The sequence below is a fragment of the Symphodus melops genome, assembly GCF_947650265.1.
Source record: "Symphodus melops genome assembly, chromosome: 4".
In the NCBI taxonomy this organism is placed as follows: domain Eukaryota; kingdom Metazoa; phylum Chordata; class Actinopteri; order Labriformes; family Labridae; genus Symphodus; species Symphodus melops.
Window position 1 is genome coordinate 25536117 of NC_136694.1, and position 68085 is coordinate 25604201.

The 68085-nt window shown below is 39.3% G+C and overlaps 5 protein-coding genes and 1 long non-coding RNA gene across 6 annotated transcripts; 3 read left to right on the forward strand and 3 right to left on the reverse strand.

The window, feature by feature from the left end:
• The first annotated feature begins 6812 nt into the window (after positions 1-6812).
• On the forward strand, positions 6813-11368 carry LOC306822665 (uncharacterized protein). Its single transcript, XM_079341814.1, has 6 exons — positions 6813-7165; positions 8167-8774; positions 8894-9004; positions 9289-9350; positions 10154-10414; positions 10767-11368. The coding sequence occupies exons 2-6, from the start codon at positions 8177-8179 to the stop codon at positions 10803-10805; spliced, it is 1071 nt and encodes a 356-aa protein (XP_079197940.1). The 5' UTR covers positions 6813-7165; positions 8167-8176; the 3' UTR covers positions 10806-11368.
• A 2941-nt stretch (positions 11369-14309) lies between these two features.
• rplp2 (ribosomal protein, large P2) lies at positions 14310-16363 on the reverse strand. Its single transcript, XM_079342085.1, has 5 exons — positions 16251-16363; positions 14958-15081; positions 14823-14871; positions 14653-14748; positions 14310-14438 (listed from the first exon to the last, which is right to left on the reverse strand). The coding sequence occupies exons 2-5, from the start codon at positions 15078-15080 to the stop codon at positions 14362-14364; spliced, it is 345 nt and encodes a 114-aa protein (XP_079198211.1). The 5' UTR covers position 15081; positions 16251-16363; the 3' UTR covers positions 14310-14361.
• A 969-nt stretch (positions 16364-17332) lies between these two features.
• LOC306822921 lies at positions 17333-19248 on the reverse strand. The gene is made up of 2 exons (XR_013778969.1): positions 18029-19248; positions 17333-17893 (listed from the first exon to the last, which is right to left on the reverse strand). It is a non-coding gene; the product is annotated as an uncharacterized lncRNA (long non-coding RNA).
• A 734-nt stretch (positions 19249-19982) lies between these two features.
• LOC306822511 (adenosine receptor A1-like) lies at positions 19983-22346 on the reverse strand. The gene is made up of 2 exons (XM_079341593.1): positions 21739-22346; positions 19983-20781 (listed from the first exon to the last, which is right to left on the reverse strand). The coding sequence occupies exons 1-2, from the start codon at positions 22092-22094 to the stop codon at positions 20145-20147; spliced, it is 993 nt and encodes a 330-aa protein (XP_079197719.1). The 5' UTR covers positions 22095-22346; the 3' UTR covers positions 19983-20144.
• A 3517-nt stretch (positions 22347-25863) lies between these two features.
• Positions 25864-28177, forward strand: LOC306822938 (adenosine receptor A1-like). Its single transcript, XM_079342250.1, has 2 exons — positions 25864-26121; positions 26364-28177. Exons 1-2 carry the CDS (start codon positions 25949-25951, stop codon positions 27064-27066), a joined length of 876 nt encoding a protein of 291 aa, XP_079198376.1. The 5' UTR covers positions 25864-25948; the 3' UTR covers positions 27067-28177.
• A 14739-nt stretch (positions 28178-42916) lies between these two features.
• On the forward strand, positions 42917-52183 carry LOC306822838 (tubby-related protein 3-like). Its single transcript, XM_079342078.1, has 13 exons — positions 42917-43137; positions 44829-44961; positions 45081-45191; positions 45276-45404; positions 47821-47940; positions 48143-48277; positions 48359-48441; positions 48533-48697; positions 49126-49238; positions 49352-49460; positions 49574-49672; positions 50488-50659; positions 51365-52183. The coding sequence occupies exons 1-13, from the start codon at positions 43123-43125 to the stop codon at positions 51496-51498; spliced, it is 1518 nt and encodes a 505-aa protein (XP_079198204.1). The 5' UTR covers positions 42917-43122; the 3' UTR covers positions 51499-52183.
• The last annotated feature ends 15902 nt before the right edge of the window (positions 52184-68085 follow it).

Here is a 68085-nt window from a genome sequence, read left to right on the forward strand (position 1 = left end):
ACAATCCTTTCATCACTTACCAATTAATAAATGAATGTTGTGAAAAACTAGAAGGGACATGGGCCATATGTGAAAGTAAAACAACATGGTAGTGTTAGCATTCTGACAACTGGGTTTATGTTAGCAACACTTTCTCCTTTTCTTTAGTACATAGTATGAAGCACGTTTAAATGGTAATGCTACCATGTGCATGCGTTCTAGTGAATGGAAATGTAATTTCTATTTTATGTTTGCAAAGTATTGAAGTCTTAACTGTTGTTTCCTCGTGTATCCTGTATCCAATCTGACATTTTTAGCCATTATCCACTCAGCTTAAAATAATATAGGTAGTGTTGTTTAAGCAGTTAACAGCCTCCCGGCTAAAGTAATGTTTGTTAGGAATATACATATTTCCAATTGTATCTTGTAACACTATAACACTTCGTTGTCCTTCAGTTGTTAATCAAGATGTGATATACAGTAGGGCATTAGGTTATATGATAGCCTATTTGATAAGCCATTAGCCTGTGCTATTGAAGCTCTTCTCTTCCAACATCACATATTTATAGGCTAATTCAGGAATATTTGCCATTTTCTATCTTTCGGCACATTTCTAGTGCAGTAAGCTTGACAATGCCTTTGACTAGCAAAGGCACCAAATTAAATATGCAGACCAAATGAATCATTTATATGATCATCTATCTTGGCCTCCATGGTTGAGAACTGGCTGTTTCACTTGATGCTGCACTGTCCAAAACAGTCTAATCTTCTGTCATGATGACAACCACTTCATTATTTGGATCAGTTCGTTTAATGCTGTGCTAGATTTTCGAAGTATTTATTAAGATGATGACACCAAAATCATTTTCCACTGATACCTACTGGCTGTGTCTCTAATGTCTGTTAAAGCCTTGTCACTAACTACTGTACGAGGTCAGCAGGCCGACCTTCTGCCCTCCTGATCATTGATCAAACAGTGATAAACCAAAGACGTGCTCTGATAGCAATTTAGCATAACAGACAGGTGGCTCCTGCAAGGTCGAAGCCAATGTGAGGCTGTCATCTATAATTCATCGGGTGTTCCACCAAGAGATCACATCCATCCAGCCTTTGATAGAGAATCACCCCTAAGATATTCAGAGACCAACAGATGGTTTGATCACGGTAACACAGCAGACTGTTTAGTATATATTAATGGATCCAAAAATACAATATCTTTGCATTGACTCTGTTCTTCCCTCTACTGTTCAACTCAGTGACAAGCTGTGTCTCACTCCTTTCAGGAAAACGATGGACAAATCTCACGTGAGAGCAGAGACAGTGGTGCTCATATCATTGGATTGGGTTACTGTTGTTGCCAGCAGGCACTTTATAAGCAGTAGACAGAAGCCTGTGCACCGGAGCTCACCCTCTCCAGAGGGCAAAGTCACTTGGAAGTTGGCAGCTTGTGTTTGTATTAAATCCCTCTAAAGTCTCCTGTTTCTTCCACTGAGGGAAACTCTTCTGACTGCACGGTTGCATCAGACTGGTTCAGCGCTGCAGTGACCTTGAGTTACAGTTCTGATCAAAGCGCGAACAAGGTGCAGCTTTGGATCACAGCAGGTGTAACATTGATTAACAAAGCAATCCTCATGAGTTTAGTATTGATTGAAGTTCAGCTGTGCTCACCGACAGTTGAGTCATTGATCCTGTGCTCTGACTTTGCTGGCCTAGGATATTCAAATATGTCTTTTGTATTACTTTTTACAGCTTTATGATTGACTACAGGGTTAATCGAAAAAGCGATAGATCTTCTCAGGGATTGGTTGCATAGTGAGAAATGGGCTTCATAGTTTGGCAGGCGTTTAGCTAAGCTTGTAAGGTCCTCCATCTGCTCACTCAGCTCTGGAGAGGATGAAGGACAGACAGGTGGAGTCACTCTTATTCTCACAGGGGGTGACAGAGGATCAGGCATCCTGACACAGTGTGTTAAAACACTCCTCCAGAAGAGGCATGTTCAGAAAAATCCTTCTTTTATCATTTTCAGTTTCAATCGACATCCTGCAGATGTAAAAAAAAAAAAAAAAACAAGAAATATAAGCGGTGACTTTCATGTAACCACATCATTGGTATAATTGGTTAATATTGAATCAATATCATTCCTGCATCTTTAAAGCTAACCACAGAAGAAAGTGTAAAAAGGAACTTAGAGGTTTCAGACCTATTTGCTTGTGCTAAATGTTGATGTAAGGCTTAGCATCTCTTCTTATAAAATAAAGCTTAGGAAAATGTAACAATTAGGCACGTTGCTGCATTTGTTTGACACTGTCTTTCATTTCACAGCCACTTTTTTTTAGGGTTCTTACAACTCACTGCCCTGCTGCTGTAAACTATCACAACTAAAACAGTCCCAAAAGTGTACACTCCTACTGGAGAAAATTACAGCATCCAGTTGTCTTAGAAAAGTAACAGAAAGGATCTGTGTAGCTGTGAACGGAGACGACAACCAAAACACTTTATTATAAACACAGATTATTCAAAGAAAGATAGTTTAGTGACAGAAAACTAGTTCAGACATGTTTTATCACAACATTTCAGGTTGAACAATTTTAACAAGCTAATAATGTCTGCATGGTTGAGACGCTGTTTTTTTTTTTTCTGGGGTTGCCATGAAATATTAAAATATGTCACACAATCACATGTTTGGGCTTCTGTGTCTCAGTCAGTCGTCTTTCAACTGGGGGTTCGATCCCCAGCTCCTGCATCCACATCCCTGTGGAAAGACATTCACCCCAAGTGGGTCCCGTTGCTTCGTCGGTGGCGTACGAATGGGATTAGCTAATACTGATGGCCGCTTTTGAGTAGTCTTAAGACTAGAAAAGCCCTACACAAACTGAAGTCCATTTACCAAATGTTTACTTGAAACTCTGTTAAATTATAACCAGAGACAGTCCCGTAATCTTAACTGGCAATTTGTGAAAAAAGAAGGTGGTTCCTATACAGTCTCTACAATCATTCATGTTGCATTATGGACTACTTCAATAATTCACAGTGAATCAAAGGATTGTTTATGATGTCCAACTCTCAATAAATCAGACCCACCAATGTAATCAATATTGCTGTATATAATAAAACATTAAAAGTTCCTTAAATGCACTAAATGCAATTATGTTTTATATGCCATATTCTTCAATATCCATCTGCTTCTGTTTTCTTCAGTTCAGCCGTGCCTTATTTTCAATTTCCCAATCGGTCATTTTTATGTTGGAGAGCTGAGTCCCTTGACAGACAGTGCAAGTAATCATTCAGGGAGAATATGATTTACGACGTGTAAACCGCTCTGTTGAAGTGCGTCAGCCCTGGAGGTCAATGACCAGACTTTGTGGGACGAAACGTGAGTCACGCATTTGTCCTGCTTAACGCCCATGAAAAATGAAGAAGGTGACCTGAGGTATCACTGAGATCAGACAGCAGACGACGCGCTGCAGGTAACTGACCACAGGCTGCTCCTCACATTATGTTCAAAACGACTATTTAAAGACGCATTAAGCAGCATCCAGTTGTAGGACATTAGATGAATCTGATCAGTACACACACTTTATTTGTCCGACGATAACACAGAGATTACTTGCAAGGTGAAAGAAAAAGCCTCCAGAATAAAGACAGATGAATTCAGGTGGCTTTCAGTATTTGGTAATAAACTAGATTGTTATTGTTTTTAATTTAAAAATATATATTCTTACCGTTTCTGTACAGGTTGCTGTTGTGCCATTTTGTAAATTAAATAATGAGGCATGAGCAGAAAAGATATTCATGTTGGTGCAAGAAGCAACACTGCAACCTGAAAACATCTTTACATGTTCAAGTCCTGCACACATACGTAGACAAAGTACCACATGACAAATAACTCATTAATGGGGCTTTGAAACACAATTATCTTCGACAGCACTAAATGTCTTGACTAGTTCTTAGATTAATCGATTCTTAATTTAGTCTACAAGACATCAGACTGTTGTGAAAAATACTCATCAAAGTGTCCCACATGTCCCTCACGTGACGACCTCAAGTTGCTTATTTCATCCACCCGACAGACAGAAAGACTTCTTCTTACATAATGACTAAAAGACCCTTTCAAGAAGCTAAAACTAACAACAAATGCCGTACTTGCTAGAATAATCATTAAAATTGAGTTCCCGATTTTAAGCGGGATATTTTGTTTGATCAATCAATCTCATGTTTTATACAATAATAGACAGAAATTAGGAGCTGGCATCAGAGTTTTAAAGATCATGGACATTTCTCAGTTTCAGTATCTGAAATGTTTACTTTGTGTTAAATTAATTAAATATGGAGTTGTAATATTTTCAAATCATCATTTTCTGTTATTGTTTATGTCTTACACATTGTCCCAATTTATGAGGAAATAAGGCTGTACAACAACCCTACCTAATGTGGAAAGGATTGTGTTTGTTATGACTCGGAGACTTTAAGGAGAAGGCGTTCAGCCTGACACCTTGTGGCTGTTTTTGGTACTACACTACAGATTTCCAGTGACTTATTTGCATTTGTGTCAATGTGTATACTGCATAGATTGGTCTGAAAGACATTGGATTCTATGACAATCATGAACATATTGTCATTTCACTAAGCTAAAACAAGTGAGAGGTTTGACCATGAGTGTCTCAATTACAACACAAGACAATTCAAAGTCATTTTACAACATGAATTTCCCCTTATATGTATCAGCAATACAAGTATCGACATGTGCGGCCAATTAGGGGTAAGATTTCACTAGAGGCTGTCAATGATCAAATATGGTCTGAAGTTGACTTTGCAGATAATGCGCGACAACGACAACAAAAAGCTGCTTTGTCTACTTTAAAACCAGTTACACCAGCACCTCCCTTCATTCCCAGTATCAGTTGCTTTCAGTTTCAGGAACCTGCCTCGTGTTTTCAGCGGACAAATTAGATAAGAGATACAGTCATCAGAGCAGTTGGAAGAAAACAGACCACGTATCCACATGAATATAGTTTCACTCTGATCATGATAACCTCCTGATAAGTCTGACAGCAGCTCCATGAGGCTGATCCCAGGTCATACGTGACTGTTTGCTGGAAGGACAAACATTGTTTACGCAGCATGGGGAAATCCAGGGTGATGTCATCATAGATCATTATGTTACTGTTACATTGCTGGGGGTGAATAATCACCACATTTACTACGCTTGTTGATGTGTTAATTTGACTAATTCATATTCTGATTAAAACAAAGTACAGTTCAGGATACACGTACTGTATTCAAGGTTTGTCTTTGAGGCATAAAACATGTCAAGGATATCATAGCAACTCAAGGAAAGAAATTATTCTGTTTTTGTTACTGTAATTATAACATAGAGACGAAACAAATAGCTTATTGACAGCAAAGGGATGTTCAACTATCTGAATAAAACCTCAAAACATGATGAAAATCTGCTTCGATCGATCTGCTTCCAAATGCTCTAAAGGGACAATTTGCTGCTTTTTTTGATTCCTTTTACTACACATCTGTTTAAAGAAAACAAGGACAATTTGTGTACAGTGATTTGGAGATTTGTTTTAATAGGAACATAATGGCTAAAATGAAAAAATTAATTGCAAACACAAATGAGAGATTGTTTGAGAACAAATCATTTATTTGCAAAACTAGAAGTGACTTCAAGTTCGATTCAGGCTCCAAACATGTGAAGAATACAACTTTACCTGAGCATGCATTGGCCTGAAAAGTGTGCGGTATATTCATGTTTTCAATTTTTTATTGCAGGTTGAATATTGCATTTGTCAAATGTCATCCTGCCTCATTTTACACTTTTTTTTTTTTTTTTTTTTGCTTTGACAGACAAAATGAAGGAAATACATTAAATGCAGAAAGAAACAAGGAGGGACAAATTTCCTTTGTACTGTTCCACTCCGTCTCTTTCCTTGACACATAAAACATGGTTGGACAAAAATCTCTAAAAGCACCAACAAACGAAAGAAAATCATTCTGCAGAGTGTGTAAGATGTTTAACGTGTTAGAGTTCAATCTCTATACACTTCTTCCAATGCTGCTTTCATTATTTCTAAAATTGATCAGATGTATTCATGAAGCAACCCAAGAAATAAAATGTTGAGTATACAGCACATTGTGTGTTTTGATTTGCTCTTCTGTTGTGGAATGTAACTGATGCAGTGTTAGACAGGTATGTGTCTTTTTTGTGCTGGCCTATACTTAACTCTTCTGCTCCACTCCTTATAAGGACAGGTGTTGCAAACAGCATTCACTTTAAACACTATGTGATACATGCATTGTGTTTCAGTTTGTCTATGTATATTGTAGCTGTCCCTATCAAAGAATATACATACAGTACATACAACTATATACATTAAAGAAGCTAATATTATATATTTTTTTCAATTTCTTCTCCGATTCAAGAAACCGATTTCTCTTGTCTTTAAAACACAATTCAACAATGTCAACTTGTAGGCTTACTTGATGATTCATTAACTCGGATTGCACTCAACAGCAACTTTAAATGAATTTTAGATCCATACCTGCAGCTGGGGTTATATCGGCCTATTTATTTCTAAATAGGCTATTAAGCACAATGTATGCCAATGTATTTCGTTTTCATTTTAAGTAGGACTATATTTTTTATGCTTGTACTTTTTTTAACTTTGCAATCAGGATTAACACTGTGGTTGGCCAGCCTATATCTTTTTATTAAATCGGAGATTAATGTATTATGTGACCGTGCCTAAATTCAGATTCATTTCAATTCATTTCTGCTTAAAGAAGTTCTGGGGAGGAAATGGCCTGTTTTTTTCTCTTTTTTTTAAAGTAGCCTGTTGCTTTTACTTCCCCTTCAACTCAGCCAAACGCCTTATCAGAAACGAGGCGAGCGCGCAGCCTAACCTTCCCCAGGCGGAGCTGCCTGGAAACACATTTTTCCTCTCCTCCGCCCTTTACCTTGAACTTGAGATGACGGAGGGCTCAGGTGGGCGGGCTCCATGTCCGTATATGGGAGATAAATATACGCAGGTAGACTCACCTGGAGCGTCACGGGGAGAGAGACAGCTTTGAAAAGCAGAGCTGCTGAGAGTCAGACACTTTCACAAACAAGACTGAAGGCAAGCGCGAATATCTGCTGCAAGTTCAACACTTCTTCTTTGTCGACAACCGACTACAGGTCAGTCACCTGTGCAGTTACCATGCAGCATTTCATTTTCACCAGATATTGAAAGCTATACATTTCGTTTTGAAACTGTTTTTTTTCTTTTTTTTTCTTGTTTTGTAACGTCTTATGCTTCAGCATTACATAATGCAGTACTTCTTGTAATAACCATTTTAGCATTTAAAAAGTAACTTATTTCCTCGTGTGTAGACCCCAGCTAAAGGATTGATGGATTAGTCAAAGTAATAGGAAATAAGCCTACAAGTAGTTGTGATGTTTTCAGCTTCCTGGTTTCTATTGTCTGCTGTGATAAACTCAGTATCTTCGTTGCTTAGACAAACGTGTTTGAATAAGTCAACATGAGCTCAGAGGGACAGTGGAGTGAGATGTTCACTGTTACACTGTGAGATTAAACGATGTGAACAGAAAGGGAATGTAAATGTCAAGTTTATGGATTTCTTATGGAATCATTTGCAGACTTTTTTCAGAAGAGGTGCAGGCATTGTTGAATTGAATATTGCAGTTTGCAATCATGGCTATCTTGAAAACATTAAATGCTTGTTAAATGGTTTGGCAGTAAACTGTCAGGTTGGGTTGTTGAAAGTATGTGTGGGTTTGCAGAGACACAAGAAGACAAAAAAAAAAAAAAAAAAAAAAAAAACCAAACTAGTTCTGGACTAATCATAGAAACATTAATCTAAAAATTAATTAATGGTTGCAGCCCCTATGTTCTGTGATTTTTATTTTCTTAAAATTAATATAGACCTCTTTAAATTGCTTGTTTGATTTGCAACCCTGAAGATTTGCTGTTTATTATCGCATAATATTTATAACCTGGGACAACACATTATTGGCATGTTAGCTTGAAAAAGAAGACTTTTTTTTCTTTTCTTTTCTTTTTCAAAATAAGACTAGTTTGAGTACAAGTATTATCTGACTGAAAAACAAGCATCATGCACAACATTCCTACAGTATGATCTACTGTATGTGTGATGATGTTTTCTGTTTTTTCGCAGTTGATCAACAATGGAGACACAAAAACAAACAACAAACAACAATGCCCAGTTGATTTATGTCCCTCACAAGGACACAATTCGTCTGTTGGAGGTGTATGTGAAGCGCAGCCTCAGCCTGAACGACGGGAACCTCGGGATTGTGAAGGGTGCGAGGAAAGAAAAATGGGTGACAATGCCAAAAAAGCTTAGGCGACATTCTAGTGACCCTTCCTTTAATTTGCTTGAATTAAACAATGAGGGACTTGATGAGTTTTCTGGAGTTGATGATCTCTTGGATCAGCCTGAGACATTACCTGAAGAACCAGAGAAATCCAACAAAAAGACCAAAAAGCCATCCTTCTGGAAAAATTTACTTAGTTTTTTTTCTGGGAAGAGTAGCGAAGACGAAGAGCAGGACTCCACATCAAAAATCACTGAGGCCTCTAAAGCCGGAGAAACCCCTGATGTCCTGACACAGTGCCTGCCTACAACCCCAGTCACTGTCCAGAGAAGAAAAACTTTAAAGAAAAAAAGTCTACGAAGAAGATTCTCCAGGAGGCGGATATCGCTATCCAAACACAACAAACCTGGGAAAGATGTGAACCCTGCCGAAATCACCCGAGTTCAAGGTAAGCTTAAGATTGAGCACAAATGAAAATCAACATGTAGCTAGGTGGTCGTTAACACTTTTCCTGTATGCCATGTTTAGAAGAAGAGCATTGAAAAAGATTGGATTTTTCCTCTACAGATGCCGTCAGTGTGGAACCCACGTTGGCCTACTACGAGAAGTTTTCAGAGGAACTGGAAAAAATTGTTCACGAGGTGCAAAAGACAGAGGAAGTGCAACCGCTCTCTAATGGTGAGAGAGTGTTTCTCTTCATTGAGCCAGTATACAAGCTGAGAAGAGTTTAATTCAATAGATAGCTACTGTATGTGATAACACTAACCAACACGTTTGACGCACAGTAAGAAACAAACAGCATATTTTTAGCTAATTTATTTTTTCCTGCATTATTCATCTCACACATTTGATTAATGTGTTCTCTAGTTTCATAACTGGGTCAGTGAAACTGGCTGATACTGAGTATCACGCGTTGTTCTGTTTATTGATTGCACTTCCTTATGCTCTTGTTTTTATCTCAGAGGAATTAATCAACCGGATCATTGCTCTCACAAAGCAGCATGGTGACGCCATCGACGATAAGGTGGGTAAAAGTCTGTGGAGTATTTAATCATTTGTTAATATGTACATAATCATTTGTGTAGGTAATGTAGACAGGGTCTAGTTATTCAAATGTTGCGTCGTTGGATTAGGGTCAGATTTCTCGGCCATCAGGGGCTTTAAAAGAAAGCAAAAGCAAATGAATGAGTCATAAAAAAACAAGATCATAAAGAGTTCAAACTCCATGACTCATGCTATCGTCAAAAAGAGAAGCTAACCTTTGACACGGCTGGGATCCTGTTGAATGGGGATTATAACAGTGAACGTGTAATAAGAGCAAGAGAGCTAAAGGTTTAAGGAGGAGAGAGTCATGTGGCCTGCTATTCAAACACAACATTTCACATCAATGATTGGCATTATGGGCTGTTAAACTACTGTTAGATGATAGATGGCTGCAGTGATTGGTTAATACAAATTGTTACTACATGTTAAAACCCCAATGGTTACGGTTTCCTCAATGTGAGGATGAACTTGTTTACTTGGTTATGTGAGTTGTAAGTAGACATTTCTTTGTACTTTTAGTCAGACAAATTAACAATTTTCCACATTTTATGAATCACAAAGTAAGAAAAACAATTGTGAAGAACTCCAAAATGTTGGATTGTGGAAGGTTGCAAAATGAAACGCCAACAGATGAAACCTAGTTTGAAATTGTCTTTACGAAATGACCTGCGACATCATTCAAAATAGATTTTGCAGGCAGCTGTTTCCTCATAGTCGTGAGCTCACACATGGGTCAAAGTACTCTGTATTTACTGACGTCCGTCCTCTCCTTATCTCCTGCAGATGAGGGATAACCCCACACTGAGCAACTTCTTCCAGGGGATGTCATATCGCGCCTTCGAGGAGTTAGTTGACACTTACGTGACAAAAGAGGCATCGCCTACCCTCGATCCTCCCACTGTGTTACCCACAGCACCTGAGCTGGTCAAGCTGGCCTTCACGCTGGACTTCACAGCCAGGGTAGCTGGACTCTCCAAACAGAACGTGGGCCACATTACAGGCCTCGGGAACCGTTATCTACAGGACCGATTTGAATATCAACAGGTAAGAACCAGAGACAGTTTGAATGTTATTTTTGGAGTTGTTCCCCTTGTTTGGGGGATTACTGTATACAGAGGGGGGGGGGGGGGGGGGGGACAGCGGGTGTGTATTGTAACTAATGTCTTGTGTCCTGCCTGTCTGTATACTGCTACTGGATGCCTTGAATTTCCCTCGGGATAAATAAAGTATCTATCTATCTATCTATCTATCTATCTATCTATCTATCTATCTATCTATCTATCTATCTATCTATCTATCTATCTATATATCAGCGTTATATGTGCAGTACAGTCACAAAGAAAAGAAAGGGCACACAGTGAACTTTGGTTTAAAACTCTGTTTTTGTCTTTTTCAGGCATGCACAGATCATCCATGGTCTGACAGTGACGACTGAACTGCAGCCCTGCAGAAAAACTAAAGCAACATAAAAATAAGTGAGAGACTCACTCTAACAATACTCAGCACCACCGATGTGGTTAAGGAAGTGTTGCAAACATTCCTTCCCCATTTCTCAGAGAGGAAGGTGGGATACATAACACAAGTTTGAAGCTGGTGTGACACAAATCGTTGACAAAGCGAGCGACTTCAGTGACTCAGCAGCCACAGGAGGTTTGCTGAAGATCCAGTTGGCTGTGTGCTCACATGGACGATCAGTTTTAAAAGAAGGCAAACTCTTAAAAACATGGGGCAATATTTCAGACTCAAAGGTAGCTGGTTCTGCAAATGACACTATAAATAAGATGCTGGGTTTATTTTCAAATGCACTTAATTTCCAACATTTCTGTGCATTGATTTGTAAAGAATCAATGTAACCTACTCACTGTATAGTTTTGTATGTTTATAAGAATAAAAGAAAGCTTATTTATTAAAAGCTCAACTTACTGTGACATGATTACTATGTTAATTTGAATGCTGGCATTCATAAATGAAACTGTAATAAAACATATTTAATTTAAAGCTCAAATTTCTATTCATTATTATGTAACCATTCGTCACTGTCCTACTTTCTTTGTAAATCAAAAACCAACCTCTCCCTAAATTACCAGTAGTTGAAAGCAAAGAAAAATGAAGGCGTGCTGAAACAGGCCACGCTACATTAAAAAAATGAGAAACTAAAAAACACCTCACCAGGTTATCCAATCAGTCACCCACGTCTGTTAAAGGTGAATTATAATAGACTAAATTATCTAGGCTAATCCTTCAATTCAGTGTTCAGCGCTCTCACAATCCCAGGTCAGGAAGACAAAGAAGTAGAAACTGTAACAGGGCAGAAAAATGACAATAAAAAGCTGCTTGAGCCGAACGACGATGAAGAAGCATTCAAATGGTCAAAGAAGCCGTTTTAACAAACACTTGGATATTTAGAGTAAATTTAAGGACTGTCTGCCCATGCAATTTTCCTGAGTTGCATAATTCACAAAGGAGAAGATGTCTCATGTGGCAGCACACGACAAAGAAGATGAACCAAGATGGCGTATGGGCAACAGAGTTTGAGCGATGATGACAATCTTTGCTGTGTAAATGTAACAGAAACTTACAGGGGAGTAGAAAAGATTATAAAGTAGCTTCAGGAAATACACAACGTTATCCCTCCAACTCGCTTATTGTAAATTTGTCCTACACCCCAACTTCAGGTGGAAAGTTTGCTCTGTGGGATGCCAGGAAAAAGTCTGGGTAAACTTGGGATGATGACTGTCTGTAAGTGTTAAGACATACAGCTCCCCTTGAACATTTTGGGGAAATGTGTGGAGTTTTGTATGAAAAGGCCTAAAAAGGATATATATTTAAAAGATATTTTTGGTTGTGAAGCATGTCCTGTGATGAGTGACATATTGTGCTGCCGCACCTCTGCTTTTTCTAAAAGTGCATTCCTGCAAGGCCAGCGTTAACAAGTCATGGCAATAACCTGCAACCACATGCAGAGTGTGGTTTGATCTGCTGAACGCTATGTGCATGAAGAAGGACCAGTGGTACATTTACTCTCAACGCTGCATTTACAGCCCTCTCGATCACCTGATGGAACAACACTAAAAGACGCTGTTAAGAACAAAGGTGGCTTCTGCAATGAGTTAAATTGTAAGATGCGGCTCGGATAAGTTAAAGGACAGGTTTTACGAGCAGTGTTGAATCCTATAAAGTTGTCCGGTGTGCACATGTGACGGAGAGGTGAGCACAGGACGAGGCCCTTAAGCACCTTCTATTCTGGGGTTGAAGACTCAAAGTAAGTTTCTTCAAATAATGGTTGGAAACCAATACATGATATATTTGAGTTTAAATGTACAGTATGTAACATTATCTCACCTCAAGTTTCTGTCCAGATCATTTTTGATAGTAACTAAGAGCATGAAATGAAAGTATTCTGTATCTGTCGGCGCCTTTCTTTTTATTGTGAAAAATCCAAACCTATTCATCTTGAATAAAAAAAAACAAAAAACAATCTGTTAGCCTGCAATTTTTTTTTCTCCTTGGAATATAAATGTTTGCTGCACATTTAACATTGTTTTAGTTTGTTTACTGCATTTACAATCAGTTTCCAGCAAACGATGAATGACAGCCAGGTCAATTACATAACAGGAAGTAGTCAGATATGACTCTCACCTGGAGAACAGGTTCCCCTGCAGACAGGAAACTTACAGCAGACAATCGCCTCCCACCACGTCCTCAAACAATGTATGATGAATCCCATTTTGATATAATATATTTTTTGACCTGTGATATCTGTTGAAACAATCATGTTTTGTGACTTTTCATGGTTATCTATTATAGGATGGTATGATGACAGATGATGAAACCCACTTTTTATATCTAAGACTTATTGATTGTGCTTCATCATCACTGAACCCTTCCCTGACTGATAATGGACTTAGCAGCTGCAGGTGAGCACATAGGGTGAGCATCAATCTCAATGGATCTCTGATTGGTTGATTGAAAAGTGGGGCAGACTCTTTGGTTGTGTGTATTCTGTATATTTTGTACTACTTTAAAATCCTTAGTTTTTGTTTCTTTCACATAATCAAAGTGACATCTATTGAACTCTAAATGACATACTCAATTCATGTGACCATCAGGGGAAAGAATAACAAGACACAGGAAGCCGATCATGGAAAAGTTCAGCTTAGATTTCCTGCAAACATTACTGAACAGCTTTGACATATTCAGTGACTAAATCATGTGTCATGTTTTCAGAGATGTATAAATATGTTGTGATTGGACAGGTGACAATTTAATCAATAGAACACGTAGTCAGATTCCTGGCTGCAAACCAGAAAAGTGCCGCATCAGACGTTTTCAATGGACGAGGCTTGGCTCATCAAAGGAATCAGAGTGACAGCTCTGCCTGTTGTTGTTCAGGTTATTAGTAATGGTCGATTTACGAAGGCTATTTGACCAGAAGAAACCTGGGATGTCAGATTGTTTGTTTCACAAATGCAGAAATAACCGATCATAGAAACCTTGATGAATATTGTACGTCATAAAGGTTTAAATGATCTCAGACAATACTGTGAACAAATAAAGGGAACATGACTTTGAAACATTATTTGCCATTTAAAACAACTTTTTTAAACTGTGATAAAGTAGGTTCTTCATTTGTTTTCAATGTGGTTGCGCTGTGAACCGTTCTTTCAGCCGACTCATTACTTGTCCCTTTAAGCCACATCTATTATGTGGTCTCAGTTATCTGGCCAACAGCAGGACAGACTGACCACACGCAGGGTCTGGACTGCTTAATAATGACAGGTTTCCCAGTCCGGTCTATTTTTAGCAGGCAAAAAAACAAAGGCACTATTCATCATCAAAAGACAGTAAGTAGCAGTCTTTGGGAATAGTAAGCTTTTGAACAATCATAATGAGAGCCATTTTAAACCAATCTCAAAAAAAATGCACAAGGACAATGTGATGTGTGTAAACCTTTTACATTTTTATTGCTTTTTGAGCACAGAGAAGGCAGATTAATCAAAGAGTCCGAAGCCCATATCCTCGTCCGACTCTTCTGATTCCTCCTTCTTCTCCTCCTTTTTCTCTTCCACTGTAAACGAGACAAAATGGACAACAGTCAGACAACACAGCTCTCCATCTGAACACTGAGCAGCACTGATATTGAAAAAAGACAACTTCGATTGATCACTGCCAAATGGAACTGTAGATTTGAGACAACAACAAAGATTTTAAACTTCAACCATCCAACAGAAACTGAAAGTGCAACTATAAACTTTGGTGAACAACGAGAGATGTACACTTACCAGCAGCAGGTGCAGCCCCAGCTCCAGCGGCCCCAGCAGCAGCGGCAGGAGCCGCCACAGCACCACCTGCTGGTACGGAGGCTAACTTGGAAAGGCCTGCGGAAAAAGTAAAAGGTGAATTTACAGCAGTAGTCCGTAAGTTACAGAATCTTCAGCGCACGTTTACTTACCTGAGTTCATGACTTCATTGATGTCCTTCCCATTGAGCTCACTTATGACCTGCAGAGAGATGCACCATGTAACTGAAGCCACAGAGCAGTTAGCATGCTCGTTATTGTACAACATACTGTTTGTTAATGACATACCTTGTTTAAGCGTTCGTCATCGGCCTCGATTCCCACGCTGCCCAAGATGGCCTTGATGTCCTTTGCAGAGGGGCTGGCGTTTCCACCGAGCACAGCCAGGAGGTAAGCGGCCACGTAACGCATTCTGAAGTAAAAGGACGGGCAGAAAAATACAGTTGAACAATTTCAGCAAAACAAATTGACACTGTGTTTGTTTATTAAAGGGATTTATTTGCTTAATTTTAATTTCATTTATTTGATCTTCATGAAAACAAACTACTCTGGTTACTGATGAGAAGATGGAAAAACATTCACTGCTTTTTGATGTCATTCTCATCTTAATGAAGCTGAAGAGGAATTGCTGCTTCTGTCCTGTCATGTATTCTCAAATCAAATGTTTAGTATGCTTATCTCTGTACAGCTGGCTGGAGGTCAATGTGGGTCTTAGTACATTTTGAAGGGCCACTTTGACTGACCAAATAATGAATTGATTAATACATGGTTTTCTTTTAACAAATTCCTCACATCACTAGTTATTTACTCAATAGTCAGATATCGTCCTGCTTCATTTCTGAAGGATCTGATTTCTAAAATGCACACACAACAATAAATGTGCAACTTAATTTACCAAGCTCAAGTTGACTTTAAAAACAAACAAAAAAACAACAATATCCAGGTAGAAAATATCATGTTCAGCTAATCAGCTTGTAATAACCTCAAACACATTTTCTTAAACATCTTTCCAGCCTAATATTTATTATCTCACTGTGTCACTGTGCTCATAATCACCACTAGGAGGCAGCACTACATGGTGTCACAGCTGACAGGTCTATTTTTACAACCATCATATAACGACTATGTTTGTGTATGAAGGAAATACTGAAAAGAGAAACAGGTGTGAATCATAGGAAACCTTTTTACCAGACAATGTTTTGGATTTTCATTATTTTAAATTAAGTGATTATATATCAGTGATATATGCTTGGTACACCGTCCTCGTCTGGACGAGTAAATAAAAACATAAATGCTTCAGTGTACAGTTTGTTTATCAGTGGTTTGTGTTGAAATAAAACTAACTCAACAGTGAAACAGCCTGCTACTTATATGACTGTGTCGTCTGAGCTTATGGACAAAGCATGGCGCCTCGTTTTCCGACAGCTGTCCTCCATTTATGATACAGGAGGTTTTACTTTATCATCAACAACACGTAATTACAGTAATAAAATGCAACTGCTCACTTATAGGTCTCTTTAACACAAGGCCAAACACTCAATATAAGACATCAACCTTTTTAATAACCTAAATTTTACTTACTTTAAGTCTTAAGAGACACGAAACGTCGGTCACGCTATGAAATCCGGAAGAGAGAAAGAGGTTGTGCCGGAAGTGTTAGAAGAGTGGAATGCTTCGATGTGATTGGTCCACACGATGACTGACGTGTACGAAGGCTTTTCACTCACCAGAAAAGAAAGATAATCAAAATAATTTCTTTAACCTAATTAATTTATGTATTCATTGTCGGCTTTTTTTTAAGAAGCACAACATTAAGATAACTGTGCAAGTTTTGTTTTTTTTTGTTCAATTTTGAATTTTTCATCTTAATTATTTATCTTGAGGCTTATATTAAAACATGAGGCCTATTTGAAATTAGGCTATCTTTTCGCCTACTTATTCTCCTCCTCCTCTCGTGTTTTTAATTTTAAATATCAATAAAGTCTTTGCTCATGTTTTTTCTTGTAATTTTTTTTTGTATTAAATTGCAAAGAAGGCCGTATTTAACAAGGACACCTTGCAGAATTAAATACATTTTTCCCCATGATAATATAATCTACAAAAAAGATCACTGATTCTATGAAACTGACTATATCTAACATTGTGCAGTTGCACATTTTTCCAGTAGTGAGGGGCCCCTTACAATGTTCTCTAGTCTAGACAGAGATGGGCTACTATTGCAGCTGTGTATCTCTTGCTTTTCTTTATTTCTGCCCCTATCATTGAGGGGCCCATGATGATAAATAGGGTTATATTCAGGCTATCCCTTTAGTATTTTTGGTAGGACTTTTTGGACCCTGCTATTAACATCAATTACTCAGGCCTACGACTACAGTACATTAAAAGTAACAGCAACTTTGCACAGAAACTCTGGTTTAGGGCCCCCCAGAGCCCTGCAGTAATCCACTCCTGCCTAAGGATAGCAAAACAACCAGATGAGAGACTTTAACTTGATCAATTTCACTTCTTAAAACTATTCCTCCCCAAAAACTGAAAAAGTCAAGATTAAATATTTTGCGTCTTGTTGTCTTTCAACCAGTTAAAAAATGACTTTCTACAATGCATTCTGCTGTTTTATTATTCTGACCTGAACATGCTTAACATGTACAAAAGAAGCACATTGATCAGAGGATGATGCAACACATTTTAATCATAATGCCTTAACAGAACAATGATATGAGTGCATTTATTTCCACCTGTTATTATTGCATCGCTTACGTTATAATTAATTTGTTGACTGTTCCATGGACATTCGTTGTTTCATAAGTGCCTCAAACAAGAGAACACTGAAATGAAACATAATAAACTGTATCATAACAAGCTACAATTCAGCCAGTTCCTCCTGTTTGGCCTGGGTGAAGAGCCAGTCAAACAGGAAGACAAACGAATCTGACACAAACTCTGTGATCATCTTCACGTTTGTCACATACCACATTTTATAGCCAAACTCTCCCAGTAACATCAGAATAAAAATGACCAGAATCCCGAGAAAGAGGCGGTCCACGTAATAGTTCACTTTTTCCCTGACTGTCCACTGCTCCCAAGGCAGCGCGCGGCGAGCCTCAATTATTTTACTGAGGTGTATCAAGGCCTTTTCGTTCTCATCCATGTCGTCTTCTGGAGACCCCTGGTCCGGGCCACCCTGCGTTTGGTCCGTGTCAGACATTTTGAAATGTGGTTGGAGGCTGTAAATATTTTTTTTTGTTTTTTTAGCATTTAAGAAAACATTTAAATGATGAAAAGTTGAAGAAGTACAAAGAAGGTCTCATACGAGGCTTCCTGAAGTCTGCTGATTTGACTTGAAGTTAAAGGGTCCTTACCTCAAAGAAGATGAGACCAGGATGAAAATAGGATGTACACATACAATGTAGATTCTTGGGCGTTTGTCTCTTCAATTACACCATGCTGGTACCTTTTTCAGCAGTAAGCCAACCACCAGCCAAAGGAGCGTGTAGTGCAAAGGCTGTAAATGCCACGATGGATATTGAGTATCTCACAAGATGAGGGCTAAGGATTAGACCACGCTCAGCAGTTTCAAATCCCTCAACAAGGATTAAGGTGACAGATGGTAAATTCTTTAGTTGGGGAGGGACAGAGCCTTACAGAGAGGGGCCATGTTGCAGCATACCTGACAGGTAAATGTACAAAAATCGGAGCTAAATGAGCATCTCTGCACACGAGAAAACATAATCTACATATCTAATGAAAACCATGAGCCGTATAAGACACTTTTTTTTCTTCTTGTGTATCTATTTCTCTGAGTGGAGGTAATTTGGCATGGAGAGAAACCATGCAGAAGTCAAAGTGATGACAAAGCAGAACATGTGCTGCTTTAGAGTTGGAATAAATCACTGCAGTGTGCTGTAATGCCCTGTGTGTAATTTCCTAAAATGCTTATGAGCCTCTCTGCAGCTTGTGAAATACGGCTTAAAACAGCTGAATTAACTGAAGAAAGGGCCTGCATCCCGTGATAAAAGAGTAATGGCTGCTTAGCTTGGATGTTGTTTGTTACATCTGGTTCAGTAACTGCATTGTTAATTTGCATTCCAGGAAACGTCTTCTCACTTCTCTGTGCAGTAGGTTGAATGGATTTCGTGGAAACATAAAAACCCAGAACAATCTATTGATCTAAGTGAATAAATCGTCCTACTTTGACTCTTATGGTTTGGTTAACATGAACATCCAATATGCACTTGTTTTTTTTCCCCCATCACTGGAGTGAATGGGTGTTTAAAGTGGTCATTAGCCCTGTATATGGGTGAGTAGGGGCATCCTGTTATTAACATTTCACATGAATAGTGACAAGCACAAATACAAATCTACTCCACGTCCAAGTTAAGAACCTAGAGCACTGACAAAACTAAGGAATCTTGAGGGTAACGTGAGAAGCATCATAATTCATACATTCATGTGGTCTTTTATATGTCCATGTTATCAAACATAGTTCCTGGAATGGTAAGCACCTGGGTTCCAAAAAATCCAAACATATAGAACCACATGCAAATTATTCGCAAATGGGTGCTTTGATGGGAACTTCCTTGTTACATAGCATTTATCAATGTTCCTCATTTAAAGAGCAATTTTCTTTACCTGTATACAGGCTTTTTTTTAGTTACACAATATGTTTTAAATTCCAGCCTACTTACATAGACCTTTATATTTTTTTATGTCTCATGAAATGTTGAATAGATCATAGTTCATAATGAGGAGGAGCCAAGAAGTTCATTCATGCGTCCCATGAACAGAGGCTTAGTTCTCCAGAGGGGCCAACCAACCAGGACTCGAATCCAACCCGTGGTTCCTTTCCCCACTTTCTCTCTTTCCAATCGTGGACTCTATCTACTGTCATATTTCTACAACAAAAATAAATCTTTAAAATGAGGAGTTTGTCAGTTATCAACAGTTCTTATTAGCAACCCTCATCATGCAGCTTGTGTTGATTACTTAGTTAGAAGGACTTTGATTGACAGGTTAACCACCTCTTCCATCAGTGGATGGATGTGTTTAAATGTGTGAATGTTTCATGTAGTGCAAAGCTCTTTGACTAATCCAATGACCAGAAATGCACTTTTTTTTTAAAAAATTCTAAATGGTTGTAAAGGTGAAATATAAACTGTACATTGAATGAAGAAGCTTTTTTTTTATCTTTATCTTGGTGAATTAACCAACAAATCGTTGAACAATTTATAACTTCACTTTGACATGCTTATAATAAAATTCAATATGAATCAATTAATGAAGCATTAAGTTAAAACTAAATAATGCAGGCTGATGGTAGTAGTCCTTTTTTAAATGCAAGCTCATTTTCTTCAAATGTTTAGAATCTTAATGCCACAGAAATATAAAACTGTCAGGATTAAAGGAAGTGCTTTTGTTTGCAAATGGGTAGATATTCCAAATATCATTGGATCCCATGGGAGGAACTGCTGAATAATGTCACTTTACATCATGTAGGCTTTGTTTCGTACTCGCCTTCTCCGTCAGGGCTGGTGTGCTGGTCGTCAGAGTTGGCTCTGTGGGTTTACATAATATGCAACGCCGAGTGATCTGGATCAGCGTGTCACGGAAACGCTTTATCCTAAATGCATACACCATCGGGTTGAGTGCTGAGTTCACATGGGACATAAAAATCCCTACATAAAAGGCAATCTTGGGTACGGGACAGTAGAATTTGGTGATGCAGTTCATGATGTGTATCGGCAGCCAACACACAGCAAACAGGAAAACTACCAAAGCCAGAGATTTGGCCAGCTTCAGCTCCTTCTGGTAGTACCTGTCTGCATCACACGTCGCCTCAGCTCGCCGGTTCAGTTGTCGTCGGATCACCCTGAAGATCTCCGCATAAAGAGCAATCATTATGGACAGTGGTACCACCACCAAGCCGAAGAAGTTGAAGTAAACCATGTAGTCCATACTCATGACGGTGGTGAAATTACAGATGATGTTGCTGGAGTTTATATGAACATTATATTTATTCCACCCAATCATGGGAACCAATCCAGTCAGAAAAGAGAGGATCCAACACAGACAAACTGCAACATACGCCCTCCTTTCAGTCACTATGGTGCTGTACCTGAGCAGGGATGAAAAAAAAGTTTTTTAATCTTTATAATCCTGAATAACAATTTTCTTGAACAAGCACAAGTCTATTGGTTACTGTTTCATAGAGCCTTTCTCAAGTGCCACTTCCTGTTTTTCAGATTAGATCCAACTGATAAAGAACAAGGTGACTGCCAAAATGCCTCTACAAACATTGCCTTTGTCAGTCTTTTTATCACACAGGCACATTTTAATTTGCTTAAAAGCTTCTGATGTCCAACACATTGATTTGCATTAAACCAGGCAAAGATATATAGCACCATGTCAGACATCAACTCTAAGAAGTACCTGGTCTGGATTGACAAGTGCACAATTATCTCTCTGATGCTAAATAAACTAAAATAAGAGCAATAAAAAATTTATATAAGACACTGTTGCTTCTGACCCCAATCATTTGTTCCAGTTAGAAGGTATCATTATTAGAAATCTGAGGTTTTGCGGTTTTGAGGTGGTTGAATTCAGTGAATGTCGTAAGCATTTAAGATCTCAGAGCGAAGATAATTTTTAAATTCTCACGAGTCATACTTACTGACAGAACTGGACTGGTATACAGAGAGAGGTATATACCATTCAATGGAACAAGTAAATTCCTGTAAAATCATTTTGTTCAAAAATGTCCAGTTAACATATTTTAGAGTGTTTTCACTGTTTTATAGCTGGATCAGAGTGTTATGGTTCAAAAGATTTGTGCAGTTGACTGGAGGAAACTCGATGGGTAATGCACCACTTCCTTTAGCTCCTCACTAAAAATGATTTATTTATCATAAGCAGACTGCAAATTACTTTAAGGATATTGCAGTATTTTCCTGAACTGAGCAATTGTAACATAAACCCTGGCAATAATATCAAAACATATCTCTTCTTTTTTTAATCAGTAAGTGCCTATATTTTTAACACTACTAATTAAAATGATTTAACAACAGTTCCTTACCTGATAGGAATCTTGACTCTCAGGTATCGGTCAATAGCGATTGCCAAAAGGGAGAGGATGGAGCTCTGGGTGATGATGAGCAACAGGCAGGAGAGGAAGAGGCAGGTGTAGAACTGAGTGTGAAATCCAAGGCTAAGGATGATGGCCAGAGGGATGACCAGAACTCCCACAGCGATGTCAGCCACAGCAAGAGACACGATGAAGCAGAATGTGGTGTTGCGGAGATCCCGGTTCACACACACAACCAGCACCACCAGTACATTCCCCAGCACAGAGGCCAGGGCGATGGCTGTCTCTATGGAGATGTACATCAAGTCCACATGCTCCCGAGGTTTGATGCCAGGAGAGGAAGGCATTTTTATGCTTCAAAGATTTTTCTTACCTTCACACAGACTGTAAATTGTTTCTTGGAACTTTAGTTGCCACAATTGGTAGAAAAAATATATTCCACTATATATGTTCTCTTGCTGAAAAAAGTAGATTTTTCCTCTTTGCCATATTTTCACAATGAGTGCCCCTTGTTGGACAATTCATCCTCCACATGTTCATGCATTGCGCAGGACTGACTAATGCATCACCACTTCTCTACATCCTCTTTCAGCTCTCTTACTCACTCTCTCACTACTCTGTATAAAAAAAAGAGAGACATAAAAAAAAAACAAGGGGTGGGCTTTCTGCAGCTCACTGCAGCATGAGTTTGATCACTGTGTGAGTGTTTCAGTGGGGTCTGCATCTGCATGTAATAACTGGCAGAATGCATTTGATAAGTGAGTTGGATGAGCTTTCAGATGGAAATATTTTTTTTTTTTTTAAACCAATTAAGTTGAGTTTACACAGGATCTCTATTGTATAGCATTTGCTCCATGCTTTTGTTGGTAAAAACTCAACATACAGTATGACTAAACTTCTTCTCGGTCCCTTTTATGTTATGTTTCGTTATCAGAAAAAAATGTGTCAACTCATCTTAAAAGCATTGAACCGTCACCTCACAGCAGCTTTAAATTTTTTAAAAATGTATTTAATTTCAAATTTCAAATTAATTTAACAACATTTTAGTAACATTTCATTCAGAGAATCTTGTGGTTGTTTTCTCCCTATTGACAAAGCAAGCAAAATTACTTCCAGTCCAATTAGCTTTTCTCCATTTGATTAACTTCAATAATGTTAATGTTAATGACTTTGTACTCATTAGCTGTTTATGCACCACGTTACTTTCACCGTGGATAAGAAACAAGCGAGAGAGGACGATTATGTTGGCGGGGCTCACCGACGGCTAACTCCAGCAGGATGAGGATGCTAACATGGTGGAGATACTGCTTTGCCCGACATTAGGATGAATGATTACTACAAAAAAGACGGAGAAGAAGAGGAAACTCTGAAGGAGTAACATAAATACCGTAAGTGAGCGTCATGAGTAAAGCTGCCTACTTTATTTGTATGTTTTGTACCATGGGCTAACAACGAGCTACCCTACTAGCTAACCAAAGTGGTGCGTTAACTGTTTCTATAGAAGCAAGAGATTATTTTCCTCAGAAATACTTAAATTTACAGCTCATGTATCTCCTAGTAATTTGACATTTTCTTTTTGTATTTGTTATGGCTTTACATTTCCTAAGAATGTATTACTAAGATGTCTACAAAAATAAATAGTGCTCGAGTTGAACATTTGATAATGTGCAATTAATTTAGCCAACATTTACGGGATAAGCGAATCACGTTTTTTCTGTATTGAGCTTCTCATCTAACTTATCAGACTTATGATTGAGGTTTAATTCATTTCCTGTTCCCTCAAACAAAAGCATTATTACTGTGCCTGCATGTATGCCAGTCTGTTGTTTGAAGCTATTGTGCTTGTTTATGTAGTTATGTTTTATTGTCATTTAAATTGTGCATTCAGTTCCTTTTAATGGTAAATGTAGAATTTGTCTCTCTCTTTTTGCTGTTCTCCGCATAACAAGTCCTTGCAGCTTTTAACAACTTGAAATCTGGAAGGTTTATTAGAATTTGATCCAAAAGAGCAATTACTATACTGTATAGTAATGTCTGTCGGAGCATGAAAAGGCTTTGGCAGCTTGTACTTCTGAGCAAGCAATCATTGAGATGGTCTTCAGATGCTTAAGGAAGCAAAATTGTCTGGCTGAAAGTAAATTCATCCTGACCACTAAACTTTTTTTTATTTATTTATTTTTTAAAGAAAGTAATGACTCAGGCTTTTCATTTTGGACACTGCCTATCACCCAGGTCCTGGTCAATACATTAAAGTCTACATCAGCAGACACTAGATCAGTTTTATTAGACCTATGTAATTGCACATGACTTCATTAACTGGAGTGGAAGTCTTCATGCATGATCACTCGTGAAATGTGATAAAAGTAAATCTCTTTACATCACAAGTCTGATATTTTTTCTGATGTATTCTTTGAATGTCTTGTGCTCGTAAATGAGTCATCAAGCAGTGAAGATGATTTCGTGGTTCTTCGACTTCTTGAAAAAACAAAACACTGGCTCCATTTACTGCTGCGGACAAGTTCTGAGTCAATGTGCAAACATGACTCATGACATGAAATCGTAGTTCTTTTTTTGCAGCAATCTTGGAGGAAAAAAAAACAGAGTGTGCAACTGCCTTAAACATATCCTATACTGTAAACCTTTGTATAAAACATATCAGCAGTAGCACTACTTTATTGGTTGCCCATTTCTTCTTTGAAGTTTGCTCTTTTGTTCCTCTTGAATTAATGAATAATTCAAAATCTCTTTGCAGTTCTGTGGTTAAATGACACTTTATGCATACAACTGTCAAACTACATCTTTTGTTCCATCAATTGTTGATTATCAATTACCCTTATTTAACTGTTTCAGACTTGTAGTCTATTAGCTTTACCTGAAGTACTGAGCATACAAAGATATGTTTCTCTTTGGTTAGACGTATTCCTTTATTTATATGATGTATTTCTCATTGTTTGCACCAGACAGCACATCATTATCTCCAAACAGAAGTAATGAATTTGATTATGGCCTTGCAGGGATCCGCTTGTGCGTGTGTCACAGGGATTGCTTGACAGAAAAGCTTCTATTACCGGTTCTAATGAACAAAATCATCCTCGCCGAGCTTCTCCGCATAGTGACCAATTCATTTCAATGTGACACGATGACAACACCGCTGGGTTTTGTCTTTTGTTGGCTTCATTAATCCATCAACTTCAGCACTTTTCAAAACAGATGAGGGTTTAAACTGATAAACCAGAAGGAAAAAAAAATCAAAATGACACAGGTTGAGGCTTTTGTAATAAATGATTCTGTAGTCATTTACATTCAACTTAATATATCTGATAAAATGTATTAAATATAAATGAGTCCTTGATTTTGTTGCAATTATTTATGTAACTTTAAAACAAAAATGTTTGAGATAGTATCTGCTTATTTTGGTTGCATTAAATCTTTATGTTTACATAATTCTAAATTAAGAGAATTTTGAATGACTAAATTATGCATATTATGTTAATGCAGGCTGTAGTGTGATGGTATTACACCATGATATCAGAAAGCTATCCCGAGTATTATCAGTTAGCTTTAGTTTGAAAGTTACACTGTAAGCCTGTCATGGTGGTGTTGGCATTACTCGCCGTATGGTAATTATAGAAACATAAGTGAGCCGTAAGTGAGTTTGAAATGGAAATTTTGAAATGAAACTGAGTGGGCATGTGGACTTTTTTTTTAACAGGTTGTTGTTTGGTTTTATTTCCCTCTTTAAACCCAACCCACAGGGAATAATGTTTTCCCCTGAAAGCCTATAACACAACAAAAAGGGTAATTTATTGAAACTGAAAACTGCCTAATTTCAATTTTTGTTAGATTTCTTAAATATTAGAAGATTCATGTTACCTTACAATGACAAGCAACAAGTAAATGCATGCAATTTTCTGATGCAAAACATTGCAAAAAAAGTGGCGCCGGACTTCCTCAAAAGTTTCACAACACCAAGATGAATGATAAATGAGACAGCGCTGCACTTTCCAGCCCAGACACAAACTTGTCTCAGATTGGAAGCACAATGTTTTCTGTTTTCAGATCGATCTACATTTTGTTGGAGGTGTTCCTTGCTGTTTGCTGCTGTCTTGGTAATATTTTGGTTATTTTGGCACTTTGGACAAGTAAGTGCATTAGGCAGCCTACTTTCTGCCTGATTGTATCTCTGGCTGTGGCTGACCTAATGGTTGGATGTGTGGCCATACCAGTGGCTGTGGTGGTGGATGTGGGCCTGAAAACTACATTCTATGGCTGTCAATTCCTCAGCTGTGTGGTCATCCTGTTCACCCTGGTATCCATTTTGTGTCTCGTCGCTATCGCAGTGGATCGTTTCCTCCGTGTCTACATCCCTCTCAGGTAAGACTTTTTTCTTAGATTATATATTATGTGGTGAAAAGTGAAACAGTGGAGCTGAGCATTGATTTCAATTAAAAGCTTTAACATTTTTTTTCCACTAAACTTAACCAAAACCTTTACTGTGGTTTGAACTGCTGTAACGTACTCCTCTTGTACAGTGCATGTTTTAAATGTCATTCATATGGAAATCATATTATATTTATATAATTTAGTTGTATTTGTAATTTGTGTTTTCTTTTTAGGTACAAAAGGACAGTAACACAGAGGCATTCCAGACTTGTGGTTGCAGCATGCTGGCTTGTTGCAATACCACTGAGCTTTGCTCCCATGCTTGGATGGAACGATCATCAAACCTCATCTAACACAACCACTTCTACGATCAAGTGCCGGTTTATGGATGTTATCACCATGTCCTATCTGGTTTACTTCAACTTTTTTCTCTGCACCCTGACACCACTGTTGGTGATGACCGCACTGTATGGATGTGTCTTCTGCACAATCAGAGGAAACCTCCGAGAGAGACCAGGCAACGCGGCCCAACAACAGTCTCAGAGTTACCTGAAGAAAGAGAGAGAGCTGGCACAATCTCTGTCTCTGGTCCTGGCTCTGTTTGCCCTGTCCTGGCTTCCTCTCCACATCATGAACTGCATTGTTTACTTTGATAAGAAGACTGTACCACACACAGCTTTTTATGTTGGCATCCTGCTTTCTCATGCGAACTCGGCTGTAAACCCAGTTGTGTACGCGTTCAAGATAGAAAAGATCAAGAAGGCATACCTGGAACTTTGGAAACAGATGACAGCATGTGGAAAAGACAACCAAGGGTCTCAGTCAAGCCAGACAACAGACAATAATCTAAGTAATAACAGTGAAGCCAAAAACAAGTGCGTACATGTTGGGGTGGAGAACAAGAAGTGGGTGTATGAAGAAGCCTTTGCTGTTTGAAAAAGGAAGCTCCTCTATTGATTTCCAAATTCCCATTCCATTATTTAGAAGTAAAAGCCAACACATATTCAGACTCTCCTGCAAGAGGATCCCATTGAAATCAGAGAATAAAAAACACAAGCTCGTAGACAAGGTACGTGTGAACCCACAACCACCGCCTGAATCCCAGAAACCACCATTGGACTGTGTCGTTCCCACAATCACCACCGTCCTCCTTCGCGCACGGCCTGCTCAGACCTCCACCTCAGCGGGAAGACAGTGTGGGCAACAGGAATGCGAGGAATGTAAAGGTCACGCCTGCATTTTATCCCATCATGCTCTTTTGTAAAGCGGGATAACACTTGTTATAAATTGGCGCTATACAAAGAAAAATGGATTGGTTGTACGGTGAGTGCAAAGTTTGATAACTTAATCATACCGTACATGCTAACATGATGAAGACCACATTTGCATTGTGGGTTTTCATGTTTTTGTTTGAAGTCCAAAAGCCACAACTGAACTGATAGACTTGATATTCTTTACATTTTTATGGTAGATAAATCTATGCATATGCACTGAAAGATCTGTTGGGTTCCTGCAAGTTTGTGTGTTTGCGTATATATTTGGGTGACCATGTGTGTGTTTGTGTCTGTTTGTGTTGCGAAATTTGTCTTGGAGAGGAGAAAAGCAACTTCCACTTGTCTCAAAGTTTTGTTTGACACATAGTTTCATATCACTGTTTTTATTTGTTTCACTTTCAGATCAACTTCCAGTTCTTCATATTCATTTCCACAGAAAACACAGTATTGGTTATACCCTTTTCCTATAAGCCTATGTAAAACAAGGTTAGCCAACATGACCTGGTAAAGTGTCTTACTTTAATACTTTAAATGAATGACAGATGCACAACATACTATATAAAACATACTATATAATACATATCCAGAACAGGACTGCAGCAAATTTTCATCCCATGATTTGGTTGCCTTGGAAGTTTACTCCATTGTTGGGTCGTATTGGATTTGTTGCTTTAAATTCTGTTGACAATGTTTATATCTGTAATGTTGAACACACATTTCAAAAGAATGCATTCTAATAAAATAATCAATAATAAAGTATAGATCAAAAAATGGTCAAAGAGTTGAGTCAATTAGTCTCAACAACAATTCAACAAAATCTCATAAAGGCTTTCTGCATGACTTAAATGTACAGATTCTTAGGTTTTGATGATCAGTTGGTTTTTACCTGTAATCTCAAAGAGTAAATAGAACTGGAGACAACATGAATGGCATTTTTTAAATCTTTTTTTTTTTGATATTAAGTATTTTATTATGTATACTTTCAGAATGAGATATTTGAGCAATAGGTTTCTTCAAATGAAATGTGTTTTTCTTGCAATTCCAGGAACTTTTAGAGCGCGTATGCTTTGGAAAAATGGAACCTAAAGTCATCTATTTCTTGCACCCATCATTCATTTTTTATTTCACTGAAGGAATCTCATATTTTATTCAGTATGGAATGAGCCTAAAGTGTGACGTTTTATTTGCAGAAGTTTAAACTACAGTATCTCACATCCTCTTAAGTTTGTAACACATTAAATGTGACTATAGCTGAACTATTTATCAGTGCTTAACCTGATATAAATCTATTAATCCTTAAACATGACTCTGGATATTGAATTGGATAAATGACAAATACTGTATGTACTGTGAAATTGACAAACAGAGGAGTGTCAAAGTGACTGACTTTTACAAAACAACACAACTAATTAACAGGGTTTTATACACACTGGGGTTACAAATAGATTCTTGTCTTACCTTTTCCATGAGTATATTTGCTGCTGAAAACGTTAAGTTAAGTAAAAAGATGAACGGGGTAAAGGCAGGTTTGACCCTATAACATGTTTAAAACCTTCTCATTGTGTTCACAGTTACCTTGACAGGTGAGCCTTTTGGGTCCTTAATAGGGGTGGAGATTGTTCATTTCTATTTATAGTGATACCTTTATCGATACCTCCTAACGGTCCGAGTCCTTATTGATACTGATATTTTATTGGTTTTCAAAAAGAAAATTACAACAAAACTATTTCACATAATCAGAGTCTTATCATACATAGAATCATGTGTGTACAGATGCAGCGTTATAGAAATGGGAATAGGTAAACAAAGCAAGACCTTCAAATAAAGCAACAAACAAAAATATGATACAAGTGTGCAAAAATCCAGATATGAAACTGTTTGCTTCATATAAGATTTAAAATAAAAATATATTAGACTTTGGAGCTATGATCCTCTTGACTATCCCACCCTCTCAGGAAAGCCTGACTCTTTTTTGGAGATTCACTAAATCCTGCCAGCTCAGAGCTTCTTTTAGCCTGGTGCCACCACCCAAGAATCTTGCGGAAGAATCCCAAATACAAATCGATCTGCTAGAGTGCTTACTGTCTATGGTCACAAGATGGCGTCAGAGTTGGTACTTCACCACTCTGTGTGAGTGAGCCTCATTCCAAGCACTCATTGTACCTCTCAAGAAAGGTAATAGACTGTATAGTTATCACCTGAGCAGGATTTACTCCATCCCACAAACTATACAACCTACTACCTCACCTTGCAAGGCTCAACTTCAGGCACCAGTGACTATCCTCAAAAACTAGACTTCACTTAACATGTATTTCATTACACATTGTAAGAATGCAGCAGTTTTATTTTTGTGTCCAATAAATACAGATAGTTTTTTTTTCATATCCACAACCTCCCCCTCAGATTGGAGGGCTAAATTCATCCTTAAATCTTTTTTTTTTTTTTTTGAGTCCACGGCTTCTTGTATGCGTGGAGCATCTGAGCCACAGTGGTTCTTCAACATCACGGCAGATCATCCTGTCTCCCTCGGAAAGACAGTAGATTGAAAAGTTATCTCTTAGGGAGGATCAAACCCCACAACTATTCAATCTACTACCTCATCCTTAAGGACAGATGCTTATGCAGGTAGACGAGGAAACTGTTTGGTGTTGCTGTAAAAAAAAAAAAAAGAGAACATGAGTTTAAAAAAGTTTTCATATCCAAACAATTGTAGAATTTTTTTTCTTGTAAGAACAGGCTACCTTTTATAGTTAAAACAATCTCATCTAGTTGATCAGAAATACTTTAAGGACACTTATAGATCATTCCTGTGGCAAACCTTGTTTTTTTTTCAATCACTTGTTTGTAGCAAGTTATTGAAATTACATCCTTAAAAAATAATACAAACAACATGTGAACGCATGGTTTCAATAGCACCTGTTGCCATGGTTTTCTGCTCGCAGTGGTATTAATAATTACTTTTTGGAGTTATTCCATCTTGGTTCCCCAAACCATGGCTTGTTCACACGACTTGCAAACGTCTATGTAAACGATCTCAGCGTCTAATAACTGCCAGTTTCATGAGCAAACAAAAAATACCCCAAATAAATGTTGGTATTCTTTGCAAGCCTTAGAGCTAACATTCAGGTATTAGTAATGTAGCGCAGGTGTGTCAGCCTCTTTGACCTAAAATCTTGTCTTTGGCTTTTTCCTCAAATTCCCAACAGACCCCCAGTTTGGTCAGTCTCAACACCCCAAGAGCATAATGGAAAGGGGACTTGAAATGGCAGTTACAATTTTAAGGAGTTCTGTGGTGCAACCTGTTAATGTTGGCCTTCTCAGTTCAATCTCTGTTTATTCAGGAAGATAGCTGTTCTTTACCCCATGAAATTAAGTTATACAAGGTTAGACCTGAGTTGTTAAAGGGTTGTGTGTTGGTGATTAACCAAAGCATGCCAAGGAATTGTTCATGTGCATTATGTCTTTCTTGAGATGTTCTTTCAGACGATCTGAAGGGTTTGACTTGAGAAACTGTTTTCCCACTGTGAAAGCCACTTCAAGTCTATTGAAGAAGAAGTCTGTTTACCGTGCCAGCTACAGTCTGGGACACAGACTGGGCAGAGCTGTCTGAGCCCCGACTGAGCTATATTTTGGCTTAGCTGACTGAGCCCAGACACTGTTATGGTAGACAACGATGGTCAACCCATGCAAAGAGTAGGACACTTTGCATAAATTAGCATGTGAACCATGGTGGCTGAAAGGCGGCTGGGCAGTTCATTAACATTCTGAATTCCTCTTTGGCCTAATTAATGCCGACAGTGATTGAAATGTTTTGGCAGGCTTTGTGGCCGCGGTGCCAGGGCATGCTCATCGGGCTATAATGAAACAGCACAGGGGCATCGTAGAGTGGGAGGCCTTAATTGAGATGTTGAATTAATTAGAAGGTAAATGGTATCAAACTCCTTAAACTGGCTTTCCTGTGCTGAGGGGACAAAGTGAAAGTTGGAGTGGATTCAACTTCTTATACAAAAAAAGTTTTGTTGACTACCAACAATATTTGTTGTGTAGGTGGGCTATTATGTGTGGTTCTCATAGTGACGATGGATTAGGTCCTGGATAATTTATTTATCGGTAATATTGGAAGCTTGGCACTGCTCCTGAAGAAGGTATGGCTATAAAGCTTACACCTTGGTGTTAACAAAAGGCAACATGGCTTTTTTTTTTTTACATCTTTGTGTAAGAACCAGATGATATCTGAAGTTAAACGCTCTTTCACACAGCGTCACCACATTGCATCATGTCCTGGTCTCAGCAGTGTTTCTCAGAATACTTCAACATTTCTTTTTTGGTGTCTCCATGGACTTATTAATCAAACGACAGTCTGAATCAAACATCTGTTTGTAATATTAATTGAGTGTTCTACTGTACTGTAACCATTAAAATGGATGTTAATTGTAATTCACAATCAGAAATATGCTCTTCTTAACCACAGCCCAGCAAGTAGTGCAAACAGGTAATTCTTCTTACCTGGATTGCTTCCAACTACATCTTGTTCGTTATTGGGCACATCCATTTTTCACAAGAGCTACTTAACGGTAAACACTAATAAGCACTTCCCACAAGTCCATTGGTTACAAGAAATAAAGCAAATTGCTTATCACACCTGGAAGTGATGGTTTGACTTTGACATCCCATAGCTATTGATGAAAGGAAAATGGCTGCTCTGTTGCAGAGTGTAATGATGATTAGAGCTATCAAACCATGACCTTCATTTATGAGTCACTCAGAACAATCCACATGCCAATCATCAAGATCACTGACAGGATAATCTAGTGATGTTGTAAATAAAGATGGCTACAGCAGCTCGTCTTACAATTCCCAAACCTAAAACTTATTCAAGATATTCGTGTTGCCAAATAAATAGTTGCAATACAAGCGGAGAATTTAGTAAACGAAAGCATTTAAAAAATACCTAGAACAATTGGCGTTGGTCCATAATGGTCGTCGGAATACAGGGGACGACTGTGCAGGAAAAGACTGAGACTGGTTCCTTTAAGCGGTTCTTTCCAATATTTGGTGCCAAGAAAAGGGCATTGTCTGCGTGCCAGGCTGAATCTCAATGAGACAAAAAGGGGGTGATGTCGTGGATGCAGCATGGCAGAACCCACCGTAGGGGGGTGGAGAGTACTGGCAGCTAAGCAATGGGAGGATGCCATGTCAGAAAGAGGGTATGATACCGCATCTGGTGGCATAGCTTGCTGCCAGATGCTCTGTGCAGTGTCCGTGCTGTGTGAGCTGGTTGATCCCACATTTTAGAAAGGTTCATAGTTTTATAATCAGACTTTGACCATATGTTGGAAAAGTGCGTATAGTCTGTATAGGCTTTCAGCTGAGTCGCATCATGTGTGATGCATATTGTTTAATAAACTGAGGTCAGCAAGAGTTTACAACCATGCAGGCTGACTTAGTCTGCCATCCATGAAATGTTCCCCACAGTCACCATTTGTACAGCTGTATTTCAAACAAAGGTTCTATTTTTCTTGCAGTTACAATATGTTTCAAAGAAGTACTTGCAATCATAATCCACAGGAGTGATTGTCTCCAGCCTTTCTGCACATTAACTCTTAAGTACATTAAAGTCGCAGTATTATTTTTGGTGCTGAAACCAATCTTGACAATATAATCTTTATTAATAGTCAGGCTTTATTCCTGGTAACGCAATATCTACATCTACAGCTTACTGTTCAGATAGCCAGTTTAAGAGCCAGAATAGAATGATATTGCTTCATATAAAGACTATTTTAGAGGGAGAGGCGAAACATCTTTAACAACTTCAAACAAGTCCAGTTGCCTGAACTTGTCAAACTCTAAATTAACCTTGATCTGGATGACGGCGAGCCTTCATAGACATTCTGCATTCTGTTACTCAGTTAAGAACTCAATAAAGTCATCTCCTGTAGTGAACAGACGAGAGATAACAGTCTTCATTGAGCTGATAAAACATGATATTAATATTGCTGAATGGGTTGGTGCTGAAAGAATGATGTATTACTACTTTTGTGCACAGCCTTTCCAATTGAAAGTTTGTTAAACCGCTGTATTTCATCAAATTGTAAAGAGTGTAACCCAACATATTAGAAAAGGATTAAATAAGAATTTTTAAAAAATGGACATGTTTTTGAAGATGTTTTTATTTCTTATTCCTTACCAAGTAATCATCTCAAGATCACTCCATTCATTTTCAGTCGACCTTGGATCAAACTTTTACACATAGTATCTGGTCCTAATTTGAGAGAAAATGGGCCCCACACTACGTCATGGCTCGATTCGATGGACTGACTTTAGTTTTAGGGCCTCAGGTCAAAACCCCTAGAAGAGGGAATAACAAGACCAAATAATAACCTGAGCTTGAAATGAAGAACTTTTGTAGATGTAATGACTATAATATAGGGTTGAGAAAATAATACTTGTTTTTATGAAGAAACTAATAAATTATGGCAATATGCCTTTTGGAAGTATTACTGCATATACTGTCCACTGATCTCAACACTCTTAAGGACCGGTTTGTATTTATGATATTGTTTCCACTGGCAGTGTCTTTGACCTCCATTTTAGGGTGCTTCCAAGCAGCAACCTCCAGTGTCGAAATATTAAGCCAGTGCTGAAGTGCCAAAAATCAACTGTAGTTCCTCCAATGTCCACTTGAGGCTGGCGGTAAAAGCCCTGGAAGTCCAATACACACCCATTCAAACAAGCCTCTTTGTTTTTAAGGCAGAAATTAAAATGTTTACAGTTTAAAAAACTAATTTAAATAGTTAATTTCTTTTTTTGAACACAGTATAGGGGTGTTTACAACTTAATCATTTTGATTTAATGAAAGAGTTATTGTTGTTGTTTGTCAGGAGGCCTAAGGTCTGACTCAGCTCCAGCTTTTTGTCTGTTAATAGGCTTACTGAAAGTTTGAGACAGCATTTCCAATATGGCGACCTCCATCGATGGGCTTCAAAAGTCCCCTTTAGAATCAATAGGTGACGTCATGTCTGTGTCTGTTGGCGCTTCTCGTTGGTGCTAACTGTTGCTACAAGAGGATTCTTACTGCGCTTGCCTATTCTGTCATGTTAAATTCTTTATTCCATTTTGTCACAATCGGTTTTCTGTCTTGTGAGTCATATTCACATTGTTTATTTTTCATGCGGATTTATCTTGTTTGCATCATTGCAATTATAAAATACTCAAGTAAAAAATAACAATGTTAATACTTTTTGGGCAGAATAAGCAGCCTGAGTGCAATAAGTGCTCAAGTAAGAAGATCACAGCAGAGTGTTTGAAAGATTGTGCACTGAACTTTTGTCCTCCATGGCCCTATCCTGTCTGGGGAATCTTATGTTCCACACTTGTTAAAAACTAATATGAGGACACTTAAATCCGTGGGAATATTTGTGGACCTCCCAGATGTTATTCTCTCAAGACTTTAGCTCTAAAGTACAGCGGTTCTGAGTAGTAGTTTATGTAAAATAGCCATGATCAATAGTCAGATGAAATAGTGTTTATGACCCACTGAAACAGTTTGGCTGACAAACAGGAAGAGCTGAGAGTGTGTACTGTATGCAGTATGACCTGAGAATAACATCAACCAAAAGAAAAAAAAAAGGAAAAAAAAGAGAGACTTTGATCCTGGTAACCTCAGAGTCACTCTAACCATGGGGAGGAGAGAAACGCAAACAGCGGAGGATATGGTTTTTTAGACATGTCATCAAGCGGCACAGAAAGTTCATCTGAGGAGAGCTGTGGGGGAGGAGGAAATAAGTCCATTTTCTCTCTCTATGCCCATCCTCCCTTCACCCCCCTCCCACTTGTTTGCTTCAAACACTCTATCTCTACTGTATGGTATGCAATAATTCATGACACAGATCTAAAACTTGCGAGCGTGTGTACACACAAATAAGCTCATCTGCACGGAAATGAACACGTGCCAAGTTGTTCAGCTTGTAACAGTGCTTCACGTTAAGAACAGTAGAGATTAATTCTACCTTTGTTGAAAGCTTTTTGTGCCTCTCGGATGTGAAAAATTCGCACACAAATTAAAACTGTTTGATCTCGAACGCAGACCCTGCAATCTTACATTACAAGCCCCTTCATGTATAGAACAACACTTGCAACAGAGAGATCTGGTTCATACTGGTTTGTGAACAGGTCTATCAAACAGTAGCATTCAAGATCGCTCCAGAAAACTCTGTGGTAATCTTCTACGATATCTGAATATACAAGGCGTATTTTTTCGACATGTTTTCTCCGCCGATAGCGGATTCTTTTTTAGTTTTGTGGTTGAATTTACAGTGAAATGTGGCCACGGTAAGGCCGAAGGATACTTTACGCCGCCCAAAACAAAATGTTTAATAAAAAATGTTTTATCTTTTATCCAACAATATCCAACAATTTTATGAATGAAACTTAGAGAGGTAGTTATTAGTTTTGATTGGGTGATATTTGTTTAAACCACTGGTTCTGTCGTTCTTTTGGCTTCGAATTATTGGGCTGATTTTTTTTTTTTTTTTTTTTTTTTTTTTACCACAGTCCTGCACATTGAGGTGCAGTAATGCAACCACGAAAATCTATTCAGGGCATAGTTTATTGAACAGCTCTATACAAACAGACTGCTCATTACAGTAACTTTATGTAAACGATTGAATGTGTTTATCCGAAGAAGAAGATCGATATTTAAAACATATCTTGTTTGTTTCAGTCAAAAACAAACATGGCGAATATCAGGCATTGTGTGCGGTACAAGCACGCAGACACGTGTACAGTTTGGAAGGTGACAATAAAAGACTTTAACGACTGTAACAGAACCTTATTTTAAGGAGACTTCATCACTATGCAGTGAAAAGGGCCGAATATCAGCAGAATAAAAACTGAGAAATACCTGGAGGTGACTTTTACGAACAGGTCACGTTTTGTGCTCAGCCGCAGAGAGTTAGGCCGTGGAGGCGACGGAGAGACAAAAAAAAAAAAAAAAAAAACGTGCTACAAATGAGACAAGAATGCATTTCCACATCCCTCTCTTTGGCCTGCAGGACGAGGGAAAGGCTGAGCACTGTTCCAAGCAAGAAACCCCACTCGAACAGGGGCTGGGGCTTGAGACTGAGAGCACTTTCTGGGCCATGCCCTTCTCTCTCTCTCTCTCTCTCTCTCTCTCTGCCTGCCCACTTCTGCCCCGCTGCCAAGAGCGAGACACAGCAAGAAAGACAAGCAGAGGAGAAATTGTGCTTACACACTCTTATTAAAGACATAAACTCCACCTGGAGTATGCAACGCAGCCGAGTGTGGCTTTGAAGTAAAGTCAAGGAGGACTTAGTAGATTACTTATCATCAAAAAGACATCTCACTTGGCTGTAGGATTAGGGGCTCAGAATGGGGAAAGAATCAGAGAGAGAGACAGAAAGAAGTTTGAGACATCAGAAGTGTGTACTTACATGCTGTCTTTTAATCAGGCCAAAAAGACACTTTCATCTACAGTCGGCGAAACAATTCAGTGCCAGATATTCCACTGCAAACGAGTTCAAATCTCCTCTCAGAGTCGTGCAGTAAAGTCTTTTGTCAGCACTTGGCGTCAGTCCCAGGTAGTACATGCCTCACAGTTCCCATTTTCGGTAGTCACTCCGGACGTCTTTAGTTGTTCTGCACCTGCCTGTGTTTTTGTTCGACTCTGTAGCAGAGACGCCACAAAAGAAAAGTATCCTTTTAGACTCTGGTTTAATTTGTTTGTGCTTGTGAATGGGAACTGGTGTTTACTGTCAACATAACAAGCCAAACGAGAGCGCTGGGATGTTTAGCACATCACATCCAAAAGTAACAAAGTGTGGCACAGATCTGTGAAGCCAAAATAAGGGCAAGGGTAGGGTCAACTTTAAAGAAAAGGAAAAATCCAAACACAATGTTTCTCATAGACAATGGACAGAGGATTAAATACAATCAAGTAATCCCAGTCCTAAAGAAGACACTAACTTTCATTTTGACATTTGTCCACGCCAGATTGCCACAGAAACTCATTGGATCTTTCCTCAGGCAATATCCCGGGCAGCTTCCTGTGTGACGTCACTGGCTCCTCATTTTAAAACATTTATTCCCCAAAACACGGACTTAAAATGCTTCCTTCCTCATGCATTTATGTGCATAATCTTGAAGAATATGTTGTTTACATGAACAAAAAAAAAAAAAAAAGGCAGAATAAATCACTGAGCTGACATCTCAGGCGGGTCGAAGAAGAGAAGAGGAGCTGCAAAGTCTCTTTCAAAATCCTAACTCTGTGTCTTTCTCTTCCTGCTCGCGAACACTGAGCTTGTAAAAGTTTCAGCTGCGTGAGGTTGGGCCAGCCTCCATTGGCACCGTTTCAAGAGAGCAGAAAAACGGAGGGGGACAAGTCTGCAAGGGGAGCGAAAGCTCTTTGCAATCTCTCTCTCTCTCGCTCTCTCTCTTTCTCTCCCTCTCTCTCTCTCTCTCTCTCTTGGGGGGCTCAGAGCAGTGACCGCTCTCAGGACTTTTTCTCTTTGCTCTCGGGGTAGATATGCCAACTCGGGCCAGCTCAGCCGTTAAGGCATCTGGTTCTTAACGACAAGAGATCGCTCCAATGAAGCTGCTCTGTATCACGGACACCAAGAGAATAGGAAATGCAAGCTACAGCACTATTTCCTGGATACTTTGTCCTCCATTTCAGATGTGTGTCAACCTCTCACGAGGCTCGGCGCTGCTTGTGTTACAGTTCACACAAGGTTCTGACTGCTCTGCCGTTTAGTTCTGCTCTCATAGCGTACGGCTCATTCTCATTGCTGCACTTTAAGTCCTCCAAATGTTCTATTTGTCTTTGCAATGCTTCAATAAATAAAAAGAAGAAGAAGCACTCACATGCGCATTAAACAGGTTCTACTACTTGATCTCACATTCAAAGTTGTTCCGTTTATGATGTGCTTGATTTACTGTCTTCCTTTCCTCTTCCCTGCTGGGTTAAAAATCCATTCACACTGTTTGAAGCACTTAACTGTGAACTCCAGAAACTCACTGACCCTTCACACAGTTATCTATGCAAATAAAAGGGTGTACAGTAAAAATCACATGACCTACTGTAAACAGTTCAAACTTACCGGAAACTACTGCTCCTTCTCAGAGGTTATATAAACACAGATGTGTTTGGAATTTACTGTATGCAGCTGCATATAGATGTATATATAGGCTGTAAGAAAACACTATTCTGTGTTATGAAGAAAAGCATGAAGTCAGCTGGTTGATAAAAATCACTTAAATCCTAAAGTCATCAAAAATGCTCCAATGTGTAATTCTTCCTCAGCATGTGTTGTGACAATGCACAGCGTACGTGGAATGATTTAGCCTTAAGAGTCTCCATGGCGCCACTTTTCTCCACTGGGACCATCCATTTGAGAGCCAGGCCATAATGCAGGGCTGATGTCAGTGGCCTCCTCTTGAATGTTAATGTGGGCCAGTATCTTTTTTTAAACCTATAATATGATCCGCTACTATCTCGCTGCACATTTTATTGTCAACAAAGAGAAACAACAAAGAGGTTCTTTCATATGTTTTTTTTTTTTTATATGTTGCACACTGGTCAGGTCTTCATAGGGAACTTATGTTTCACTATTGTCCTACTAATCTGTTTACCAAGCCAACCCTGGTGGTCCAGTGAAGGTCACGTGTAAAAACAACAATCGTGAGATAAGAGGAATAGAAACTAGGGATGTGTGCATTATGTCAACTGTCATCTCAATGGTCAAACAACTTCACGCTCTCTAGCCGGCACCAAAATGACTCGTCAGTTCATCTTGTTATTTTTCATGGTCAAAGGATGTACTCAAACCAGAAGGCAACCATCTGCCACTAGCCCGGCCTGTAGCCATAAACTGGCGGTCAATTGGCCTTCTCTTCCTTTTCTATTATCCAGATGTAAAGAAGGACAGTGAATGACTATCTCTTAGGAGCAGTGCAGTTTGGAAGTATTCTTATCTAGAACATTGAGATGCAAACTTATCTAGACTGGTGTGACCACCTCATCCACCGACCATATTATCTAACCTCCACCACATGAACCTACAAAAATGTGTTTTTAATCTCTCTTCCAACTATTACCACCTCGAGCTCGAAGAAAAACAAGTGGCCAGTATGTCAAACTCGTGGCTTCAAAAGAGAAGTTAACAAACCAACCTGTAACATTATTGTGGACACAACAGTCTTTGTTTTGTCACTGATCCTTTTGAAAATGACAGCTACACTGTTGCGTTGCCCCAACCTCACAAGTTATGTTATTTACTGCACAAGATATACAAGTTTGAGAGCATATCCTTTTTAAATCTCAACAGTGCCCGATATGTGACCTTGGTCAATCAGTGTGAGATTGATGGCCTCATTTCATTCTATTTTTGCACCTCAAAAGCATCTTTCCATGTATAATAAATGGACGAGACCTCCTGCCATTGTCTTCTCTTTCTAACCCTCCACCTTGTTGGAACAGTTCCTCCTGTGGGGATGGATTCATTTAGCCCAGACTTTCCTGTTTCGTCTTCATTGTTTGTCCTTCCTGAGATATGGACCTTCTCTTGGTTGATGATTTACCCGTCTTTACAATGCCACCGAGGTCACGTCCTCAACAACGTGCCTCTTCAGCACTGAACCCATAGATGAACTAAAATATAATCATCATCATACACCCCCCCTCTCCAAACACACGGGCCACTACCACCGGAAGCTCTACCTCTATATGTTCAGGATAATTCTTCTTGGCTTTTTGTTTGTACAACTGCTGCGAATGGTCCCCGTTCCACCATAACTTTGATGCATGTGTTTTCATTTCACCCAGGCTTGTTGTTACAGTTGTTGGTGTCGTACGAGCTGCTATTATTGCTTCTCATGCTGCTTGAGCCGTGTTTACCATCTTGCACGCAGCAATAAAACAAGTCTGACATAAAAATGGTTTGGAAACGGAGTGTATGGTGAGAAACTCACCGGAGTTTCTGTCTCTTTAAGATCCTGATGGCTTCTCCACGACTCCCTGGAGGTCATTGGCCTTCCTTAGGCCACCGGCCAACTGCCATGTTACTGTCAAACGTTTGCAGAAATGCCAGCAAAGCCATTAGTCTAGACTCTTTTCAGCAGTCAGCACAGACTGGACAGAGAGAGACAAAGAGCTCTGGCCTTATAAAACTAACTTTTGTTTCTTTATTTCCTCTCACGTGCGTTGGTGATGTTCACTTCAGTTGTGAAAACTTTCGTCCCGTCTCCTCCTCTGAAACTCAACACCAGGGTTACAAATCTTCCTTTAAAGCGGTTAAAGATATTGAAGTTTGATAATGTTATTTTATTTTTTTATTATTGCTGTATTTGTTGAAAACATTGAAACCCATTTCAGTACCTTCATCTGCCCCCTGGTGTCTCAGCTGTGTCCTGTTTTGTGTTTTTGTCTCTCGGGGTGCAGCACCATCTGGTGGCTGACGGAGGGAATCACACTTTACATGAACTTTAATGGATCAGTTTACTGTTCCAGCTACACTGATCAGCCATGATATTATGACCACTTATACAATCCAATGCAGCTAATATATATAAATATATATATATAAACTTTTTTTTTTTTCCATTTGTTAGTCCACCTGGCTAGTGAGCTTATAATTTGACTTAATACCTGTTATTGATGTTTTAGTGTGTAGTGCTGACATGTTGGAGTTGCTTTGTTACATGTTGTTGTCTGAATTTTTGTGATAGTTGAACCTTTTGAATAAATTGATTTAAAAAAAGGTTGCTAAGACTGCACACTTTTACACTATTTTTTAACAGAGACAAGTCATTAACTGAGTCTGAACAGAAAATATTTGGCTATTGTTTTGTTTGCCAAGATCTAGTTCTTTTTGGGGTTTTAAATGTCCACAACAAACAAACAAGCCTCCTGATCAAGTTACACACCTCATGAAATAATCTGAAAATCCGAGAAATGCTCACAGATGGTGAGTAACTGATTAGAGTAATCCTGGTGGACGGGTCAGGGCATCCCGGATGTGTGGACGGCAATGTGGGGGAGACCTGTTGCTTCGTTAAAAATCCTCTTAGAAGTCGAGCCATGTGACCTCTCTGTGGGCTGCACGGTGTGTATGGAGCCCTGTGGACATTCATAAGCTGGATGGAGACACTTCCTCTGCTGCAGAAAGCAAACACTGCATACCTGGTGAGCCATGGTATTAATACATGTATGATCTTCAAGCATACATTTGACACACTGGTTTGAATGCAGTTGATATCCTCATGTGTGGAATCTTTTTTTTCTGTTTCTCTTGTTTCCTTGTTTAGATCAGATTCTGCCATGCCCCTCCACAATCACAACGTCAAACAGGCGTGGACACAGGACAGGTACGTGAACGCACAACAACACACATCTCTGAAAAATGTGTTATCCAAACCTTTCTCACATCTGATCAGGATATACACTCCTCATGCGTTATAGCCCAGAGGTCCTCTGAATGAATGTTACTGCTGTCATTCACACACTGCTCTACTGCTACCAGCTAATGGCACTCAACCAATCAAACATCAAGGGGAAGCTTTTACCGTTGTCGTCAGGCAGACTGACTTAGGTCCAATTCCCACACCCTGTGTGACCTGTTAATGGAAGTGTGACACTTTAGAACTCACTGTGAAGATTAACAAGAGACATCTTAGCAGTTCTGTTCAAAACACATAAACAGCGTGCCATAGTATTAGAAAACATAGATCGGAGGACGGAGGTTAGATAAATAGATAGACAGACAGACAGACAGACAGACAGACAGACAGACAGACAGACAGACAGACAGACAGACAGACAGACAGACAGACAGATTAATGTCAGTGTGTTTTTTTTGGAAAATCTTATACTTACAATCTCAGTAAGCTACTGTATATGATCAACAGGCAGCCCTGATGGCAAACTCTGGATAAAAGTAAATAAGAATGCTCAGAGGTCTCCAAGAAAATTATTAATCGATTAATCGATGATAATCAATATATAAGGAAAATATTTATTTGGTACAACTCGTATTCAAGATGAAATAATCAACAACAAGTCTACTTCAAAAAAACGTTTTATTTAGGAACATGATGATTCTGTTCCCACTAAACTGTCCGGATAATAAGAGCCCAGGTAAATGAAATATAATCACAAATTGATAATAAGACGTGTTGTTGTTGTTGTTTTGCTTCAGCAGTCAAGAGGAGGAGGATTCTGCTTCAGCCCCACAGCCTCGAGTTCAGGTAAATGTTCTTCTAGGATTTACATTTATAAACTGTGACGTTTTCTAAAATGAGTTAAATATGAGTTAGAATATATGGCTGTGCTTCAGCTATACGAGGCTGACCTACAGGCTAAGGTCTTGTGACAGTTGTTGCGTTGAGGATGTTAGATAATATCCCGTACATCAACACTTACTTGAGGTGTGTGTATGGTGGACTCAGGCGAATAATTAAGTAAATAAGTCTTCTCCCTCCTCCTGAGCCTTTATTGGTTTCTCCCGTTGACGTGTTTCTACAGAGCAGATGGCTTTACACATAAATCCTATTAACAACTTTCTGCTGATGGGGAAGCAGTGAGTGCACGGCTGTCTTCATTATCTCCACTGCCAAGCCTGTGTTGCTGTTTTGTTTTTTTTAATTATAATTTTTTTAACCACCAACAATTATCAGTGCTTGATCTGAAGTCTGAGGCTGCGCCATGTCTGCAGAGAAGGTAACAAAGGGTGGGGCTGTGGTTTTGTGGATATTTTTAATGAACTTTCAATCACAAGATAAATGTTAATCGAGCTGCTGAGGGATGATATGTAATGATGTTTATGAAGAGTAAGACTTTAGGGATATCAAAAGTCCCTTTAATACAAAATAAACAACACATTAGCTGTTTGTCCATCACATGATTTAGACTTCCAAAGCAGAGTTTAGTGGTGTGACATTTATTTTTAAGATATTGTCTAATTTTTTAGTTTCATTAGATGTTAAATACTTGCAGTTTATGAAGTCTGATGAAAAGATATTTAAACAAATCACTATGTAGAAAATCATCTCTGACCAACATGTGAGCTTACTACTACAAACACCAGCACTGGAAGACAGATTTTCCCACATCAACATTATTATGCAACTAAAACGACTTGGACAAACCTCATATCTGCTACTCATTTATACTTTGATTCACCGAGTCAATGTTTTTTGGGTCTCTTCTGCTACGCCATGCATCTGCAAAAGCATGCATGAGGGATTGAAGGCTGTCAGTAATCCATTCATCCTCCGTCTCTGACTGTGCTGCTGAGGTCATGGCCAATCCAAAATACATCTGAGGCAGAATTTCCCTAATGGTGCCACATCTTTCTTTGCATGCGTACTCTTTTTAGATTCTTGATGAAATGCAGAGACATGGCCAAAATCAGTTTGTGTTATTTCAAAATAAAGGTCATTATTGGATCATAGTTTCATTGATCTGTTCTTCACATCAAAAGTTTTAAATGTTTTGAAATCATTCTGCAATGGTTTTTAAGGATCGTCAAAAACAAAGAATCTTTAAGGGAGTTGCAAGACAAATGTTTTTTTTTGTGATTTATGTGTTTCAAAAACTCGTCGGTACAGAGAGCTGAATAATCAGCGTGATTCTAGGAAAGGCCAATAGGCGACCTGTCAACAGCTCATTAGAGAAATATTATAAAATCACATTCTGCAACTCTAAAACAACAATTTGTTACCACATAATAACAAAGGCCAAATCCATTCGGCCATTCCTCTGAGTTGTGGACACAAATAGAGTCCATCGAGGCCGGATCTCCATCTAATAGGATTACCTGTCTCCGCTGGCTGCAATCACTCTGACCTGCTTCTTTGTGACCTGAGATAGTGACACACAGGTCCTGTTCAGTTAGACAGATAGAGAAGATTTAGTCTTTAGACTCCTTACAAAAGCTTGATTTAAAAAAAACAAAAAACACTGCTGGGTTGAGTTTTGATGCGTTGATGAGTTTACTGATCTGGCTGTGTGAAGAGGTTCACTGGGTAGAGTTTAGGACATTTCTGAAATGAACAGAATTATTTTTTTGACTGATAGTGCTGATTTATTTAGTCTTTAGTGGCTGCTCCACTATTTCAGGCATGATTGTTACTATTTCATGACTTGTTTACCAGTTAATAATGTTGGTAAATATGATGTGTGAAGTATAATGTGTACGTGTATGTTCGATATTTGATTTTCAAGAAACAGTATTAAAGTGATGACATCATTCTATTTCCTTCCTTTGCTTCTCTTCACGTCTGACTTTGTAATGGTAAGTTGTTATTGATTAGGAACGCTGCATTTGTCATGTGTTCATGTTTTCTCTCACCCTGTGTCCTTTTTCATGACGATTGCATTTTTATTTTTATGCTAAAGAAAATCCAAAGAAGCCAAAAAAGAAGAAAGAGGAGGCTAATGGTACATCAGAAGCCACGCTGAACAGCAAAGAGGCCAAGCCCAAAAAGGCAAAAAGCAAGAAAAGTGAAGACGTGATTGAGGAGGAGAGTCCTGCCGTCCAAAGTGAGGATCCTCAAAAACTATTTTGAAGCGTTTCCTACAACGATAGAAGATGGATTGGGATATTTAAGATATTTAACTCTGAGCACATTGGTTACACGCTGTCCTTGTCAACATTGTAGATGGAAAGAAGGTGAAGAAAAAGAAACCAGAAAAAGACAAAGAAGAACCAGAAAAGGAGAAAGAAAAAGAGCCAAAAAAGAAAGCCAAAAGTGCACCAAAGAAGAAGAAAGGTACATAATCTGTGCTGTGATGAAATATGCTCAGAAAACACTCCAACTCAACAACACTAATAAATCTGTTCTCCACTTCTGCAGATTCAGGAACAGATGACGAAGACGATGATGACAATGAAGACAACCCTAAAAAGAAGACAAAGAAGAAGACGACAAAGGACAGCTCTCCGTCTGCCAGTTCTGCTAAGGAGAAGAAATCTAAATCTAAAGGTAGGACATGAAGATGGGACAACAGTTTTCTAAAGGCATCAACAGTTACAAAACCAGTCTTATGTTGTTAAGAGGATTGCATGATTTTATTCTCTAATGCTGAGTTAGTGGAAACACTGACCTGATAACAGAAGAAACAAAACACAGCAGGTCAAGTAGGCTAAGTAGTATGCACATTTGTAATCAACTGTGGAAACTTTATTAAAATATAAAATCAAATCGTGAACGTGTTCTTCTCAGTTCTGCTCAAAGTTGTGTGTGTAAGTAAAGTGTTTGGACAGAGCCGTCCGGTCGTCTTTAGTAGCAGTTTCACTTTGAAGATCTGGTAGATTATGAGGATTATTTTTCTGAACAGTCAGACCACATTTTCAGAGAGTATAACTTAGTAAACCAGCGAAGAAATGTACACTCTTTTGAGAGACACTGCTGTTTCTGGAAGCCTATGGAGTTCACATCAACGGGGCGGCTGTGGCTCAGCTGGTGCAGTCGGTGGTTTCTAAACTGGAAGGCTCCTGCAGCCACATGACCGATGTGTCCCTGGGCAAGACACATGGACCTGCTGCTTTGTCTTTGACTTATGAATGAGATTAGTTACTTCTAATGGGGGACTTTACATAGCAGCCTCAGTGTGAATGGGTAGGTGCGACATACGACATAAAAAGCATGTCAAGTAAATTTATTTACCATTGAATTGAAGTAAATGCAACTTTTGCTTTGGCAACGTTGGCCTGTTAGTTGGCCCAACATTTTTCTGAAATATCAGTTGGAAAATAAGATATTCCTTTAATGATCCCTCAAAATAGGCAAGTCCCCCCCCCCATCCCCCTCAAAAAAAAAAAAAAAAAAGATTAAATCAAATAAAAATTGACATCAAAGTTAAGTAACATGGTATATAGTTAATTGCTAAGCTAGGAAGTGTTGTTTAAGCATTCATTCATGGTCGCCCAGTTCATGAATTGACTGCTTCTGGTGATCTCCTGACCTTTCCTCTAGCGCCACCCTGAGGTTGACATTTGTGGTTTTCAGTTAAATGGCAACGATTTGAAGGATTAACGTGCATGTTCCCTTTCTGGGTTATTTTTTTGTTCCTTACAAAGAACAACTAATAAAATAGGACTCTGTGCCTTAGTGAAGCTCTACTAGCTAGACGGCCTCCAGTAGTTCTGTCATTTAACACCTGAACATCACAACTGATACTTCTCTTCTGTATTTAGACTTCCTTATTAGACTAGACTAGACGCTTCAGCTCAGTTGTTTTTTCACTCCTCCTGATTGTTGCGTTGGACCGTCTCCAGATCTTTTGCCTCAGAGCTGAAATTAACCTCAGAGCAGCCATCAGTTGTGTCATGCAACACACGCTCTGACACGTTTCCAGTTACCTGCCTCTCCTTTACAGTGAAGGCAAGCAAAGTGTTTATGGTAACCATGGAAAGAAATATGTTACTATAAATGGTTGCTGTGGATATATAGCTTTTACAATTACCATTCACAGAAGATTCCTGAGCCCAGGCTGTCAGAGAGTGCGTCGGATATTGGGACATGCTTGTCAGTAACGAAATGGTACTCATACACTAACATTAGGGGTGTTCTGTTTAAAACAGAGACTACACATAATTGAAGAAATATGTTAGCTTAGCACTTAGCTAAAGTGTGAAGCTAAGCACATTTTTGGACCACATGCTTTCTATTCCTGAAGTTCATTATTTCCACATCTATACAAACAGCACCAACAGTTGAGTAATGGTGATGAATAATCAAGCAGTTCGTCAAGAATAAAGAGCATCAGCACAGCTTCCTTCATGTTTAGAAAGTTAGCAGTGACTCTGCAACGACTGTCACCAAGTTTTAGAAAGGCCACAAAATATTTGCAACTAGATACGAGTGAGGAATTTGGCTCTTTCAGCTCTGGTCCCTTCAAAGTTATGCACTCTCGGTTTTGGTGGTTTGTATTCCTCACGAGTAAACACTGACTGTGAGCAGAGTAAATATCTGCAAGTCATGTTTGTCTGCTTCCCAGTTTGCTTTGTCAGCTGTTTCCTTTGCCTACGATACTTTGACAGTATCGATGAACCTAGCAGCCAGGTATCATTTCTACCTGGAGAAACCGGAACATTTCCAAATCCTTCGTAATAGTCCAAAAAAAGGCTTTGAAAAAAAAACAAAAAAAACAATGGGAGCAAATTCTAACTGAGCAAACAAATCAGTGATAGAAATCAGTCTGAAGATGTTGCTGAGTGACTTTTTATTTGTTTAACACTCAGTCCACTCTTCTTGTATTTAACATCTCTAACGCCTCGAGCGTTAGAACGAATCGCCTCAGGCACTGTGTGCTCACACCAGATCGGATTGGCATCACTTTCAAGGACAGAGGACATTTTTCAAACTTAACTTGTTTTTCTTTTCTTCTATTTTTCAGAGGACAAAGATTCTGATGGAAAAGAGAAAAAATCCAAATCAAAAGACAAGGACAAGAAGAAAGAACCTGCTTCAATGTTCCAGATAAACGGAGGGAAAGACACAAAGAGCAAAAAGAAAGGTGTTTGAACTTCCCACAACTGCAAACTTTCCAAAGCCATAAGTACTCCTGTAATGTTCATGTGACCTTCTAGCTTCCTTTGCAGCTGTACTGTACAGCACGACTGTTGATTTTATTTTGAAATGTTTCTGTAATGGTTAGTTAGGATCTTACAAATGTAGGAGCCTTAACTCAGGAATCTTTTCATTTTTTCCTCGAGCAGCTGCTAAATCTGACAGCGACGAGAGTGAAGAGGAAACAAAGTCGAGCAAATCAAAGAAGAAATCCTCCGCCGGCTCAGCGTCCATGTTCCAAACATCAGGAGACAAGGACAAAGATAAGAAGACAAAGAAGAAAGGCAGGTTCACCACAAACTTAACTCTCTCTTTTTTTTTTTTACGCATGACAAGTATCTGATCATTTTGTATTTGTATTTCAGCAAAGGCAGAAGATAGTGATGATTCTGAGTCGGAAAAAGAAGAAAAATCCAAGAAGAAGAAAGGCAAAGGAAAGAAGAAAAAGGTCTTTTAAAGCTCAAAATTCATCGAAAAATATAAAGAAAAAGTTTCAGTGATTTAAATTCATGTCAACAAATCGAATGTTTCTTTTCCAGGAGAGATCTCCGTCACCTGAGATTGAGTTTGACGACCTGGAGAAGTTCGTGATGCAGCCGGCTCCACAGGGCACGACCATCAAGTGTCGAGTGACACGAGACCAGAGAGGGATGGACAAGAGCCTCTACCCTCTGTATTACTTTCACCTGGACAACGAACAAAAGGTCCACGTCTTGAGCATCAAGACTCTTTAGCTTAGTGTGATAGTTAGGGGGGAATTGAGCAACAGTTGAACAGAACAAGCATAAGACAAAAATAAACTCAATTAATCCAGAAAGGGATGATTATTTACTTTTAAAGATATTGTGACTTATGTGAATTATTTAAATAAGATCAGTCTGGGGGGCCGCAGACAGCCTAGCGATTGGTGTGCATGCCGCATGTATAGAGGTTCAGGTCCTCAAGAGCGTGTGGCCCGGGTTCAAATCCAACCTGTGACTCTGTTGCCCATAATCTCTCTCTCTCCCTGGTTTCAGACTCTGTTCACTGCCCTGTCTATAAAAGGCAGAAACGGCCCAGGAATAAATCTTGATGAATAAAAGAGATTGCTCTCTTTCTTAGGATCTAACAAACGTGTCTTTTTCCGGTGTAGACGTTCCTCTTAGCTGGAAGGAAACGAAAGAAAAGCGCTACATCAAATTACCTCATCTCCATTGATGCCACAGATTTATCGAGAGGAGGCGAGAATTTTGTTGGAAAGCTGAGGTACACTGTACTTCAAAAAATCAATGATTAAAATTCAAGCGTACATGATGGCGAGGATCATGCTGAATATTGTCTTTAAAAATGTCTTTCTTTTTCTTTGGTATTTTGTCTAGGTCTAATTTAATGGGCACCAAGTTCACAGTATTTGATAACGCTCTGAATCCAGAGAGAGCTCTTCCAGACCTGTCCAACGCACGCCAGGAGTTAGCAGGGATCGTCTATGTGAGACATTTGACTGCTATTTTACTTGATATTACATTAATACTGTGATAATGTTTTTTTTTGTTGTTGTTGTTTTTTTCAAATTTTATGTGACTGTTAACGTTTTGTTTCAGGAAACAAATGTTTTAGGGATGAAGGGTCCCAGGAGGATGACGGTTGTCATTCCAGGAATGGACAAAAATAACGAACGGGTTCCTCTACGACCAAGAAACGTAGGCGTTTATTTATTTATTTTTACTTTATTTTTCATTGGTTTGACATAAAATAGAATAAATGTCTTAATTAACTAATTTCCCAAATGTTATCCTCCTCTTCTACAGATTAACAACTTAATCCATAAATCCATTCCACGCCCATATTTGGTCATGCTTTATAGCTGACCATATGAAAAATACAATGTCTATTAAAAAAGGAAAGTAAACGATGAAGGTGATGGGGTGTGGAATTTATGATTTAAACGACAATTACGTCTTCTTTATAACACCAAACAACCTTAGCAAAACCAGAACTGACCTTTAAAGGATAGTTTTGGATTTTGTGAATTGGCGTTGTATAAGGCCATAAGAGATGCCGGTCAGCTCTTTTAGTTTCTTGACATGGAAGCCAGACGGAAAATTCTGTAGCTGAGGCCATTTGTACCATGTCATGTAGTGCATGTTAAGTAAAAACAACAGCACTTAAGTGTGCCATCAGAGAGCCAATATGTAAGCACTTCTTCAGTTCACCACATTCATCTTCCTACGCCTGCTGTGCGCGGGGTCTGTAGTGTACGAGTTGAAATATCCCAATCCATCTTATTGGCATGTTATATATTTTAAAACATCAGCATCCTAGTTTAAGATCATTTGAAGTGAAAGAAGTGTAAGTGGCTTTAGAGTGTGCGTGCTGTAGACAGCAGGAGAATATGAGCCACTGGTATCCTCTAATTCAGAAAGATCCGGAAGTACTGTTTTTTAAACGTATATGATATTTATCAGTTGACTCTGTATCTGTGTTTCCCTGACGTGTTTCGGTCATTTCATTGCAGGATTGTGACGGCTTGTTGTTCAGACACCAGAACAGACGGATGGACAACTTGATCGAGCTTCGCAACAAGACGCCTGTGTGGAACGAAGATTCGGCGTCTCACGTGCTCAACTTCAACGGCAGAGTCACCCAGGCCTCCATCAAGAACTTCCAGATAGTTCATAACAAAGACTGTGAGTACTGTCAGCTTATGAGGACTCATGATTAGACACTTAGTTTTCAACAAATAAATATAAAACATTTTATGAACAAGTTACACATCATGAAGATATTAAACCTTGTGAAGTATGTTGGATTTTCGTTCTCTTAATATTTCTAAGATGTAGCAAAAATGTCACATTTATTACATTTGTCACTGTTTCGATAATAGTTAAAATAAAGACAGCAAACACATTTTAGAACAACCTCTGTTGGTCAATCAAAAAAAGTTGACAGAACAAATCATTGTCTCAATGAGTGTATTCTCCAATAACACCTCACAGCAGAAATTCTTCATTAATCCCAGGTGGAAATTTGGTATGTTTGAAGTTGGTGCAGATATTTATTGTCCCCCTCAAGATATTTTATAACCCCTTTAGTCCTGTGGCCTCTCAACCACAGCATTCATCAGCTCGACCAGATGATTGGTTTGTGCTAATTAGCAATGTTAGCATGCTAACCTTCAAAGTAGCGTTCACATGTGTTTGACGTTAAAACTTCTTGCTCGTCAGCCAGGACAGTTTTAGCATCTTCGCATGTCAGTGTTTCTTTAAGCACCACAACATACAAGTGCATGTGTTTTTATTTGATGTCTCATAACATTTAATTCTTAACTTATCATTATTTAAGTCCCTGATTTTTTTACACTCCTGATTTTTCTAACTCCTCGTGTTTTTCAGTGGACTACATCGTGATGCAGTTTGGACGTATTGCTGACGACATTTTCACGCTGGACTTCAACTACCCGCTGTGTGCCGTGCAGGCCTTCGCCATCGCTCTCTCCAGCTTTGACGGGAAGATCGCCTGTGAGTGACAGAGAGATGCTCACACATCAACTTGAATGCGACACGCCCACATCAGAACAGCTCCTATCTTTGGACACGGCCTTCAACATTTCCTGCGAGGAACTCTGATTACAGATCACGATTCAGTGAATGTGACTTCATGTGCTGCTGCACTGTGGGTGTGTTTTCACAGAATCTAAGTTGGTCTCATATCATCATCTGATCTTGACATGACATGGGAGAGTTCTGCCTATTGTCTCTGTAATTCATTGGAAGTGTCTTCAACTAAAAGGAATCAACTGAACAGAAACTTCTGGGGTGTGACTTTAAAATACAGAAAACCCAAAAGTCAAAGTGAGAATTATTCTTTAAATTAAAAGTCTCAATAATCTGATCCCTATTAGTTCAAATGTTTTTGTTTTTTTGTACTCAGAAAGGGTTTATTATATTCTAAGACAAGAGTAGAGAGACTGTTGTCTTGTTGTGATCGTGAAACATAAGTGTCACATTTTATAAAAGGTGTGCGTCATTATGATTAGTCATTTTCTTGTCTTTGTTCACACATGACTTGAAAAAAAAAAAAAAAAAAAGTCAGAATAAGTTTCATTTTTCTGCCCATCTCAGATTGGGAACCAATTCACTCTTGTAGCTCTTTTCTATGTCGTGTCTTTTTCTGTTTGTTTGTTTTGTATAATGAAATTATTTTTCCGATGACTGCCTTTGCTGTATTTTTTGTCTTATTTTTAAAATATTGTCCAATGAAACATATGTAATGATATCCTTTTTTATAATCAAATGGGTAAAGTTTACTGAGGAAAGAGCTTTGATTTCTACAATAATGTTGAACAAATTCATAACACATAACATAGACAACAACTTCCTTGTCTCTAGCACCCAACCGATATGGGCTTTTTGAGTCTGATACCGATAAGGATTTTAGGGAGAGAAAAATTCTGATATCGATAAATTAGCATGTATCTTTCTTAGATCTTCGATCTGTAGCAATAGATATAAACATTTATTGTTTTCACTCCTCAAACGCGGTTATCAAAAAATTGTAGAAAAGAAATATAATGAAGGCAAGATCATCACTCAACTGAAAAGAAACTGGATATGTACTTTCAGCACAGATTGGAGAGCGATAATGTTTGTTATAATCCATACATATAATCCATCCCCCTGCTGGTGACAGAGATATGCTAATTTATTGCAATGAAACTCAAATGAAATGCTATTTGACTAGTAAATAACTTGAGTAATATCTGTACATATCTGTGATAAAAGTAGCCCACAGCCTGGATACGATATTATCGGCTTGCTGATTGATCCTCATGCTCTCATTGTTTGTTTGCACCCCGAGACATTTGTTGCAGTTGAACTCCTTTCATTGCTGCATGTCCTGGATCTATCTTATAAAACACACATACTATACATCATAATAGATATACATTTATGGATATATGCACATTTCTATAGATATATGGGCAGTTAGCCACTCCTGTAATGACAATCTATTCAAAGAATAAGTCACACTCAAGATCATTTTAAATGTCCTTTCTGTAGATTTCGGTGAAATTGTAATTATATGTTATAATAAAACATGCTTTGTGACAGTATTATCTTCTCTGGGTCGGCAGCTGGCAGTGAATCAGAGCGATTCTATTCGCTCTGTTGCTCAGTACTTTCCTGACATGTTTCGAAAGGAGCCTCAGTAGAAGAAAAACCAGTTTGAGCCGATGGCCCCGAGAGTCACGGAGAGGTGTGTAGTCTGCCTGAACCTGCTCAGGCAGTTGTCCAAACTCGCACATTAAATGAAGCCTGAAGCTGGCAGCTTTTCTGGACTGATGCTGCAAGGTGAGTTCTCCTCTCTCTCTCTCTCCCCCATTGTCCTCTCTCTGTCATGTGAGTTTCAGCAAAACAAAAATACTGTCATCGCCCTTTAAAGCTGGTACCATTTGTGTGTTTATCATTTTCAAACCATCTGTATTAAGAGTGGCTCTGATTTTGTCTCTCACTAATGTTGACATATTTAGATGCATACTGGAAACATGTTGCAACCATGTTGTTGACCAACAGAAGGAGCTGTTGTGTCTGTCTGGGGTCTGAACATTTTATTAGTTTACTATTAATTCAAAAGTGTCTTTACAGTGACAGAAGAGCATCACAATTATTTGTAATTAGAGGCCTGTTTGGTACTCCTTTATAATTATTATTTACTCTAAATAGACAATAACTCTGTGTATTTACACATCTGTTTGACAGATAATGATAACACGCACATGCTTCATATATGAACTGCTGATATAAATCAATTTTACAGACTAAACTATTCAATAAACGAGATAAACAACCATAAATATAACCTGACTTCAACTTCAACTCATTTTTATTACAAGAGGAAAAGATACCTGCAGGAACTCTAAGTCTTTAAAAGGCCTTTATTATAATGGCTAACATTAATATTATTAATTTTTGATTATCAAATGATTTTTTGAATTGATTAAACCATATAATAGCACTTCCCCTCCTCATTTTTACACCGCTCTTATTTTGAGTTTCAGGTTTTCTTCCTCTTTTGTGTAATTCTTAATACAGTTCATTGCAGAACAAGTAAGTAAGTACAATTTATATCGCACTAAAAAAACACTTAGTTCCAAAGTGGTTTGCAGTTAAAAGCCATCAAACAATTCTTCGATTGAGAAAATGTCCTTGAATAAATCACAATTCACACAAGGCGAAGATAAGATCAGGAAAACAACAAACACAGAGTAAACACAACAAAGGGTCAGGGGATGACAAGCTTTAGCTGAGATTTTAAATGGAAGACTTTAACTATTCATTGACTATTTTAATTCTGATTTCTAATTTTCCTAAATAAATCACCCCTTTACACTGTACTATAGTATCCCCTATGCTCTTAAATCATAAACACGATAAATCAAATAATCTTTTGGCGAACAGACAGACGAAACGAAAGGTGAAAGTATCAGTTTAAAAAAAACAACAACAGCTCATCAGTTCTTAACTTATTATTTCCTGGCTCTAACAGGGATATGTGGTTGTTATGAAGGTTTAAGGTTAGTAGCCTGGGTTTCAGGGCAGGAAGCAGCATCTCAGTAAGTGCAGGGATTTTTTGGTGGGCGTGGCCTGGAGCGAAGTCCCCACCCCCTGTGCCTGTTGATTGACGCGCACCGATGGCTCCTCCTTGCCAGTCTTTTCTCTCCCTCCCCCTTCGTTTTCCAGTGTAGTGCGTTGATTTCATACCAAAGTCATACTTAACATTCCACTTATACTGTCAAACCTCTGAGAAATATTACGGAAAACAACAAGGCGCCAAATTACAACAAAGTAACGCAAAGTGACCCACTGCTCTCTTTGAGGAGGAAAAAGGTGACTTTCACATCTAATAGAAGGTAAGTTCTCCTCTAAAGCTGCCTTTTTCTGTTTGGAGCTCTTTTTCTGGACACTTTTTTCATGCTGCTTGTGTCGGTTGAAGTTTTCAGATCATTGTCATTTTTGACATTTTTCCGCGCAGCTCCCCGCGTTGGGAGGGAAGAAATCATTTGCAGATTGATAGTCTATTGTGTGTGACTTTCCCACAGTGCAGGGATATCTTTGACAGCCTCTGGACAATCAGATTTTTTTTTTAACACCGGTATAGCCTCGCTCATTGACTCAACAGCAGTAATAACAAAAACACAAAGCGGCTCTTTTGACAGCACAAGAATAGTTGGGCCAATATGTTTGCTCTGTGTCTCGCTCAGTTCACACCTGGATCGACTCTTTCCAGTTCCTCAGGAGGACTGCAGCACTTTTTACCTACAGGCAGAAAGAGAGAGAGAGGCAGACAAACAAAAAAAGCGTTTGGAGGAATACACAACTTCAGTCTGGTTTGGACCTCTGCATCCCGAAAGGTAGGTAGAACTTCTTGATTTGTCAGCACATTGAAATGAAGCAAACAGAACTGCTCGTTCAGCAGCAGAACAACAATTTACTAACGGAAAGTATACAAGAATTTACAAAGAAAAAAAAAAGATTTAGTCTGACGTGTTTTGTCTTCTGTCTGACAGAAATGAAACTTCAGATGATTCAACTACTCTTCAAATGTCCACTTTTAAAAATACTTTTATTTGCTAAAGAACATTTAAACACTTTTTACCAACCAAATAAAATTCAAAAAATCCAGATTCAATCCATCCCACATTTTTAACCAGTCCTTCCCTTTAAAGTAAAAAAACAAACAAAAAAACAACAACACTGAATACTGACAGAGAAAAGGGAGTTATCAGAGTTTTTACCAGCCTCGAGACACCACTTTAATGTTTTCTGTTCCTGTTACATCATCAGTATTATGCCACAAAGTTTTACCAATGAATGCCAAAGGTCCATATCAGTTTATAAGCAGATCTAAAAACCCCATTGAAAATAAATTCTTTAAACAAAAAAACATTTGGTTATTGCAGAAAAAAAGTCTTAACGTATAAGAAATAAACAGAAAAGTTTAGGCTTAATTTATTCAATCTTTCTTCCTCCGTATTTTTTGTTTTAAGAACACAGAATCTTTCTTTTGTTTTGTTTTGTTTTTCTTTACCTCTTTCTTTGTGCTAACAAACGATGCATCTGCTGATACTCTGCAAAGTCCTCTTAAGAACATAATTCATAGGTGAGGATTTGCGATGCACGGATCTGTACGCCAGCTAATTGTATAATTATACTTGGGCCACCTCAGGCTACACCTGCTCTCTGCCTGTTGTTTGTTCAGGCTCGCGTAACCCCCTTTCTTCCTTGTCTTTTTTGTTGGGGGGGGTGGGGGGGGGGTTCGAGCTCGCCAATGTAGCTGATATATATATATATATTTTAACTACATGTTGAGCTCCTCCTTCATCCTAAATTTGAGCAGTCATTTGAGCTGCAGCGTTCAATCACTGCCAGTCAACAGGTTTGACAGAACAACAGAATGCAGTCTGTCAGGTTGGTCTGAGGAAGCAGAAGAACCCGTTAGCGTTTCTGTGCGGCTGCTGCTTGTATTTTCTTTAAGGCTGCAACATTTCTTGAACCTATTCAACATTTTTTTTTTTTTTTACATTTCAAAAAGGATTTTTTTTTTTTCTCAAAAAAGCTTTAAGGAGACCAGAAGTTTATCAATCCTGTCTTTAAACCTTGTAGCTGCAAACTTAACAGACAATTCTGAATTGTCTTCCGCAGCTGTACAGCCACAGAGGATGATCAGATAATGTTTGGAAGAATGATCCCTTCTGTTGGTCTCGTAAGGTCGAGGTCAACAAGGCCTAAATTAGCCTGTCTGAGCCTCTCTTAAGAACTACTTTTCATTAACATGTGGAAATAATGTTCTGAAATAAAACAACCGAACCAGTACAACCAAACAATGTGTCCTTGGTAAATGAGACCATGCCAAGACGCCTAATAATAGATTTCAATGCTGATGGGTAAATCTGGAAAGGATTAAGCATTCTGCTGCTCCGACAGATTCCCTCTTCATTGTTTTTAAGCAGCATGAACACATCAGGCCTCCCCGCGCACAATGTGCTCCTTTTTTCCCCTCCTCACTTTATGTCTCTCAGCCGTTGTGGGTTTCACATGTTCTCTGCTGGAGCTCGTGTGAGAGCTAAACGCGAGGGGAAAGTTTTACAACTTCAACCATGTCTTGGAGGTCAATTAGATTACTTGGGGTAATATCTAGAGTGGTCGCTTTTTCTCTTCCTCTTTTTTTTAAACTCCCCAGCTGTGGGCCTTCAGGGGATTTCTCAGGGGAATCAGGTTATGAGCATGAAGATAAGAACTGTATTTTATTAGAAATAAGTTTATGTTTTTGATTTTTTTTTTATTGCATATATTTTATACGAAGCGATCTGGACTGCAGGTATTGCAGATCATTTGCATTTGATGTTCACTTTTCGCTCTGCAGAGTGTTTACTCGGCTGCAGCTCTGTTGACCGTTTGTCTGCAGCAGCTTCACCCGTTTGTGTCAAACCCACAGAAGAGCGGCTAATGAGCTTTTGCCCATTTGTGCAGACGTTGGTTCGCTTTTTTCGCACCATCCCCTGAAGAGCTCGTCCAAATGGTGGACACTCGCCCCTCTGTCAGCCGGGACCTGAACAAATAGCACTTATGTCTGTGTGGAGGGCACACAGAGGGTCTCAGAGAAGAGCCTGCAGCGCTCAACGGAGGACATTAGTGACAATTTGGAAAACAATGTGCTGCTTGAGACAAGCTAGCAGAGGTTGGGTTAAATAGTGTAATTAATCCAGAAGCTGTTTCACGAGCAAGACTACATCATAAGAAAATGCAAATATTCAAGCACCTTTCAGCACCAGTCATACAAGTCTTTGCACGTAGGATAAAAATTATTATGACACCAAACATGTCTGTTTTGGGGAGCTTCATGCCACCTTTACCCAAATCCAAATCCAATGCTGTTGACAGGACTGCTTTGTGTAAGGCTAGGCTAACCAGGAATAAAGTACCACTACATTTCACCCAGATCTCTAATTCAGACATTCAGATGAAAACGCTGTGGCAACGACTCAAAAAGCCTGAAGACTCATTTGTTTTAAAGTTTTCGATCAAAGTGGGCACAAACAAGTTTTTAAGCTGTTTCGGTTTTCCATTGATGGGCTCTGGATTGGCTGCCAGATGGTGAAAGCTCAAACTCCGAGTCGAGGACGTGTCTGCGATGAAACTGGATCATAGTTATAGGACCAACTCAGATGAAGTTAAAGCTACTCAAAGGGCATATCCGTTGTCGTTGAGTTTAGTGCCCCCTGTTGGTAAAGCAGTACATCTTATTTCTTTGAAAACAAATCTCGTCCTGCCTCCACTCACTATAAATCTTTGCTCCACACAATGTACAAAAAGGCTTCTTTAGCAGCGTGCAGGTATGACCTGGTCGGACTCGGCCTGGTGGAGCGGTAACATGCATTTACGATTTCTGTACAGAAATAGTGATATAGTTAGATAAGTGAGTTTGTTGCTTATGGTCAGAGACATCTGTATTCATTTCAATCTGTTCCATCACCAAATAAAAACCACTCACGGGAGCTTTAAGCTAAAAGAACTAACCCTGTTTACTAGTGTTTAATCTTTAAAGCTTCAATGACAGCAGAAACTACCGAGTCACGCATAAATGGATACATCTTTAAACATTTCACTTTCAGATTCAATAGCATGACATTTATCTACATTGTATTCCCGTTAATGCACTGCACATGTTTACATATCCTCCAAACCATGAGGTTTTAACAGATAAGCCTCCTGGCCTCCAGTTCGGACTCGGCTCAGGGGAGGAGCCGGGGAGTGGCCTAGAACAGTGTACTCTTTGTGTCAGCTGTCCCCAAGTTGCTAGACGTTTCTAGTTCTGTGGCGAGCAACTTTTGGCAGCGACGTTTTCACATAAATTTACTCCACAGAGGGAGAAGAAGGAGAAGAAGAGTTAGAGATGTGTGGCAGGGGTGTGTGTGCCAGTTTCTGTGCCTCATCGAGACTCATTTATAGATAACAGGAGGCTCAGACTCACACTGGGCCTGTGTGTGTGTGTGTGTGTGTGTGTGTGTGTGTGTGTGTGTGTGTGTGTGTGTGTGTGTGTGTGTGTGTGTGTGTGTGTGTGTGTGTGTGTGTGTGTGTGTGTGTGTGTGTGTGTGTGTGTGTGTGTGTGTGTGTGTGTGTGTGTGTGTGTGTGTGTGTGTGTGTGTGTGTGTGTGTGTCGCACTGGAGCTCCAGTGACCCAAGGGCACTCATGTGAAACCCCTTTAATCCCTGCGCTCTGAGTGTTTTGGGTTGGGGGATGATCCTTGCACAGCGCAGAGTTTTGTATGTTCCTAATATAAAACAACACAAGTGTTCCTAAGACGCCTTTAGGAGTAAAAACAGCGCGACGAGGTTTCTTTTTTTAATGCTTCATCTTCGAGTTCTCCCTGTGTAAATCCCCTCTATGTCCCCCGATCAAAGCCTTTGCTGCTTGGATGTCTTGTTCCACATTTTCTCTGGTTAGATGAGTTATTGGCTGGTGCATTCTGCTGCAGAGTTCAGCATGTCTTAAAGGTTTCACAGATTATGGCTTAAACCGCTCGCCTCGCCACAAAATGACCAATTCAGGCCAAAACGACTTCTCTGCTGGAAAATTTCCGATCAAAATGCTGATTCAGGCTGTTTGACTTCAAAAAAAAAAGAAAGAAAAAAAAAAAAAGAATCACTCTGGCACACGAGCCCAGTTCGTTGTCAGTCTTTCCCTCTCTTCAGCTGGAATTACACTTAATTCTCAGCAAGTGTTATAATTCAAGGTAGACCACATAGAAAGCAGCGTGCTGTGTAAAAATAGATGGATAAGTGGATGAATCAGGCCTTATGCTCATGCTCTGACTCGACTTTTGATTCTCATTAATCCACCTGAGTCTGGATGTGACTCAGACTTACTTCATGGTGGGTTAGCATGTTGCTGTGCTGTGTGATTTATTTGCCAACAAACAACATAAAATGAGTTTGTTCTGAGGATTTTAGTGTGCAAATCTTCTTAAGCTGCAGAGGGGAAGTCAAGACTTTTTTGAACATTACAGTTTTTTCCAAGACGCTAGTTTTCTTTTTCCTTTGCATGCAGCTGCTATCTGCAGACTGCTAATGTTTGACTTGACATGTGTGCATGCTGTGTGTGTTTTTGTGTGTCTTCATGCGTGTGTTTGTCTTGCTTTTTGCTTCTACCTCTTGCCGTGTGAGCTGTTGGCTGCATGGCCCTCCTCCTCCTCCTCCTCCTCCTCTCGCTCTCTGCTCTGATTGTTTCCTGAGCGCCGTGCCAGATAGGAAGTAGGAGGAAGTTATTGGAGGAGCTGCACAGAATTTATTAGGGCCAAACGCAGACACAGACGAGAGAAAAGAGAAGAGGAGAGAGGGCGGGGATTTTGGATGATGGGCTTCATGCTATAATGACTCTGAGGAAAGCATAAGGAGAGCACCCATAAGAGCATTGAACACCCTTTAAACATATTCTCTCTAAATGCATTGGTGTGCATTGCATGCAAGTCTTTCCAGTTCTTCTCTGAGAGCAGCTTTCCTGGCCTGCAACCTAAAATGTTTTCTTTATCTGTAATCTGACCTTAGAGAGCAGCTGCTCCTTCTGCCACCAAGTCCCGTTGTTTCGCCCCTGTGTGTTTGTGTGGCTGTTGGTGTGTGCGTGTGAGTAAAGGGGGGGGGGGTCTCACTTTACATCTGTGAGTGCCCCTCAACCCTAACAAGTATGTGTGGTTCTCATGTGGAGGAGTTTTTAGTCTCTGGATTTGTGTCGGTGTATAAAAGTTAAGTTCAATAGAGGTGTGTTTAACTTGCAGCTAAGCGGGGGGGCTTTTGGCTGCCAGCGGGGGGCCGTTCACTGCCAACAAGTGTCCCAAATACTAAAGTAACTTCACAAAGGCTGCTTTTTTTCAGGACCCAAAGACATCCTGTCGAGTGTTGGTTATCAGACAAAAAAGAGGTATACACAACATATACTGCTAGTGTGCAGCGATGGAGAGGAAACGGGGTTGATGGATCACAAACCAATCTGTTACCGATGTGCTGTGGACATGAGTCAGGGTCAGTTAGCGCCTGGTTTAAAAACCCACACATTTGATGTTTTTCCATGTTAAAGCTTTTGTCAGGGCGGCTGCTTTTGTTTTTGTTTTAACCACAAAAATCAAATATCTCTATGGATTAAGAACCCGTCGTCTTTCGCCTTTCAGCGTAAAAGTCTCTGGGGATGATTTCCAACTTTTCTTTTTCTACTGCTATCATTAAAAGGACGTCCAGCCAAGATCGTCTTCTCTGTGCGTTAATAGTTTGCAGTCCGACGCACAACATAAAGAAAAGCGAGAGTGGTGAAGATGTAGAGAATCCAGGTCTAAAGCCGCTTTCCCATGTGAACCCCCTGACAATTTTTAGAGGACTTGAGGAGTACCGCCCCTGAAATCCACCTGATCTGGTTCTTCTCACATGGACCTCACAGCGAGAGACTGTCCCAGTTGGATGGGGGAGGGGGCAAGAGACAAGACGTGTCAGGGAAGTGGCGAATGACGAATCAGTCTGCTATAAGATTCCACGTTGAGAATATTTGCATTTATGCAGTATAACACACAGTATAAAAAAAAACACCAAAACACCTGTAAAAATATATTCATAATAAAAGGAACTTTTAAGTGAACAGTTTTTATTTCCACTTCATCAGGTTTACTTTTGGGCCTTGGCCATAGACTCTTGGACGAGGTCATGAACTCTATCACCATCCTGTCAACCTATTCTGCGATCGATCGTGACTTCATTGGGAGTTTATTTGAATCTAAAAGAGTTGGGATGAGTTTGACTTCAATCTAAAGATGTGACTCTACACCTCTTGAGTCCTACCAAGCAAGTGCATGATCGATGTGGCGTCTGCACTCGTCTCTTATTTAGTGTCACTGCTTTGTCCCATAATTAGGGCATCAGAAGTGTTTAGCACAGACGTTTCTGTCCAAGCTGGCCTGACAAAATGTACTTGTGTGTTTGTTGTGTTTCCCTCGGAGAACATTTTACAACTTTTCTTTTTTATTTTTTTATTGAGCAACGTCAAAAAAAAGTCATGTTATAAGGCTTCAGCTCAAGCTCCCTTGACTTCATTAAAACAAACGTTTCTCTCTAATCATTTCGTTATGAGGACGACCCATTTCTGCTGAGAATTCAGCTGCTTTGAGGACCGACAGGGGAAGTGAGGAAACACATCAGCAGACCTTCATTAAAGAAATAATGTTCCACTGAAATTAAGAGCAGCGATCTCTAGCTTGTGTCTGAGCTCAGTGGGCTCGCATGGCTCTCATGGTGGGATGTTTAGTCTCAGGATATATGTTTTTTTAATCCATCCTGTTTGGCCTTTAATGTCGGTTCTGTGAATGTTTCTTTCTCACAGTTACTGTAAGAACAATATTTGCCATCAGGCCATAAAATTCTGAGACATGACAGAGACATCTTGAGTCAAGGTCTTTAAATTCCTCTGTGTGAGTAGAAGGCCAGCTGTTTGGTGCATCAGGATGATCTCATGTTCAGTAGGAGATACAAATCGAGGATTAAAAGAACTGCTGGCTCTGCTTTTTGTGACTGAAAAAGTGTTATTGTGTCTCCTGAATGTCGTGCCATCGTCCTCTTGGTATTATCTGAACACACAGGCTTTGTTTGTTTTCCTGCCTGTAGGTGTTTGTAAGGGATTTCCTTCGCTGCGTGGCACACTTAAACAAAATGCCTGTGATGGAATCCTTCTCCTGATTCAGGCTGTATTCTGCCAGCTCTCCTCCATGTGACCCGGCAGCCTGACGGTGACTCAGTAGAATTACAGGAATTCATTGGGACATTTCACCGCACACACTCCTGTCTAGGAAGAAAAAAAAAGAAAGAAGGGAAACGCAGTGCGGTGCCAATAATCTCTCTGCTTCTTGGTTCATAGACGGAGTCGGAGCAGAGTTAAGCCGATTGCTGCAAACAGACTGCAATGCGATCGCCGCGAGCAGGGCTGGGAAAAATGGAGAGAGGGATTCCGGTGAATGAATGGTGCCGCTTGAATGAATGTGCAGTCGCATAGTTTTGCAGCGATTTTTTTTTTTTTTTTTTTTTTTTTTTTTCCTGCCGCACACAGAAATTCTGTAGTTCCATGGCCTGAGTCACAGAGAGCAGGAGGTGTGTCCCTGATGGATCAGATAAAAATGAGAGCTGCATGTGTGTCATTCAGTCAGGATCCTTTAATTCTCCTCCACTAACAGGCTCACACACCGCCCTGTGCTTAGAATGAGGACGTATTCATTAAAAATGTAAAAGACAAGTCAGTTGTATAAACATCCTGCTACTATTGCATTTGTGTTATCACGAGATGCACACAAAACTACAACATATAACAATGTATTATTACATTAAAAACCCAAAGAGCTGCAAATCTTCAACTTTAGTCCACATGTCAGTAATTTTAAATTTCTTTATTAATTGGTAAATAACATTTTCAAGCTGTTGGTTTGACAAAAGAGGCAAATAAAGATGTACATTTTAACAGCTTTCTGACCGTGTTCAGACAAAGCGATCAATCAGTTAATCAAAAACACACGGAATAGAGTAATTCAGAACATCATGTGTTTCAGCCCTACTGTGCTGTAAAGTTTCTCATCCTCACTTGGCTCAAAGGGACGCGACAGTAAGTTTTGAAACAGATGTTCTAATTTATTGATATGTTAATTACAAAGACTTTTATTCTGAAATGACGCCCTGATAGTTAATCATGTTGTGAAACAAAATCCAAGACGGTTCTTCCATCTCGAAACTTTTCATAGGAACTTTCTGCAATTGGTGAATTTTTTTCTTTTTTTTCTTGTTGCCTTTAAGTCCATGAAACTGCCTCAGTAACTTTCTTTATTGCTCCCTTGTATCATAAAGTCATGACTATTGTCCGGACTTCTGAATCCTGTGACTCCAATGAGAGGACGTGTTGGGAAAGGAAAAAAAAACAAAAAAAACCCGGCTCCTCTGACAAAGCCCCGTCTCTGGTCCGAGCTCGGAGCGTCACAAAGCGGGAGCGTGTTCATTGCTGATGTTGCATTCCAGCTGGAACAATCCCTCTGTTTTCCAGACCCCAAAGTGGACGCCTAAATTGGACAACACCCTCCCCCTCCTCACCCCACATACACACCCCCCTTTACCCCTCCTCTGCTCTCCAACCAACCAACCCACCCACTCAGCACCCACTCCTCCCTACACGCATCCCCTCGTCTCCTGTCCTTATTTGGGTAGAGACGTTCTGAGAGCTGGGGGGGGGTGACTGGGGGAGAGAGAGAGGAGAGTGTAGGGGAGGGAGGGCGTTGGGTTGACACAAGGGAGGCAGGAGGAGAAACAGTGAGCACTCGCAGCCCTTTCTTAATAAGGACATGTCTGGAATTCAGGCCCCTCTCTCGGTGAAGAGCCTCTCTTGAACGCACACTCGTGAGCACAGTGAGGTCGTCAGCTCTGAGCGCGGCTTGTTGCTCTTCACGGCTCGCAGTTTGCTGTGTTTTCTCTGCTATAATTGGAGATAAACAATGGAACGGGTGCCCCTCCTTCCCTCTCTCTCTCTCTCTCTCTCTCTCTCTCTCTCTCTCTCTCTCTCTCTCTCTCTCTCTGGTTATTATTGCCCAGGCTGTCCTGACGCTGTTGCCCTGCAGCACCTGTGTGTTCGTTAATGAAATACTTTGAGCTGCCTGAAAGACATTTTCCCAGCGGACCACACAGACAGCAGACGTATATCAGGGCTGACACAGAAATATGGATCGAATGGCTACAGAGTTGATGTGAAGGTTATTTTTGTCTTTAGTTGTTTGTGTGTGTGGTTTAAAATTGTAGCAACAAACAAGCTCCTATGAGTAATATCATGATGCACTGTGAGAGGCCTTAAAATAGCTGTTTGAACAATGTGTGTCCACGGGTTGATTAACTTTTGCATTATATCATTATTTTAATTCATGTTCAGTTATAATAGTCATCACAACACAAATATAGCAGAAATTGTTTTTATTTAAACTCATGGATTTAATTTGTTGAATATCAATGAGTTCATGTTAGAAAGTTGAACGTGCTCTTCTTTTGTTGTCTTTTCAGTAACCTTTAAAAAAACAAAAAAATATATTTCTTGGCTCCAGTTTCAGGATTTAATTATTCCTGCATCACTGAACATCTTTTAGATTTTGGATTGTTTTGGTGTTTTCAAACTTGCGGCTCACCTTGAAAACATTTTTCAGGATGAGCTGCAAGTGTGAACGCAAATAGCTGCTTTTTTTTTTTTTTTTTTCCTTCCAACCCCCTGCTCTCTGTGTGAAGTTGAGGCGAGCTGATGTGATAATGCAGCAGGAAAAATTCAGGAAAATTTGATATGAGGGAGGAGGCGGTGATGTTGTCATCTCGCGATCTCCGTGCAGAAATGAAACTGCTTTCATTGTGTCTTCTGTTCATCTGTTCTTAATGTTTTGAATGTGTCAACTACTTTATTGCATTGAGAAAGTCGCCATTAGAGCGCCTGAGTCTGTTGCTTCCACTTCTGTGTTGTTCTTCTTACCTTTTGTCTTCCACCCAGAGACTTTTTGCCTCACTTATAGAAGCACCGAGCTGCATGTTCATGTTTGACATAATAAGTCTCCTTGGTGAATGTATAGCTCACTGTAGCTTACATTTCTTATAAGATTTGTATTTTTAACCTGCTTTTATTGTTGAGTTTGTCTCAGTCAGTTTCATGTCATCTATTCACCCTGGCAGAGTAAAGTATAATTAAAACTACGCCTGACGATGACGTCTGCAGTCTTTGGGAGAGATCCAGCCGTGTGATCTGTGCGGACTGAGTCGGATCACTTGAGCTGCTGATGAGATCTCAGTTTCAGTGTTGAGTTATAACAGCGTGACCTTGCAGCAGCAGAGGGTCCTCTCCGCTGCTATACTTACCCGCTTGACTTGTGTGGATATTTGTCAAACTCTCGTTCGGGTTCATACGTTTCCTGTTGTTACGTGTGGTTGGACCTTTGATGTTTTATACTTCCAGTTGAACGATGATAAGAAGGGAAAGGAAGCGCCTCTAATCCTCCCTCTCTGTTTGTGGTTGTTGGATGATTTGGTGGAACGGCAGTGTGAATCTTTTTTTTTTTTTTTTTTTTTCCAGTATTGACAGAGTCATGGCGAAGAGAAGACTCAAGCTGATCTTTTTTTATCAATTCAATTATTTTATTTAATTTCACATCCTATAATGAATACATTGTCCCTAATTCTGAACCTCCTCTGTGCACAGTTTTGGTTCAATTACAGTGAAAAATCTGATTTCATAGATGTTGAGATCAAGAGAGTCACTGATTTGCAGCAACATTTTTCATACTTTTAAGATTTTCCAAATGAATTTGCAGGAACAAATCACATTTGAAGAGTGAACTTTTTTAATGGAATCCCACTGGTCATAATATCCGACTCTGTTACTCTGCAAAACATCATAAAAGAGTTCAAATATATGCTTTCCGATGGAGAAACAACTGAAAACAGATCAACTGTCGTATAAACTCTGAAGAGGATATAATTGAATCATGTTGGCGTTCTCTGTATTTATCCATTATGCTTTTATTTTCTGTCGGCATCTGCAGAAATGCTGCAGCAGAAACATAAGCATCCTGGGAGGATCATGGCTACCTCATAGACGTCCATCGGAGAAACAATACAACGCAGAAAAGGCAGCTTGAAAAATACTTAAGATCTTTGCCTGCAGTCAGCCATAAGCCGACCACATCGGGACACAGTTCCCAGACCACAAGAATTCTTTGAGGCTAGTGCTGATTAGTGAGGTCTTAAAGCTTCGTTTTATGGAATATCTTGAATTCATTTGGCCATTTCACAGACATAAAGTATAGGAAATTATCGTAATGATTACGGTTAACATTGTTTGTTCATCCACATTTAATGACGGCAATAAAGAAAATGTCAGAGAAAGCCAAACTTGTGACCTAAAGATGAATAACATTCCTCTTCTGCAGCATCTCTCATTAAGCATTTTCATAAACTCACACAGTTCTGCATCTTACTCTGGAGAGAAATTCAATTAATGTGCATTTGAAACGAAAGGGGAAAAAAAAAAAAAAAACGTGGACGCATTCAGCAGAGATTAAGGTCAAGCGGTGTTAAAGCTGTGAACGAGGTTGCAGATATAATAGCCTTTATGCATTTAAAGGAGCAGTTCCCTTTTTATGACAGGTCGATGGGTAATTAATATAGTTCAGTATATTAATTTGAATGTAGGTCATTGAAGGTGTTGTGAGGAAACTATTCAGTGATTCATAAAACCTGCTCATCCTGAACAAACTCCACAAGAGTCCTTCAGGTTTCTGCATACCTTCGTGATAGTTTCTACACACGAGTGTCAAGAGAAGGAAACACTGATAAGACTGAAGTCGGCTTCTTATGATACAGACTCAATCTTTCACTTTTACTTCAAGCTTCATTTCGTGCTGTATTCTGTTTTCTCTCTGTATATATAGTGTTTGTAAATAGACATAGTCGATAGTATTTACTATCTTTTGTAGTCATGGTTATTATAAGGGATTTGTGTCAGGAACTGGAGGGTGGTGGTTCCAGTTTCAGTGCGTACCAAAGTATGCAGCTGGAGAGGTGCCATGGTCACCTCCCGAGTACTGCCAGTGTGCCCTCGAGCAAGGCATCAGCCACAGGGCGCTCCCTGTGCAGTGTGTATAGCCTTCATTAAAGCTTTGTGTTTGAGATGCATGTTGCTTAACAACACAATGTAAACCAGAATGTTCCCCTCTGGGATTAATAAAGCATGCAAATGATGTCCTGTTTAGGAGCATTTGCAAAGTCTGAATTTGACTTTCAAAAAAGTGTTTCTTATTGTCCAAAGTCTTTATACAAGAGATGGCCTTCAGTTTTATAAGCGGAGACGTGTTCTTCACTTAATGACATAAAGTTTAAATAGATTTGTCTTCTGTGAATGTCGACTTTGTCTCACAGAGCTGCGCAGTGAAAAAGAACAAACACTTGTGATATGTTTCAAATCAGTTCCAGTGGTCGGGTTTGCACCTCAGTTTTTATTTGGAAATAGGATTTGTGGATCA

Bases quoted from the DNA above. Each gene is read 5' to 3' on its own strand.
- LOC306822938 (XM_079342250.1), top strand. From the start codon at position 25,949: ATGGTTGGATGTGTGGCCATACCAGTGGCTGTGGTGGTGGATGTGGGC. The intron at 26,122-26,363 runs GTAAGACTTTTT...TTTTCTTTTTAG, and splicing joins CGTGTCTACATCCCTCTCAG to GTACAAAAGGACAGTAACAC.
- LOC306822665 (XM_079341814.1), top strand. From the start codon at position 8,177: ATGGAGACACAAAAACAAACAACAAACAACAATGCCCAGTTGATTTAT. The intron at 9,351-10,153 runs GTGGGTAAAAGT...TATCTCCTGCAG, and splicing joins GTGACGCCATCGACGATAAG to ATGAGGGATAACCCCACACT. The intron at 10,415-10,766 runs GTAAGAACCAGA...TGTCTTTTTCAG, and splicing joins ACCGATTTGAATATCAACAG to GCATGCACAGATCATCCATG.
- LOC306822838 (XM_079342078.1), top strand. The intron at 48,278-48,358 runs GCAGGTTCACCA...TTTGTATTTCAG, and splicing joins TAAGAAGACAAAGAAGAAAG to CAAAGGCAGAAGATAGTGAT. The intron at 49,673-50,487 runs GTAGGCGTTTAT...ATTTCATTGCAG, and splicing joins TTCCTCTACGACCAAGAAAC to GATTGTGACGGCTTGTTGTT.
- LOC306822511 (XM_079341593.1), bottom strand. From the start codon at position 22,094: ATGCCTTCCTCTCCTGGCATCAAACCTCGGGAGCATGTGGACTTGATG. The intron at 20,782-21,738 runs GTAAGGAACTGT...ATCCCTGCTCAG, and splicing joins AGAGTCAAGATTCCTATCAG to GTACAGCACCATAGTGACTG.
- rplp2 (XM_079342085.1), bottom strand. From the start codon at position 15,080: ATGCGTTACGTGGCCGCTTACCTCCTGGCTGTGCTCGGTGGAAACGCC. The intron at 14,749-14,822 runs GTAAGTAAACGT...CTTTTTCCGCAG, and splicing joins CAATGAAGTCATGAACTCAG to GCCTTTCCAAGTTAGCCTCC. The intron at 14,439-14,652 runs GTAAGTGTACAT...TCTCGTTTACAG, and splicing joins TGGGGCTGCACCTGCTGCTG to TGGAAGAGAAAAAGGAGGAG.